Genomic DNA, 71,537 nt, shown 5'->3' on the forward strand with positions numbered 1-71,537 from the left:
CAACCAACCAGGCCAGCTAATCCTCTTCACAGAAAGAGGTGAGGGTGGAGACTTCCCACCCTGATACACCTTAACACCAGAGGCCACACATGCCTCCAGTGTCTCTTCTTAATTCTTTTTTACACAGCCATCAACCCTCAGCACCCAAACCCACAGAGAGAAGATGGAGAGGAACAGAATCCTTGAAGGAGGCCATCCCGATCCTGCTTTTTTTCTGTGAAGCAGCTCATATCTGTCAATGTCAAAATATCTGTGGATATGACAAGAGAAGAAGAAGAGCCTTATCCACAGTGCAACTGGAATTACTGAGCCAATACAAAGGTGAAAGGAAGGGACAGGCTTTGATGTGGACACTGCTCTTTACAGTCAGAAGACAGGCCTTGAAGGCTGAACGTGGTTGTGCAGCTAGAGTAAGAATGAAGCACATTGTTTGACCAGTAGCTGGGTGTACAGCACAGAACAAAACTGCAATCCTGACCTCACTTGACACCCAAAATCCCTGCCCATAGAGGCAGGGATTTGCTGTGGGCACCCAGGAAGGAGGAATCTTTACTGAGAGGAAAAACAGAGGAATTAGGCAGCTGGACAGTGACACGTAGAGGCGGACAGGAACACACAAAGAGGCTGGGTGTCAGTGATAAACTTGGGGTGACAGTGGGGAGTAGTTATCTGGTCTAGGCTGGTTGGCAGATCCCCAAGTTTGTTCAGCTGACAGAAGAGGGTCCAGAAGGTGGATAACAGGATGAGGCCCGGCAGCCACGTGGCCCCGCAGGGATTACAAGCAGCAAGAAGAAGGTAAAGAGATTAGACTCAAAACGGAGCCTGCTTTTTTAACCTCGTCACTGTTGTCACACTGACAGCGTAGAAGGAATCTCCTGAGCCAAAATTCCATCCGTTCCCTGTCTATCCTTCCTCCGCCCTGCTTTGCTCCCTCTGCTCATCCGTCCATGCTGCCACCTCTGCTGTCTACGGAGATCCAACATCATCCAGGAACTACCTGCTGCTGAGGAACTGAGCTGGAGCACACATAGGAGTGGACTGGACTCCCTCCTCTGGTGCACTCTGCTAATGGACTCAAGATAAAGAGGTTCTGGATCTTATTGTTGTTTGCATTAATCTCTTCACAAATGACAACTTCGGGCTTGAAAACTACATAAATTAGCCCATCATGCTTTTGAAGTCAGGACTATTCTTCACTTTGTGTCTGCTTACACTCCAAGCAAGTCAAATCAAAGGTAAGAGTCCAGGCTGGGATTCTGGCTAATATATTTTTGAGTTTTCTTTTCAGTAACTGTTTTTGTGTTACAACTGGACAATGAGATGCTGTTTGTTCCCACACATCCGATTTCAGTAGTTGCACGTGTAGTTGCAATTGCCAGTCAACAATATATATCTGCACGCCTCTTGTACACACCAGAAGAAATCTGGAAAAGAAGGAAATCATTTGATGTAAAGATCTCCACTAATTTTTTTTTTAATCAGCGAGGCTCTACTGCATGACAGGAGAGTCAAAGAGGTGGTGATTCAGTTCAAGGGTAACAGGGTTTTCCTGTTAAAAGTGTGTGTGACCTTGTGAAATAACTCTGCAAACTACAAAGTGCTAGCTCATCCTCAAACACTAATTTCTGGAAAATGTCAGGCAGCCAACAAGCCACTTTTAAGGTCAAGAATATGAATTTAACGGGCAATGACATATAATAGATGTTCACTGAGAAAGATAGCATCATTTCACTAGTGATAACATTTTCGTCCACATTGGTTGTCTTGTTCGGTGTGATGTGCCCGGGTGAGCTCATTATCCTGAAGGAAACAAAAGCCATTCTGTTTCCAGTGTCGCAGGACGCTAATCTTTTCTGGCTTGTAATTCTGCTGTGAGGCCTTTTTGCGGCTGCACTGGGCATTAAGGCCTGCTCTGTCGCTCCCTCCTCTCGCTCAGGCTCCCGTGTCTGAGCATGTGCACGTCAGACTTCAAGCTTTCCAAAAAAAACCTTTCAAATGTTGTCTTGGTGGCATGATTCCTAATGGAAACACACATGACTTGGCTAAATTTCAGGCCACCTTCTGACCTGGGGGAATTTTTTGGAGAGGGAAGGTTTGTTGGTGAATGGGTTTGCCTGACAGACACCGAGTTGGGGCATATTTGCCCCAAAGGCTCAATGTCAGCGCCCAAGCATTCTTTGCATGTTCTTGGTGTTGGGCCAAATTTGGATTTGAGGAAAACAATATTGTTCATTGTAGAGGTCATTATTTATGTATGGAGGCCCATATCTGCCAATGTGATGAAAAAAGAAAAAAGATCCTGGAGGATTTTTATTGTGATGAAAAACTTTCTTGGAATAATGACAAAGTATCTCAAAATAGTGACTTAATTTCTCCAACAAAAATTTCTCATTCCTCAGTTTTTCATTATTTTCAGATAAGTCATTATTTCGAGAAAATTCCTCATTATAATCACTTACAGGAGCTTTTGTTTTTATCACATTGGCAGAAGCAGGCTTCCACATTTATGTGTAATACAGTGATTAACACAGGTTTTTCTTCTTTTTTGTTGTTGAGCAAAACATGAATGAATGCCTGTGTTTTGAACCTTTTAATTCCTAAGTTCAATTCTAATTCCTTAGTAATGGTTTGTAGTACAGCAGGCATGGGCATTCAAGTTTCAAACTTTAATGCTATGGTACCATACAGGAGGTGGAAACAATATGAGCAACACACACACACACATCTATACACAGTATAATGTAATGCTACAGCCACCACATACTATGAACCCAGATATTGCAGTGGAGTTACACAAACATGTCTCTATTGGTCCAAACTAAACATATTATTATAGAAATGTGTATTCTACATGAAGTCAACATGAAACTGTAACACTGTGTCAGTACAAATCAACACACAAATCATAATAATTTGCTATAACAATATGAAAACACATTGTGTGCGAGCTACATTGATGTTTCCATTTCAGCATTCAGTCAGTTAACACTATCGCACAATGACACGTGACATCGCATTTTAAACAAGACAATACAGTAGAGGAGACAAACACACAAGCTCTGACAGAATAAATCAGTGTTAAACTCTGTAATTAAAACAGTGTTTGTGTTATTGTGTCCACCTAGTGCAGATGCTGATACACACACACACTCACAGCTGGCGGCATGCTCTCATTTGACACCCTCTGGACTGTTGCTGTTGTGTTTCCAATTGTGGTTCAGTTTTGGTCCACACAATGAAAATCAGATAGCACAGCATGGTTTTCTTTTTAAGGAATGCAAGAGTTTTCCCAAAAAAGCAGCAAAGGCTCTGTTTCTGTTACAGCATTTATATTATTTACAGTCACTTGCTCTTTTTATTGTTCCTTAACCCTCGTTCTGCTTCTTAATCCAGAGGAGGCACAGTTTGTTATTTGGGTCCAGTGACCTCCAGTCTCTGTTTTGGGGCTCATAAATCCTGGCTTATTGTCTTAAGAAGCCCTCTGAGGTTTGCCACCTGGCATCACAATGAGTGCCTTTCTTCTAAAATAGCTTTTATTGAATGGGGTGACTGTGCTAGTGATTGTAGACTGGCACACTGGCTTGTGTACTGGTGTGGAATTACCTTCCTGTAATGCCTCAGCAGGGTGACTGAGCTTGCTTTCTTTACTAAGGTGATCAGAAAATTAGGGCAGGCCTCCTCATCATGTCTGCAGCATCTCAGTGATATATTTCACACAAACAGGCCTGTCTGTTTTTGTGTTATTGTTTGAATGTACTCATATCACAGGACTGGTTTTTAGAAACCACTAAAATCAGCTGGGCTATCACCTATACCTCATTTCACTCTCTTTAAGTTTTGTAGTGCACACACGCATGCATTTCTGCACAGTCACACCTGGACGCTGCCCAGTACAAACTCATCCTTTCACTGTTGGCCACCGAGCAGCTTCAGTGATGCAACACGGGTCAAGTCGCCCAAGGGCGTCTCAGCAACCGTTCCTTAGGGGGAAGAAAGTGTTACTCATTCAGTTTTCTCTAAACATCTGTGCATTTTGCCAGCATTCAAAGTGACAGCCTTCCCAACACAAACCAGCACCTCTAAGCTTCCAGCCTTGGACGTTTTTACACTACAGTGAACTGAAAAGCTCAAATAACTCATTATGCAGAGATACAAAACACACAAGCAGAGGATTTCTTTGTGTTATATGGTCCCGAAATAGACTCTCAGGGCCCCTGCATGCAAATATACTTTTCACTGTAAAACCAAATGCTATTTATAAGCAGTGGCAGAGAAGGCATCAGTTAACTTACAGTAAGAGGGCTAGGAGACAGATGGCATGAGGTAACTTGTTGGATTAAGTATCTGTCAAATCAAATAGTCCTTAGTGGTAGCTGGTGTTAATTGCCTGATAACTGGATACACACTACAAGACTTACAAAGATACACCTTGACTCTTGCTTTGCTTATTTCATGTCGTGGACAGTTAGCCAAGTATTTTGTCAGGTGTTTTGTTCATGAGTTATGGCAAAGGCAACTCTCAGGTTAAATCCTGAGCCAAGTAATTATAAATTAATAAATAAATAACTTTGGGTTACATAAACAGGTTTAAAGCCAGCATCCAAGATTTTTGTGTTTGCATTATTCATGTAAATTGTGATGCTGTTTATATTGGAACTGCCAAAGACACAAACTCCAAACACTTTGAAAAGCCACTGAATATAACTGAAGCAATTTCAACAAAGAGCACAGTTTTGGCTTTGTGTTGTCGTAGTCATCCACAGTCTGTACTACTGAGAAATTTCACACTTAAATGAGAACATTTCAGCTACTTATCACAAAGTGCTCAGATGTTTCATGTTTAGACAAATTTCATTTTCTGAACAATCCAAAAAAAGTCACATGATCATAATTCTCCCTGAATGTCTAACTTCATTCACTGAATATTCTTGCAGACCTTCGCGACCACAGTTTCTCTGGGCTCAGGGATGTGAAGTACAGACACTTTCTGGAAGCTTCTAGACCAATCAGACACACTACAAATGTCAGAGCCGAGCAGGATGGGCGTCGGACGAAGAGGTCAGCAGTGTTCACCACAGGTGTCAAAGTGTGTCCCCAGGAGACGATGAAAGCGGTCATTGGCAGCCACCGGGCCTATTACAAGCTCAGAGGTAAGAGGACATGTCCACTGTTAGACTTTGATGTAGGCTTATACTGTTAATGAACTTTTTAAAACTTGAACTTTATGCATAACCATGACTGAACATCGTGCAGTGCAATCGATAATCCCTTCCTAAAACACTGACTGATGAGAACAAAGCACTTAATCAAACAGAGATGTCTTGGCAGTTGAATAAATAACTGCCTACTTTGATGTTTTTTACTGTTGGAACTTTTAATTTGAAAGTATAACAAAATACATTTCAGGCTTAATAAATACGTATGATTTTCTAATTCTTATGCAGATATTCAGTACTTGCTATTTTGTTATTGTTGTTTAGAGCCTGGTGACGTTGACGTGGTGCCCCTGAATGATGCACCACAGCTGTGCTGCACAGGCTTCAGAGATACACACAGAGAAACACTTCATATAACGAAGTTATATGCAAATATCTTTTGTCCAAGAGAGAGAGATTGTGGATCATTTAAGAGCCCAAGATTGCCACTTTGGCTGTTTTAATAGGTTGGTGATACAAATTGTTCCACAACAGCTGCTGTGGCGTATGATTTTAAAATGAGGCTGATTAATTTGGTGTATTGGAGGTAATCGCTTCGCTCCAGAAATGAGTTTGTCAGAGAATAAATTTCCCACAGGTAGGAAGATATATAACAATGTGGAGCTTGTTTCCCCCAACAGAGGCAGATAGAATGTACCGTTGCTTCAGGGGGTGTTTGTGCTCATGATTTGAATATTCACGAAAATGTCATGAACATGTAACGTCTTTTAAATGTCCAGTTTGACATTTACTGAAACAGGCATTACTGTTGTTTTGTGCTGTCCTAGATATCATGTGAAATACATTTTGTTATTTATTCTAATATCATGGCACTGTAGATTGTTTTGTGCTGAACATTCATATCTAAAGCTGCACTGAAACATTACTCTGAAGGAAATAAAAAAAAAAACTATCTAACATAAGATTAGATTACGGCCTATAACCATACTTATTTGTGAGGGTGCTGTATTTCCTTTAATATTTTCCCAGAAAAGTCACAACAGCAAATCCATAAAGTAATGTGATTTATCTTCAGTTTGTCAGGAGGCCATCTGGGAAGCATTTCGGATCTTCTTGGACAGGGTCCCGAACTCAGAGGAGTACAGAGAGTGGGTTTACACCTGCCAGCATGAAAACCTCTGCATGGACGACCTGGCCCAGAACTTCAGCAGCTCTCAGGAGCATCTGGAGATGGTGGCCAGAGTGAGTCCAGCACAAACACATTTATGAGAATATTTTCATACTGCATGTCTGTTTTCTTGTCAGTCTCCAATGTAAATCTGTCATAGCTGATATCTCATTTCTCATTTCCAGAGAGTAGCCGAGCAGGGGGAAAGCGAAGGGTAGGTGCAAAGCCTCTCTTAAATTTTGTGTTAAATGTGAGTTTAATGTGTGTGTTTGCAGTACTTTCTTTCGGAATACAAAAAAAGTAGAGCAAAGTGTTAAACAAGTAGTAAATCATTGATCAGTAATCATCAGTGTTTCAACTTCCGGAGGCAATGGAAACATCAGAGAAGCTTTTAACACCTCGGCTTCAAATGTTCAGAAGATGTTTGCAGCAAATAAACCTTTGCCAATATTAGAGATATTAGACAAAAATGAATATTGATTTTAAGGATCAGGATTCTTGATTAACCCAAATTTAGTCCAGAAAATATTTATTGTCTAGGAATAAATTCCTAACAAATATGTTCGGTTTTTCCCTCAGAGTTGTCAGTGGAACCCCAGAGCCAGGAAGGGAATGTGAGTTGGAAACAAATGCATCCGTACTGTTCAACGAAAGCAATCAATTTACTTTGTTAATTTAACAGCTGTTAATAAATTTGCATAATCACACTATAAATTAACTGGTGAGTTGCTGTTTTGTCTCAGGCACCTGGACACCTCCTCTGATTCTGCTTCCTACTGAGGCCGACGTGGTAAGCTAGTCCACACCATCAACCTAATTTTTCAGAATTATATTATCTTGTGCTTAATCTCTACTACCTTGACCACAACATTTCACAATCGTTAATACAATGTAATGTGAACTTTTGTTTGCCAGATCAAAGAGGATCCCAACATGATAAAGGAGAACAATGAGGAATATATTGTTGAGTTCAGCGTCACCATTGCGGACCCAACATACAGTGAGCTCCTTAGTGACCCCGGGGCTCCACATTACAACGACGTCAAACGAGAGCTCACAGACAAGGTGAGAGGCGAGTGTGAGTTTACAGACCCACAGTAAGTGTTAACATTTCTCTGAGCTGTCTGCTTTACCTTCCTACAAACGCAGAAAGCTGAACTGATAGATGTGCACTGTTTTAAAAATCTTACTGAGGGTAATGAAACCATGAAATTCTGTAGGAAAAGAAGCAGGGCGAGCTCTGTTGTGGTTAAAATGTGTGTGCCCTATTAAATGTTATTTCACACAAAAGGCTATTACCTCTTTGCTGTCTAACTGTCATCTTCTGTCTTGTTCTGTATTTCTCTGCCCTTATTTTCCCCCTCAAAACAAAACCACTCTTTCACAGCAGCGTTGTATCACTATTCAAGACGTCTTTACAATGAGCTCAGTGTGACTGCAAGCTCCTATGATATTGTATTGTTAGGTGTGAAACTCACCCTTATTGAATTAACAACTTAAAAGCTGCAACCAAGGGACTTAAGATAAGACTTGTAATGACCACAAGCCTGGAATAGTAAGATCTAATCATGTAGATAATCTCTGACCACAGCTCTTAAGAATGACTGCAGATGGTGAAAAGCCATTGGCTTGTCACTTCTTTTGAAAGAAATGTATGTTGACTCTCAATTAGATTAAATTAGCCCCGTAATACAGTTAATAATAATGCAGTTCTTTTTAAGATTTTATTCTTAAGAATGTTTTAGAGGGTTTTATGAATCTAAGATGCAGAAATTATGTCACAGAACTTTTTAAAACCACTAACTATAGATACTTGATACCAGCTCAGTGTTGCAAAGCATGTTTCTTTCATACCTATTTATTTCTCTCTTGTTTGTCCTCGTACAGATGCTTCATGTGTTTGAAAAAGTTCCAGGATTCAAAGAGATTCGTGTTCTGGGGTTTCGGTGAGTTTCATTAAAGATTTTATTAAAGGCTTGGCTCTGTAATTTTGCTTTGTAATCATAATGGATTTTGACAAAACAACTCAGTAAATATGACAAGGGACTCAAAACATAAATTTTTCATAATTTTTCCCCTGAAGGTGCTTTTATTGAGGCGTTTTATTGCCCAAGTCTCAAGAGAAACTATAACAGTGCCCAAAAATATCCCCTTTTGGGATATGACTCAGACATTTCTGCCTTTGTAGACATCCGTTACCAGTGAGGTCTGTCTGCTTTGAGGGATTCTGACATGATTTGTTGTTTTGATCAGCTCGGAGGATGTGTCTGTGCGCTACGCTGTGGTCTTTAATGGAGAAACGGAGCTCAATGATGATCCTGAGGGTCTTGAGGAGCCAGAGACCGAGGCAGATGGGGATGTAAATGCTCCTAAACTGAAGCACATCATTGTAAAGGCCTTAAAACAGGAGCCGTCACTACCACTGGACATACAGACACTCAGCTTTGAGGCTGGTAAGCATAATATCATGCTCGCATTTAACTGAATAAAATAATAGGGTAGTGCTCAGAATAGGATTTTAAAGCCGTATAAATGTTCCAACTCTTCCATTTCAGTAACCACAATTTATCCAGTTGCCGAGCTCGGCATTAACCCTGTTGAGAGCGTAGTATCCGAGGACGACGCCACAGAGGCCCCGACAGAGGACAGCACTCCCACTCAAAGTTTCTTCCCCACAGTGGCAGTGATAGAAAACTCTCTGGAAGCTTCTACAATCAAACCAGAAAAACACACCTTTGTGCCTTTCATCCCGAACATCCTCCCAGAAGCCACTTCTGCTGTCACTGATGAGACTCCTTTGAAGGCAGCAGTAGAAGAGGAGTCCACAGAAGATCCTGCTGAAGAGGCCAGCGACACAAAACTAGAAGCTACCACAGAGAAGGAAAAAGACGAGGAAGCAGAGCCAGAGGTGGAGGAAATGCCACCAACTGAACAAGATAATGGAGGTGAAGCTGAACCTGAAGAACAGGTCATGGATGGTAAGGCTACTTCAGGTTAAATCTCTTTTTTAAAGCAGGATGTTGAAGCTCAATCAGGAGGGACGTGTTTAAGAATTCAAAGCTTTATCGATCACCCAAACATCAGATTGTGGTGTGGAATCCATTTAGAGCTATTGACGGACAGCAGAAAGCACCTCAAAAATCGAGCACCAATTTTACCCACACTTTAATGTCATTGTCTGGTTTCTGAGTTTTGATTCTGCTGATGGTGGGAAAGTGGTGGGAGGGATAAGCTAATTGCTTTTACAGTCAGGAGACACAAAACACAGGAGAAGAGTGAGAAAGTAATTTACCGAAAGAGGGTATCAAAGAATAGATGGAAAATAATCAGGAAGGAAAGTTTTTCTGATTTAACTTAAACCAAGCTTCATTAATAGCATTTTATTTGATTAGTACTGATTCACACCTACTGGGTGATGATTTTGTTTTCTTATTTTCTATCTACAGATTATGCAACTTTAGCACCGTTTGTAATATTAACTCCAATCCTGAGAGTAACTTAATGTCAACTTAATTTTTACACAGTCACAGGACAGTCCTAATAAAGAGTGACCTACATTTTTCTTCTTTTGCTACCCCATACAGTATCTGTACAGAACATTCACCTCTCATGGGAAATGGAAATGGCAGTACAATTAGATTTGGTGGTTTGGTTTTGCTCATGGAGCTGCTTCCTGCTGAGGCAATGCATCATATTAAAACCCATTAGCAAGCAGTGATCTGCCTGGTGCTTGAGTCATTGCAAACTCATACTCTGCTGCCAAACTTTGCTCAAACCTGCAGAACTTCATTTTAAATTCTACTGGCACTCCCAAACATATCAAATATGTGAGGCTTGTCGAGCTGAATTGGGAGGAAATGTGTGTAGAATGTTGCACACACAATACTTTTATTTAATGGAACACCTTTGACCTTGAACTTGGTTTACACATCACAGCCTACAGCTTTGTTTTTTAAAAGGCAGGTACAGAAAATACATCATACTATTAAATGAGATTATTTTAATGACTCTAAAACAATGGCTTGATATTTTGGGAAGTGCGCTAATTTGCTTTTGTTCTTATTGTTATATATTGTTGACATAATTCAGAGCCAGGAGGTGATTGCCTTAGTTAAGGTTAGTACACAGACTGAAAGCAGGGGGGAACTAGTACTCACTACCCCTAAAGCTCACCAAATACGACATCTCATTTGTTTAGTCCATTTACAAACAGTAATATGAAAATGATAGTAAGACTGACTATGTTCATATTAAACAAGGAACAGCTACAGCACATACTTTCCCCTAAAACCACAAATGGATGTTTTTATATTTCTGTGTGTGTGGGATTTAAACAAAGAAGAGATAACATGCTAATTAGTTAGCTTTAGAGGTGCTGGTAGATGGATTTTTGAACTTTGGAGACACACTTGTCCTGCTTCCAGTTTGTATGCTAAGCTGGGCTAATTGCCTCTTGATTGACAAGTTCAGTGTTTGATGCACAGATATGAAAGTGGTGCCAGTCTTCTAATAGAACAAATGGAAAGAAAACAGTGATAAACAGTGTACAGAGTAAATGTGAGAAACCTAAACGTAGGCTCTCGAACTGCGGCCAAATTATCAAAGCAATAAAATATACTGAAATATGAGTGTTCTGCACAAGTTGTAGTCATACCTGTACATGACAATTTGTGTGTTAATGTATTTTTTTCCCTACACAAAATAGCTCCTGCTGGTTATAAAACCTATATGATATATTTTATTTTACAAGAACCTAAACCAGCTGATGGGGTCAGTGAGAAACATCCAGAGCTACAGAATGAGGACCTTCCCCTAGCAACTTCTGACTCCCAGCTTGAAGAAGTGATGAGTGATAAACCTGGTGAGGACAACCTTGATGTACCAGACTCTGTTACGGAGATATCAGTCACAGAAGCAGCAGTCCCAGTCACCACACCATCATCTCATGAGGATACCATCCAAGGCACTGAAACAGAAACAGATGTGGAGCCTTTGCCGTCACCTGCAGAAAGCGGTGAAGCCCCTGAAAACAGAGATGAGTCTAGTGGAGGGCACAGTGGAACCACCCCGGTCTTGACAGACCTTCCTGCTGAGAACCCAAACCTTCAAGAGGATGTAGGACAGAGTCAGAACGGGACGGAGACAGAGCTGACCGAGCCTCTGGAGGAAGAGAGCGGAAGTGGATTCCCTTCAGAGTCTGATGAACGCCCGTACGAATCCACGGCTGCGCCGGCCATGAGACAAGCCAGCACCCCTCTGATGACTGCAATGGATAAGAGCAAAGAGTTAGTGGTTTTCTTTAGCTTGAGGGTCACTAACATGATGTTTTCTGATGACCTGTTCAACAAGAGCTCCCCGGAGTATAAATCACTGGAGAATACCTTTCTTGAGCTGGTAGGTACACAGGCTTTTGTGCTGGATATCATGCTTCTCCATGCTTCATTCTCATACTTCCTTTTGTAGCCCAAGCTGAAATGTGTGACAGAAGTACATTTGTGCAATATCTAGTGTTTAACTGTGGTTTTAAGTTATATTTTAAAGCACCCTATGGTGCTTTATCAAAATCTTAATGTCCTGCAAGTGAGGATGCACTTTTCAGTTAAGCCTTATCCTCACAGATGTTTGCTAATCCTAAACATAAAAATAAATTATAATAAATTTATATTTTTTCATCAATTCATTTTATTTTTATAAGAGTTTTAAAGTGTGATAAGGCTTTAACCAGTCGCCAAATTCTCTATTAAGTCTGCAGTATCCAAATGCTTTAATTTCAGAGGAGCCATTGTGACAACAGTATAATGAAAAGTCTGGTCAAATTATTCTGTTTCACTTAGACACAGCACTCTGGGTCCAGAAACTCGCCAAACCCTGGAGCTTCCAGTAAATCTGGGCTTAGGAGACAGACGACTTTAGCCTCCATACCGGTATTTTTTTTTTCCATATTGGAACTACATCTCCAATGCCTCAGAGAGAGCATGACCTTTCGTTTTCTTAACTAACCTTTCTGAAATGCAGTATCAAACAATCTGAAAGCACCTAACACGTTTAACATTTCTGAAACACCCAGCTTTAATTTTTGGCTTTGCTTTTGTCCTTCTGTTAGACATTAGACCTCATAGAGCTGCTTTTTTGTGGTTTTATGTGTGAAGTGGGTTCTAATATTGGAAAGATTCTTATGTGTGTTTTGCCTTAATTCTTTGAATTGTGCTAAAGTTTAGGCCTTTTCAGGGACTCTTTAGATTCTGAGAATGTCATTTTGTAAAATTTGTGTCTGCAAGGGATTTTTTCAAGATTCTTTGATATAAAAACAAAAGAGACTTCTGTTATTAGAACAGAAAACGTAAACATTTTAAAGAACTAACAAAGGTAAAAAAAACAAAAAAAAGTTAGCAGCCGACCATGTGAGCTATGGGTGTGTGACTGTTTGGGTGGCAGCCCAGCCTCTGACTGATCTTAGAACCCACCAAAAACTCCAGATTTTAATCTGTCATTTCTTCTATTCCTTTTTTCCTCTCTGTATGCTTATAAAGCAAAGCTAGATTCACAAGGCTCTGTGAAAACTGCAGAAACACTGTCTTTGCCCCAGATGAATTGATGTCTTTTCACACCCAAGTCGGGTCTTTCCACTGACTTTATTTGCAATTGTTCATCTAAAATTCATCTCACATTTTGTCTGAAAATACTTTTACCTGAGAATATCAATGCCACTCTCATACTCTATATATGTTTGATCAATTTGAAGCCGGAGCCAGCAGCCAGTTAGCTTAGCTTGGACTGAAAATGGCTAAACAGCAAGCCGTATGGATTAAACAATGTACTACAGGTAGCTGTTTCTCCCCGTTTCCAGGTTTCATGTTTATCTAATTGGTAAGAGAGTGGTATCAAGCTTCTCATTCAACTCAAGCAAGAAAGCTAATAAGAGGATCCCCCAAAAGGCTGAACTATTCCTTTAAAGAATAGCGTTGTGAAAATAACTGTTGTCATTCCTTTGTACAGACAAGCTCTCTGGTGCGATACACTAGAGAGATGCTGCATGCTGAAGGTGCTGTGTATAGTAACACACTCATTCATCTGTCGTGGGGCTGTAATTTTTGTGTATGTTTGCTTCTCACAGTTTTCTCTTTGCAAGTGAGAAATGTAGTATGAAGTGAAAAATCAAAGCCTAGATAGGCTAGTTAGTTTCTCAGCAACAAAAAAATCCAGAAGATTTTTGTGCATGTGTTGCCCACGTGTGTTACAACACTGACCAGTGTGTTTGTGCATGTTTGAAGCCTTAAAGTTAACTTGAATGAGTGAATGAATAAGTTAATCCTTTGTAAAACTAATAGGACAGTCATGCAGGGTTATGCATTTTATGTTCTTTAAACTGTAATGCTTTATAAATGGTAGAGAGCAAACTAGCCCTGGGTAGTCTGAATCATGGGACCTGGGTCTGCCTTAGTCATTGGTTTGTGACTCGTGTTAAGAAGCTTTAAGTAATTCTGGTCAGTTCCCGCACCGCACACATTGTGCTATTAATGGATCCAATCTGCTTAGTGCGACATCAGTCAGGTTTCTGTGGACATCTGTATGCATGTTGTAGCAGTACTACTGTATGGGTTACCTGGTGCTATAGACATGCTATATATATATATGTACTGTCATAAGGAACAAGACAATGAAATAAAATAGATCCCTGATTGGTTGAGGTCATTTTGTTTTGGAATATTTGTGTGTGAATCCAGCGCACATATTTAACATTAATGCTGAAATGCCTCTTTTTCTGTTTTAAATTTGAATTAGCTGTTGGCAAGCAGGTGAGGACTGCATCTCTTTAAACCTGCACCTGTTAGCTTCCATCAAAGAAGGAAGCTTCACTTGACATCCTTATTAGTTTCTAGGCTTACCCCGGGGTTGACGGAGGGGACGTATTTTTAGGCTTGCTCAGAGGTCCCCTGCATTCTGTGTTATGTAAAGGCCTCAGCTTCAAACTGAGGACATTCATCAATTCAAATTGGATTGTCTGTTTGCTGCAGAGGGAATGTGAGCTACTGGGGCAGATGGGCTGCGTTTTCTGAATGATAAGCCTTCAGGGTTAATATGAGTGGTTGATGCTGTCATGTTTTGATACTTTCTCAATAGATGTTTACAGATTTATTGTAGTAGTATGCATGAACATGAAAAGTTGAAGGTTTGATGATTCATGCTATGAACTGGATATGTTTTGATTCTGAAACAGAATCAGATCATTTTCCAGGGAGAGATCTCCTGTCAGTTCATTTTTAGGGTATTTCTTTATACCAGATATGAGCAAACAGGCAACACAAAATGAAGAGGTAGCGATACACAGACAGAAATTACATACACAGATATTTATTACATACAAAAAAGCACGCAAAAACAAATAACACTCCATCTCCAATCTTTAATGGTTGCCCAAACCGTGGTCTCTGGAGTTCTCCTCATTAACCAATGTATTTAGGTTCCTGGCAAATCTAATGTGAACAGATGTTTGATCTGGTAAGTATTTTACCATACACTGTCTATTGTCAGTACACCATTAAGATATATTCCTTTAAATGGGCTATTTAGTATAGAAGGGACACAAACAAATATTTCAAACTGGTCCAAGCTGGTTAATAAATCACTGAAAAATAATGAAGAGGTGTCATATATACTGTACATTACTCAGCCCATTTAAATGACATAATGAAAAATAATGTTTCACTAGATCACCTTTCACTAGATCACTGTACATTTACTGTCTCATATATATGCATACATATATATGAGCCATTAGCCTACAGTTCTCCTGTTCTCCTTTGCCACAGTCCTTCATTACTCCTGTACCTACTGGTTTGAGACGCAACCAATAAATTTGGACATGGAGGTTGGAATTGCTTTTATTTGCTACGTTAAATCAGAAACGTTTTCATGGCAGCATAATGTTTCTTGTGACTTTTCATTTTTTCGACATCAGAGAAGGGACGTTTCACTGGGATTTCCAAAACAAGAACCAGTAGATACAAGTGTAACCACTGAGAAGCAAATGTACTTGTGTGGAAGTATGAAATTATGGCTGTGTTTGTTCCATGATGTCTAAATTTCTGCACAAAACTATAGTGTACACAGGCAAAAAGGGAATGTACAGCATCTGTACTGTTCCTTAGTCCACAGTACAGATTGCTCTGAGGTTTGTTGTGACAGAACTAGGCTTTGACCTTGTGTGGAAGGCAGTAGTGCCACAGACTGGTATCTAATCTACAGTGTACATGTATAACTTGACATTCTGCATTGAGACAAATGGGTGACCAAATGGAAAGCTGTGTGTCCAGTTGGACTGCACCCTGTTGCCCATTTGTTCTGGATGTTGGACCGTCTCGTACTCTCCTCTTCTCTCAGAGACTATTAGCTATAGGGACCTAACCCCTCAGTAAACTGTCTGCCAGTGATAAGTGAAGTAACCCAATCAGAGCAGAGCTCCTTAAGGCCTCTTATCTCCCGCTCGACAGCCAGGCCAGCTAAAGCATCGTAATCTCTCCCTTTCACACTGCGGTGGTTTGATGTTTGCCTCGTCTGTAGTGAACATGAAGTGGCTGGAAGGAGAGCGGTTCAGATCGATGAACATTGATGCAGGCCCATTACTTGAGCTGGTTGACTTCCTCCCCCGTCTAAATATCACCACCGTCATCAGTCCAAGTCCATAGTCTTAACAGATTGGTTTCTCAGTTATCTGAGCTGCAAGTCTGTGTCTGAGGGAAAAATTTTGACTGCAACAATATAGAAAATTGTTAAGATATGAGCGAGTGTGGCTGCATAGATGTGTTCTAATGGGTGCTGGTGCTGCTGTGTTCTGTATCGCCTTACAAAGACAGAAGGCAGTAACTACTCAAAGAACGAAGGGTTTGAAGCTTCTTAGCTAAACTGTTTAGAAGTTTTATAAGTTGAAAAACCTTAATTACATTTTTTTTTGTTCTTTTTTTCTCAGTCTTTACATAAAACCGAAATCCAAAGGCATTTTAGCATGCCTAATATATCTGGTGTTGGATTCTCGTCTGAGCTTAGTTTTGAGCAACTATGTTACTGTGTTTTGACTTTGTAAGGCAGTGTAGGTGTGATTATGCTGAGACACTTGACACATTAATATAGTATGTATATGGATGAAAGCCTCAACCGAAAAGCATGTATTATAGATCTTGTGGACCTGAGATAGTTTTGATGTCATGCAGGTCTTTTTTTTAAGTTTCTGATCTTTTTATCATGTGTTCTCCGACTGTTCTGTGACTTGAATTAGCACGTTCTGTGTTCTTACACTAATTCTCATAAACTTAACACTAATTTTGTTCTGGATCTAATTACACAGTCAGCGCCGTAATGGCAGGATTTCATGCTTGCATCAAAATTTAATTATGAACTATTCATAGCATTCACACTGTAAAATGTGACCTGAATAATTCAGAATCAGCTGCGCTATAACAACCTCACTCCTGTCAGTGTGTTCTCTGCTCCCCTGGTTGTCCTATCAGGAGGACACAGATCTTCACTGACACTTGACACACACACATGAATCTGACATAATGTCATTAACCTACTGTAAATATCCAAATGAAAACCTTAGTCCTCCTAGGATTAAGAATGACATGATGAAATCAATCTTGGTTTTCAGGAACACCATATTCCAATGTTCCTGCTGCAGTCATTTTTCTCACTGATCACTAACTGCACAGAAAACTAATCTTTTTAAGAGAATAGTTGGATAAATTGATGAAACACAACCTGTTTAAATTTCTCAGACATTAATTTGCTTTCCCTCTCATCCCCCACAGCTTCTACCATATCTCCAGTCCAATTTGACAGGATTTAAGCAGCTGGAAATTCTCAACTTCAGGAATGGCAGTGTTGTGGTGAACAGCAGGATGAAACTGGACAAGCCGGTACCTTATAATGTCACACAAGCTGTGCACTGTGTGCTCGAAGACTTCTGTAATGCTGCATCTAAGCGGCTTGACATAGAGATCGACAGTCGCTCCTTGGAAGTAGAGCCAGGTGAAATGTCCTTGTCATGTCATGTCATTGCTTTTTTTCTGTTCTATTTATGTAGAGGAATAAAAAACAACAACTTAAAACCGCATACAATCAAATGTCCTCAAGCAAAAGTGTGTTGATATTTCCTAAAACACATCTTTCCCTGTTTTGTGAATGAAATTTAGGATGCAAACACCTCATCCAGAAAAGAAATCCATAATCTATTCTCCCAGTGAATTATACTCATTCATGCCACAAGGTCAGACACTCTGTCCACAACATGCATCCTCACTCGGCTGCCTTTTCCCGTCTGTAGGTGAGGTGCAGTGTAAATCTGATGCATCTTTTTGCTTGGAGGAGTTCATGACTGTTTATGACCTCATTAAATCAACACCTCCATTCACATCAATCAAAATGCCCTTTAATATCCCCTCTGAATCAGTAGACAGTGAGAGACATGTGGACACTGCATTAATGCTAATGAGCTATCACCTCTCTGGTCTGTATTTCTTCTTTCTACCTCCCTCTTCTCATCTCCTTCTTCTTTTTTCTTTCCTCTCTCCTCTCTGTTTGGCTTCAGCTGACCAGGCAGACCCCTGTAAGTTCCTGGCCTGCAATGAGTTTTCACGCTGCGTGGTGAACAGTTGGACCGAGGAGGCGGAGTGTCTGTGCGATCCGGGCTACAGCACCATGGACGGCCTGCCCTGTCAGAGCACCTGCACTTTGCAGCCAAATTACTGTCTGAACGGAGGCCTGTGTGAAATAATCCCAGGGCATGGAGCCACTTGCAGGTACACTACAGCTGACAAAGGAAAGAAAGCAGCATCACAACATCTCATCTCAGACTTTATTGTGTTGTAATGCAGATTAAAGCACAAGCAGGCATTTTTTTTAAAGCTTTTTTTGTGGTACACTCAAGGACACAAAAGGAATTGAAGGTTGACCAGCTTGAAAAAAAAAACATGTATTCTTAAGTTTTGCTAGCAGATCCTGAAGCAGCTTGAAGCAAATACTGATGCTGTGGAGAGGATCATGTGCCACCTCTCAAATCTTAGTTGTTAGACTTTTACAACAAAAGAAGAGGACAATGGTGAGATCAGCAAACTAGTCTGGCTAATGTCCTGATTAATGACATATCTGAAACAAACTAATCAAAGTGCTTTCTTATATGCTGCTTCAGTGGGTTTTCTCATTTCCGTTGTACAGTTGAAACTGTCAAGCGATGGCTGCTGTGCATATTATTTGGAAACAAATCAAAACTGATGCACAGTGGCACAGAAAATGGGCCACAATAAACATGACTGTCATTATGTTTTGGTTACAGTATATTGGCTTCTTCTGTCCAACTTATATAAATATATTTTCTCATCTCTTTCAGATGCCCTGTAGGTAAATACTGGCACTACCATGGAGAACGTTGCAATGAGCTGGTGTCAATGCCAGTGGACCCTTCGCTAATTATAACCTGCCTCGTGGGAAGTCTCTGCCTTGTTTGTGCCGTCATTGGCATTTTAATATTCATTAACAAGAAATGTATAAAGACCAGAAAGGCTGTGACTTTGGTGTAAGTATGAGCCACTTTTAATGCGCATATTTTTAACCCTTTTTTTTTGTCATTCATAGGATCCTCCGGTTTTAAAAGCATGTTTTATTCACTACCTCATCTCCTTTACATTGTAGGCACACCCTTGCTCCCTATGCCTTTGAAAATACTTTGAGGGTGAACCCAGTATTTGAGAATGATGATGGTGTCTTAACTCAAGTGTCCACATTGCCATGTTCTTCGAGTTCTGCTTCTTCCCAATCCCAACAGTCTGAGCAGGAACATTTTGCCTCAATAGAGAATATACATCTGAGTATTGAGGTACACTGTGCCGTACAGCACAAATGACTAAACGGACTAAACAACCAACCTCAAACTTTCAACTAATACGTTCTAACAAACTTTTTCCTTGTAGAAAAGTTGCCCTCATCCTCCATATGTCTTTTTTTTATTATTCCTTAAACAGTATTTGCAACTGTTCACTGTCACTTCCTCATGTCCACAGAATAATACAAAGTTTAGGAAGTTGAATGTATGCACCATACAGATCTTTGAGGATTCTTTGTGCCAAATCAAACAACAAACAGTGCAGTAGTAGTTGTAGGAATGGTCTCCTGTAGTAGATCTTTCTCTCTGGCAGATTGCTCCATTGGTAGAGTGCTTGCTTTCATTTGCATTGCATCTGTTTATCCACTTGAATTGCCTTTGGAACTATAACATATTAATGAAGCACACCTGTGAACACTGAGCTTGTCTCCACAGATCCCCAGACAGCTCTACACAACAAGATCAGAAAAGTTAGTCTCAGAAATGGTGGACTTTCATCACTGCATACCACACAACGAGGTGAGGAGCAAAAACTAAACCCTGATTATCGTAGCTGATATAAAGATATGTGGAAACTTAAAATCTTAAAAGTTAAAGTAAACTCATAAACTCATTAAGGAAATTTATCAAGCTAAGGTTTGCTAAGGCATACAATGTTTTTAGAGTGATAACCAGTGATTTCACACTTTAGATATTCATTATGCATCATAAACGACATTTTATCTTATGGTCTAATACAGTGTTGCTAATATTCAGTAATTTTTACATTGAATATTTTACAGCTCTATGATGCGTGCAAAGGTAAAACTTCTGTGCACGCCGCCCTTGCTGATTTTGTTAAACTCCCAAACCAAATCATTGTTGACTTTTGTGTTTTTAAAGTGCTATAATATGATACAAAATAAATTATAGAAAAAATATGAAATTCTAACGTTGAGTGTACAATTTGTGTTGATCAATACCTCTACAGTGCATTTAGAGCAAAGAAAATAGTCTCTCTGTAGTTTAATCAAATACTTGATTGATTTATACAATGCAAGTAGCTTGTAGATGTATTTGCAAGGGTATTCTGTCATTTATCGTTTGAGAAATGGCTCATTTAAGGATGAATCATTGTCCCTTCTCTCTCCTCTAGACATGGCAACTGCCAAATGAATACAGAACATGCTGTCTTCTAAGGGCATCAGATAACGAATGTTTTGAAGTCACAGTTCTTTGATGACACCTGCGAGAGAGAGGCCAATATGGCGACACAAAAAAACCCACAAGGAATAGAAGACTGAAGTTCCTGTTAAACTGAATATGGGATGCATGCACAGATGCAGGTACAGTAGACCAGTGATTGAGATTATTTGTTCATAGTGATGAAAGTGTCTTGTTAGACAGAGAGCTATGGATATTAAGGTGGACTTAGGTTGTCTTAAAGTGGAACCTAATATTTATTTTAAATATTGAATGGTAGGAACATTTCCTGTATACCCTTGGCAAAGGTTGTTCTTTCCTCACAATGAGGTATTTATTATTTACAAACTGATACACATGGTGGTATCTTAACTTTAGACAATGGTACAGTGTTGTTTATTGTAATGCTATTCTTTAACATTGTTGTGTCCCAAAAAGAGAATGAATGTATAAGCTGTTGACTTTGGTGATGACATACTGTGTATAGAAATACTGGCTGCTGTGCTGTATGTCCATCAGTTTGTCCCATTCAAAACAACTTTTCCCACTCATCATTTGTCTTTTGAGATTTGGACTTTCTCTCTCTCTTTTTCTTTCTTTCTTTTCTTTTTTTCTTTTTTTTTTTACACATTTTACATAAAAAAATAATGTCTTTTGCATTAAAAAAAAGTGTATGTTTTATTTGTTAGTGGCTGCTCAAAGCGTGCTGGATTTGTCTAATGGAGCCAGATGTTACATTAAAAATATTAATCGATGAAACTAAAACTGACATCAGCCACATTCGTGGCATAAAAAAAAGTTAACGTTCGGTACCGAAAATTCACTAAAACACCTGAACATATGCACCGAAGAGACCAGGAAGTACAAAACATGCTTGCAGTCAAATCACATTCCAGTTATGACTCATTAGTGTTTTTTTTATTAGTTATTGGTTTTTGTTGGTATTAATTTACAGCAAGATCCTAAAATAAAGTTTAAAAAAATTCACCAATGAAAACCTTTAGTCTGTTTTAATCCAGTTGATCACTTAACTGGAGCGAGCCTCAGCTTGGTGACGACAACAGCAGTACATTAGGCTTTGTTGTTTAATTAATCTACACACTAATCTTGTTAGCTGCTATTAGCATTAGGATGTCAGATCCATTTACAGAGCGCTGACCACCAGCAGCTGTGTTACTAACTTTGTGAATTGTCTACAGTGACTTAGCAGAGAACAGACTGAAGAACATGGGAGCATACATTTATTTTCTACTGTAGTCCAGTGCAAAGGCCAAAGTACAACAGACAATCAAAAAGGGAACATATGAATAATTAGTTACAAGACAGTCGACTGTATCTTTTCAGTAAATATGTGTGAGTCTAAACAAAGGTAGTGTTTGATTGACCAATGAGATGACTTAAGTGTTCACGACCTGACCAACAGAGGAGTCAAGTAATCAGCTTAATAAAATATTACACGAACAAACACACATCACACACACAAATTACATTATGATCTGTAAAACAACCCCAAACCCACAAAACTGCAAAGAAACGTGCACACTTCCCTTCTTGCATATTAGATAAACAACAATAAAAAAAAGTGTCCTTTTTCAAGGATTTCAGTCAGCAGAGGTGTGTGTACGTGGTGAGGACATAATGGATGGATAAAGGAGGTAACAAGCACTTCTTCAAGTTAATAAATCTTTCTTAAAAAGTTATTCTGGAAGAAAAATACATTCTGCAACTACAAGAAGAAAAGGATTTAAGAATTAGCCACCACAAGATTATTGTTTCATCTGCTACTGTCAGATTTGTAGTAGCTAGAGGATGAAATATAATATTAGAATCTTTAATATGTCACTTATCATAAAATACAGTATAAGGTTTTTTATAATTTTTCAAAATATAACTTATTCTCTGTCTCTTAGTTGTATGACCTTCTATCCATGATTGTCACGTTTAAGTATTTTATGCAAACCTGAGAGAGAAAATCATCGTGTGAAAAATTCAATTCTTTCTAATCAAATCAGATGCATGTATAGACATTTAATGGTAATTATGGTCTTAATTTTCAGACGACTATAACGTGTGACTCGAAAGACAAGACTGTTTCGCACTACTAAAATTCAGCTTTTCTCTGAAAGTAAATTTTTTTGTCCCTGTTGCAGACCATTAAGGTTTCAGGTTTATAATTACAGTAGAATAGGTTACGCACCAGTTAAGACTTCCTTGGTGTTGTGCAGTGATATTTAAGGCCTCACAGTGTGTATTCAAGCATAGGTTGAGAAGAAGACTGAACACAAACGCTAACCCTACACCAATAAGGTGCTTCACTGCAAAAACAAAGATACAAAAAGAGAAAATAAACAACATACAAATAGTTAAAAAGGAGATGATTCATCGTCTTTCTCTGTGCTAACTTCTTTTCATCCCACAAACCGCAGATACACTGTGCCCTTTTAATGTGCATGTCTGTGTTTGTGAGTGTGTGTGTGTGTGTGTGTGTGTCAGTGTCATGTTTCAGGACTAAATTGGTATTTGTGTGCTTATCTTGTGTGCTGTGGTTCACTTGAGGAGACTCTGGAGCATGGCGGTAGCGTACGTAGGGCGGGCCTGTTTGTTCTCAATGGCTTTCTTGAGGTACTGAATCCCATCACAGCGTTCCCAGATTTCTTCAAACTGCCTGGGCAGGATCTCCGCCCCCCTCTTCCTGGTCAGGCCCGTTTCCTCCAGACTCAGCTCACACATCTCCATGTCGTCTTTGCCTGAGTGATGGAGGAACGAGGATTTACTGTACATTTACTTAGCAAAAGCCTGTATGTAAAGCTCAAAAAGTTGTGCTAAAACAATTATTTGATTGACATAATCTCCAAAATAAGGATTTTACTGCTCTCCTTTGATTTAGATCTTTGTATATCTTTTGGTTTTGAACTGTTTTTCAGACCAAACACAGTACTGGAAGACCTTGGGCATTTTTCACTCAATTTTTTTGACTAAGCATTTCCCAGCCTGAGATAAATCTGAGGCATGACAACATGTTTACAGTTATAAAAAAGAAAAAAGAAATTATGTTACACAAAAATGTGTTGTATTCATTTTTTTAAGATTATTTTTAAAATTATTTGATGGTGAGATAAGGCTTATCTGCAACCCTAAAATAAATATACTTTGATTTTTGGATATTGTCTCTAAAATGTGACCAAAAACACCTGACTCACCTGCGACCAACACAATGGGCCGTTTGTCTGGGTGAAGCTCCATCTGTCTGGCTATCCAGGGCCCATCGAAGTGGGCGTACCACCAGCCTTTCTTTTTATTCTGGGGGTCCTTGTACTGGTCGGCGGGCCGGATGAATGGTATGCGGAAATATCGCTGCTGGCGGTTCATGGCCACTTCCTGATGCTGGGTTGTCATCGGAGGAGCTGGGTTCTGTTCAGCTGCAGAGGGGACAGAGAGACAGTGTGTGATCATTTAGATATTCGATTTGAATTAAAAGTGGAGATTGCTGTGTATCTCCAGAGTAGCATTGTGAGGAGGAGTATTAATAACAACAAAACGTGCCATTTGGTTTCAAATAAATGTAACATTGGAATACTCATGTTTTACTTGGATACAGAACAGAAAACAGAAAACAAAGTATAAAGCTTTCAAAACATACAAGATGAAAAAAGACCCAGGAAATGCCCAGGAAAATACCCCATGGAAAAGGCATGTAAAGCAGCTTTTAGCCTCTTATGAAATGGCCCCTTATAAGACCCCTGCTGCATCAGCAGTGGCAAAGAACAGGAGCCACATGTAAGGCAAACAAAGCGCAGCCAGTACAGCTTTCAGGAGCTATCATATCATAAGAGAAAGGAAAGTAAATACAGTGAAAGTAGGAGCAGCAGCGAATCTAATGTTCCCATTCCCCATCAAACTTAATATTTGTTTTTAAGATGAAAAAGAAGGGAAATGCAGAGCACCAGCAAGCTTTCAAGCAGCTAAATAACATTTCATGTATATATGTGTGTGTGTGTGTGTGTGTGTGTGTGTGTGTGTGTGTGTGTGTGTGTGTGTGTGTGTGTGTGTGTGTGTGTGTGTGTGTGTGTGTGGCACAAACCATGGTTGGTTGAGCTGAGAATGAAATGAGCAAAGCAGCAAGCTGTCATACTAGCAGCCGCCGAACCTGACGAGGCACGGCTGGCAGTTACTTGCTAATTAGAACAAATATTTCTGACAGAGCCAGACAGAAGGCGGCTGCATTTTCAGGCCTTGGTGTTTCGTCGGCTAATTGAATGTTAGAAAACACAGGCGGGCTATTTGCAGCTGGCAGATTCCTGCCTATGAGAGCGAGAGGTGAAAGTGGAGAAAATAAACCCTTGTCACCTGTAACCTCATGCGCCTGAGGTGAGGTGCGCATCTGTAAATCTACAGCATGTTTATATGCTGTATATGAGAGGATACAGATTTGTGTTCATATCCACAGGTGTAGAATTATATTGAAAGTAATTCAGAAGAGCAGAAAAAATTGGCAAACACTTTCTACTAACCGTAGTCTGTGACAGATTTAGGAGCTCTCTGATCACTGCCGTCATCGTTACGTTTCTTGTTCTTGGACTTCCATGCGTGATACACCTTCAGACGACGGTGGAACTCCTCCCTGCAGGCTGCCAGCAGCTCAATGTCTGTCCACACAACAAGAAACCAGTGAGTACTGAAATAATGGTGACAAACAAAAACTGATGGCAACACGGTGAAATACTGAGACATGAAACATAGTTTACGATACCACACGTGGTTTACAATACCTAATGTTGTAAAGAAACTAGAAACAACCTCAAATACCAACTGGATGAAGATAAAATAACTGAATAAAATCAGGGAATGAAGCATGTTGTATTGGATCTTGATGAATGAATCTTGATTTTGATGAACTTATTTTGAAGCTTAAAATATAACAGTATAGTAATGATTTTAGGGGCTTACAGTGTGTTTTCTTCCCTATGATGAAACACAAAGAAAACATAAACAACATACAGTACTTTTGGGGAACATCAGACTGTAATCAGCTAGACTTCAAACACAGCTTTTTGGTAACACCACCAAAGCAAATAGGTTCCACAAATTAGCCAGATGTCCTTGGAATCCCACAGGGGATATAAGAGTACCTAACACTGATCAGAGTACTGTATACAGCGGCAATTATAAAGGCATGGGTGAAGGGAGCCAACAGAAAGGCATCTGCTTTTCCCGCTGACTGAGAGGGTTGGCTGGGAATGACTAGGAAGGGCAGAAGTCTGCCATCCTCCCTAATGGTGGTAATTTCCTCTCTCCACCACTAAAACGCATGCTGATGAGCCACAGCAGCTGTGGGAACATCCTCACATTGGTCTTTTGATTTTCTCAGGTCCACACTCTGAACAGCTGCAGTCTCGGCTTTTTAACAGTCACTTTGGCTACTCAAAAATCTACTGAGAGAAAAAAAGCCGCAGAGTGCAGATGAAAACTTTGCGTGTACGGAGATGGTGCCACACATTTTGGGGTAATAAAAGTGCCAAAACACGATGAGCTGCTGCTGAATTATTTAATGTTGGCACTGAAAACTGTAAATACATTTGGAATGAAGGGCAGCAAAGATGTGTATCGTGCATCTCACTGAGAGCCGTTTCAGCTCAATCTGTTTGTAGCAGCTTGTTCAGTGCACGCACACTTTGTTTTGTTGACAAAGGTGGCAACATGCTGAACTTGGGTGTGTTTGGGATTTCTCACCACAGGAAGTGTTGATGACATCTCGCAGCTCAGCGTATTTCCACTTGCTGAGGTCATACTTTTTCACACCGGCAGCAGCTTTGGTCGCCTGCACCTGAGGACCCCTATGGCAAGGAACAGATGAACAAGGGTGTAGAGAGAGAAAAAAGAAAGGAAAAAAAACTGAGTCTGCAAACAGGTACAGTAAGTGTGACAAGGTGAAACAGACACCCCACTTCTTTCAAACCCTCCTCATTGTCTCAGCCGATTAAATTCACATTAGAGGCCAGTCAGCAGGGGAGCTGAAGAGAAGAGTTTGTCCTCATCCTTGCAGTCTCCTGTTTCAATATCACTTAAAATAATGCAAAGCTGTTCTAACGTTACAACTTTCCAGACTTTGCCAGATTACATCTGCTGGCATTTTGAGAGTTTTTTGACCCAGAAACAAGGAGTACTTTAATATCAAACTCATGGCACAGAGCTGCTTAAACGACTGCTGCAGCGGGTCTGAGCTCATGTCTCCAGCTTCCCTGCTGAGCTGAAGCTGCTAATTCAATAATGCAAAGGATTTACGTCCTCTATTTACAATCGGAATAGCTGCTAATGTCTCGGTGTAAAGGATTACTGATCTACGAAACATTAGCCAGATTAGCATTTATGAATCATACTAACTGGAAAGATGAAAATGATTCTGGCTGAGGCTTTACTTTTGCTGCAGGCAGGAAAAAAAGAAGAATCGGAAGTGCAGTGATGGCCAGGGCTTTGCTTCTGGCAGCAGGTGAACAGGAAATAGATTGTTGGAGGAAGAGCAAGGTGGAAGGAGCCCGGGGTCTTTGGGTCATCTTTTACCTACTATGCCAGCAATGCCAGCCAGTGTGCATACTTCTACTGCATGCATGCTTTCATGTGCTTAAGCTCTGTGGTGTGCACATGCAACAAACGTGGCCTTTGGAGAGGCTCTCTTGCCACAGATCTCCTTTTGGTTGCCAGGGGTCAGCTGACTCAGAGGGATAGTAGGAGACACATGCGTGAAGTGGCTCCTGGATGCATGAGCCAACACTGACAAGATTACAGGCTACTGGATCAAATGTAATGTCTGTGCTCACTGGACCTGCAGATAAGGACCACACAGGCTTTGAGAGAACTTCTCTTCTTCCTTTGTAATACTGCCATGGTTTTATTCAACCAGTTCCAGATGATGAAATTTGAAATACGTTTTCCTCTTCGGGTCTCTAGAAGTCTGGAAGAATCACGTGTTTAAACTGGTTTAAACATGTGGCTCTTCCAAGTTTTGAACACAGCTCCTCTTTTCCCCTGTGGTAAGTGGGCATGGTGTGAACTTGATAAAACACTCTGAAGTGTCCTGATATAAAAAATGCTGGAGCACCTCGTTAGTTATTTTTGTCTCTATCAGGACGCCTTGTCTGGTGTTCACCTACACACACACACAACTGTGTGTGTGTGTTCACCTACACACACACACAACTGTGTGTCAGCGCTGGTGCTAAGCACAGTCAACAGTAGAGAATAAGCATAGTGCCATTTTATACAACTGCAAATTTTGTTTATTACATATTTTAGAGGAGTTGTCAGGGAGTAAGTATTTGCTAACAGCTATCTTCACAAATAGCAACGATTCTAAACATCTGGTAATTAACAGCCACTGATATCACTAATGAGATTTAAGGTAGAATTAGAGTGAGTGAGTTAAAACCTACGACAAAATTTCTCTTACTACATTTACAGAATATACAGTATATGTATCCAGAGGACATGAACACCGAAAAAGCTAAATTTATAGACACTGAACGTGTGAGACGGGGGGAAGCACATACTTAGTCGAGCTCAAGGGCTTGTGCCGTGCACCAGCACTGCAAAGGACATGGACAAGCTTTAAACAGTGCAGACTCGTACAGAGCCAATTAAGATCAGGGATTTAAAAAGATCACATACTGCACATTCTGATCCCACCTCTCATTTGTGATTTGCTGCGCCATCTTTATTTTTTAAGTAACCAGTGATCACACATGATTATCCTCTGAGTGGCACATCTCATGATTTATGCCACATGAAATAGCACCTACCATACATCTAAAATTGACTGGTGATTTCTTAAAATGAAGGATTTTTCTGTTGGCTTTGCATTGCTGGTATAATCTTGCATCTATTTCAAGCAGCTGAGAGATTTAGGACTATGACAGAGATTAAGACAGACAGTGAGGGAGGGAGGGAGTGATTATTCTTGGTGTTAGGTACTGATATCTTACATGGCCCTGGCTGAGGATGAGGAGATAGGAAGATCTGAAAAAGACTCATCACTGGGAGAAAACACAGCAACAGGAGAAACGCAGTTACACAGGCATGCCGAGGTCAACACCGCTTGTTCACTGTGCACTGCATACTCTGCACAAGAGCAGTATGTATCATGGAAAGGTGTGCATTGTGTTCACATATACAATACCTGCGCAGGCCTGCGTCCATCTGCCCCTCCTCAGTGATCAGCTCCGCCTCACTCTGGGCGATTCTCATGGCTAACTCCCTGTCTCTTCTCTCCTGCTCCAGTATAGCAGCGTGTTGGACCTGCTCCTCACGCTCCAGAGCCAGCTGGATTTCCAGCTCCGCCTGTAAACACACACAAACACACACCACAACACTTCCGCTCTTAATGTGACTTCACAAAATCTACAAAAATCTAGATCCTATCTAAATTCCAAAGCTGTCGTGTGTGCCAGACCCTTCATAACACTTAGAGCTCAGCTGTGGGCTCAAGCCTGATTAGGCATATTTATCCAGGTTGTAGGGCTGCTAATAAAGCTTTACTGGTCATTTGTCTAGACACAACAGGGTATGCAGCAAACAAGCATTCAGCGACAATCAGTAGGAACATTTTGAATAGGTCTGACTCAGACTCAAACTCCAGGTTTTTATTTTGCACATTACAGAAAAGAAACATCTACAGCATAAGTATCCAATGGGAACCTATATATATATGAATCAATGAATATATGTATCTATCTATATCCTGTATATGCATCTATCTCCTTAAAGAAAGCCACTAATGAAGTCCACAATGGGTCCTTTTCGCCGAGGAGCTTTAAATACGAACGCCTTTCCAGTTAAGAATATATTATTCATACTGTAGAATGGTCCAGCCAGTAGCTGTGATACATGACCAGAGTGAAGCATGAGAACCAGTTGTAAAAACTGTGATGGTTCCAGTATGAATGTTGATCTGCAGAGAACTGTAGAGAAGATTTTATCCTAAATCCCAGTTTCATCAATAAGTCAAATCAAATTCATTGTTTGTAGAATGAGGTCTGTGGGACGCACTGACTCACTCTAAAGTGGATCCTGAAAAAACACATGGGACGCCTTCAATCAAGTGGTGCTCTCCCTTTAAGAGACTAAAAACTGCAGAATCAGAGAATGGATGTTGCACCAGAAATAAGGTTAGGTTGAAAGACACCATGACACAAAGCAAGATACAGCGCTAAACTAACCTTTGACACAGCAGAAAATAGCAGAGAGTTCTGAATAAAATGTCACTGAAGTCATAGCAGACACCCTTAGAAAGTTTCCTGCTGCTGCTTTGAACCTTATAACTGCGGATAAACAAACTTTTGCAAAGAGTCTCCTGAGACATGTGGCTCATGACAGCCTGGTGTCAACTGTCTCATTGGAAGAAAGAAAAAAAATGACAGCATGCAAATGTCCAACTGGCCTTGGGCGAATTAAAAAAGAGCTTTAGATATACAGAAGGTGTGATGTGCATGTAACAGATGGATGAATGGATGGTAAAGAAAGGCGAGGAGGGGGACCAAGTGAGTGTAAAGAAAAGGCCAGAGGAAAGAAATAACGATGAAACAAAATTGTGACAATTAGATGTGAATGAGTACAACAGATGGAGATGGATAAAGGTGAGAAAGTATAGATAAGAGTCAAAGGCATAATTATAAAACCTAGGACAGCGCATAGAGGGATGAAGTAGTTCAGTTAAGGGGAAACTGCAGGAAGTGGAATCATCAATCAAGACTGTGGGAAACCCTCTGAGAATATGACCAATGTCACCTCCCAGCTGTTGCAGTGGGAGGCAGCAAATGAATGTTTGACTCAGAGTGGAGAGCTTTGTTTTGTAGTTCCTGGTTTTAAGTCATGTTACTCTTGGTTTGGTCTTAAGTTTTATTCCACATTTCTTGTTTTATTTTGAAGCCCTGGCCTTTCTGTGACTGTTCCTTGTTGACTTCCTGTCTTTGTCTCATTTCCCGCCTTTGTTGATTCTCTGCCCAGCCCTAATGTGAATCACCTGTTGCCAATTTACCCCAGTGCACATAAGTAAGTCTTGTTGCTCCCCTGTGTCTTTGTCATTTTGTCAAAGATACAGATCTGTTGTCATTTCTGATCTTGTCCCTGTGTTTCTGAGCTCATGTCTGCAACATGTTCCCTGCCTACAGCAGCATTATAAGTTTATTTTATATTTAACTTTGAAACAGGGAGAAATCAATTCAGTGACACGGTTCAGTTTACTAGAAACAATACTGCATGTTATACTGTGGAAACTGGCCCAGTCAAGGTTCTGCTCAGTCTAGGATGAGAATTAAGTCTAGGAAACCATTTTATTTAAATGTGATAGTAAGAGTGGGGTTTGAGTGCAGGGAAGAAGGGGTCAGTTATAGTCACATTGAGGGTTGTCCAAACCTGTATAACTTTCTCTTCCTCCTCTCTCTTTTTTCTGTCCTCTTCCTCCTGCTTCCTCTTCAGCTCCATCTCAGCTTTCCTAAAATGTTTGTGGAAGAAAAGAAAAAATCTTTACTGAGACTGACAGACAGCTTATAGTCTCAAACCATCTACCGTTAGATTTAATAAAACGTATTCTCTCCCCATCACTTACAGTCTTCTCTCCTCTTCCTCCTGTTTGCGTCGCTGCTCTTCCTTCTCCCTCCTCTTCCTCTCTTTCTCCATCTCCTCCTCGATGTGCTTCAGCCTCTCACTCTCCTCCTCCTCTTGCTTCTTCTTTTGCATGGAGGAGAGCAGCTGCTCTGAGCGTTTCACCAGCCCCTGGTACTCTGTGTCAATCTCCTTCCGAGTCATCACTGTGGTCTGGGGTCAAGAGAAGGACGAGCACGGCAGGTCACGGTCACAAACTCAAGACCTACTTTTTATTTCTTTATCCAATTGTTGAATCAACTCTCAGCCTCAAGTGTCAGTGGACTTCAAGGCCATGGGTGGCTTTAAACACCATTACTACAAGGTGCTTAACATGATATCCTGAGTTTATTTGAATAAAATTTTGTCCCATGTGCTACCTTTCAGGGAAACTTTGAGGTAGTGACACTGAGTACACTTATCCTGACTCGGCACACACTTCAGTGTTACCATGGCACAACCTTCCCATGTGGCAAAAAATGGAAGACACTGACTGACACTTAGTCTGTCACTTGCACACCGCAGCCACAATGCTCAATTCCCCACTATACTTGTCAGACATTCAGCGGGAGGAGAAGAGGTCACTGTATTGTGAAGATTCATTAGAGTGAGTCTCTAACAGTGGCACAGGGAGGGAAGATGACAAGGTCTTGTCCCCAATGTTTAGAGGCCTGAATGACAGCCATTGGCATCTCATACATTATTCACTCAGAGACGCTGTGCCAGGAGCGATTTCTAAGCACTCGCTGCGCCATGAGTGTCCACAGTGGGGCCGCTAATAAGTTAACGAAGGAACCTAGGAGAGGTGGAGAGGCTGATTGTGGTGAAGAGGAGGGAAAGGGTCAGGAGTCACTGGTGCATCAGTGTCAATCATCATGCCTCGAGGAACCTATGAGCACTCCGATCATAACTGTTGATTGCATACAGGTGACTACAGAGTACAAAATTCCAAGGTAATTAACACTATTGGGGAAGTCAGTGCCCAAATGTCTGAACAGCATGCGGATGTGTTTGTGATGATTTCCTGTACCTAGAAGGTCCAATAAGGCTGGTGCTTATTGCACAGGGAGAGCTGGGATTTCACTAACCAAGTCTGATAATTTAGCAAAACAGCCTCACTAAATTAAATTATTGGAGAGGAGAGGATTTCTTCTTCACCTAGCTCTTCTTTTTATCCTGAGGTGATTGAAAATATTGATTCTGAGAAAAAGAATGAGAAAAGGGCACAGGGCACTTAAGAAAAGGCATAGTGTACAACAGGAGAAGACTCAATGTGCCGCGAAGCTACAGGTGTGAACACAGGGGAGCATATACAAGGAGTTCTGAAAAGTCTTTTATGGATCAACACATATAAAGAAGAACTGCAAAATCTCAGATTGCAGCTCTAAAATCACTAGAGCAATAGTCTTTGGGTGTGCGCGCAGTCAGGCCCGCTCAAACACCTAACAATGACTCACCTTTATCTTAGCTAAAAGAGCATCTATGGAGGCGGCCAACTCTTGGACCTGTTTGGCCATCTCCTGCTTGCCCTCCTTCAGCACGTTTACCACCTCATTGAACCGTTCCATGTGTTTCTTCAGGTTTCGAACCTTTACCATTCCATCGATGCTACGAGAGGAGAGAAAAATGGCAAAAATTTAGAGCACATGAGAAGTTTAATTCAAATGGACATTAATTAGAAGAAGTGATAAACTAGTGACTAGCCAACCCTGCCCATCATGTACGGTATTTCTTGCCACATATTCGCCAAGCGATGCCAACTTTTGAACGATTTAAACCTCCCTTTTAGCAAACTGCATGTGTGTATGCTGGCATAAAACATTTCCACATGCATCTAAATAGAAAAACCCATCACCTGGATGGCTGCTTAGATCAGAGTCATGTTTCCACATGCAATCCAATACAGCAAGAAGTGGTGTTTGCCAAAGCAGTACAGTGAGACATAATTTCTCTACAGATTACTTTCTAGATTGATTTGAACCCCTAAATGCACAATGTAGGAAAGCCATCAAAACCCACCAAGCGTGATTCTGTTTAAACAGAAATCACACACACAGAGAGGAAAAGAAACAAATAAGCGAGCAAAGGGCACAGACAAGCACAAACATGGTAGAAGTTATGCATGAATGTGAGCAAGTGCGCGCGTGTGTGTGTGTGTGTGTGTGTGTGTGTGTGTGTGTGTGTGTGTGTGTGTGTGTGTGTGTGTGTGTGTGTGTGTGTGTGTGTGTGTGTGTGTGTGTGTGGATTAGGTACAAGAAGGTGGCAGAGACTCACCGTGGCTTATGCTTCTTCTTGCACAACCACATCCGGACAGTCTTCTGAATCTTAATGCAGGCCAAAGCTCTGTAACTCATCTTGTTTTTAACTGTTGGAGATGAGGAAGGAAAGAGGATTCAAACAAAGATAAATACTTCTCTTCTTTCACCATAGGTATTTCATGCCCAATGCCCACTTAAATGGGTAATGTTTCTTCACATTCTCTTGATAATCTTAGTTAATTTTAAAATGTTTTATACTAAAATACTTCTTTATTACGCCTTTAAGTTTTGAATAAAATATAAAATGCATTGGAAAAAACTTATAGCTCAAATTATAATATAGCTAATAATGCAGCTATGTGTAAACTGCCATAATGGGCACTAATTGATTGGGCAAGTATTGCAGAATATTGTACATACACTATACATGCACTCTCTCTCCCTCACACTGACACAAATGCAACTGCAATAATGAGGTGAAGTGTTGAAGGAAATAAATGACCAGGACCAGGAACATAAATTTCCTCAGGTCACTTAAGCAAGAAATGTGTGGTCAAGCAGAGGCAATGTTCTGCTATAACTGTAATATAATTTCATTTGATGCTTTTACACAAATAAGCAGAAGCCAGCCTGCACTTTGTTAAATGGTGGAAATCAATAACTCAGCACAGAGTGTAATGGTTCAAGGAACTGCTTTTAAAGTACTGTTCCATATTGCTATAGGCTGCTGCTTTCAATATTCAGAATGAATGGAAGAGTCACATGGACTGATTCAGGCCATGTGGCTTAGGGCACCACAATGCCAGACACATATTGTATAACCAAAGCATTACAATCTAAAAAATGGGAAGTGAAAATGTGACTAGCAAAGGTTGCTACCTGAAACAGACAAAAGCCATAGAACAATATGGTTTGATAGTGATTAGATAATTTTTTCAATGTTCAGACCAAGTGTGGCAAATTATCTTCACTACACCAAGGTTTGACAAATCATAGCCATTGGAGGAATGACGAGACAAAAAGACTATTTAAAGCATTCCTAAACTACATTCCAGATGCTTGTAGAGATGAGTTTGAGGCGGCTTGAGTTACACTTTGCAATTTCTGTTGTGTCTGTGGGTTTAACATACGTTTGATGACAGACAGGCAGCACCACTGGACTTTCTTCCAGAGGCTACACACCAACCACTTGTTCACTTTCTTGAGCAGCTCTGCAAGGTGGTCTGGATCAGACTTCATGATCTGGTCAAACTCTGCAAACTGATGCACACGCGGGCACACAGAGACAAATTAAGCAACAATCCTCATAAGTCAGGGCATATTTGTGGAAGGACCTCCGAAATCAAGGCGTAATTAGTTTTGCTGACTTTGCTGTACCTTTCCAGGACGGAAGAAGACTCTGGTCAGTCCAAACTTAAAGTCGTTGTCATTCAGTCCCAGAGCTTTGAACAAAGCCTGGAGAGGAACAAATTCACATTCAGCGACACAGCAAGACTGTATACGTGGAAAGAATTTAGTGCACTAAACTGTTTATGTTAATCATATCCCAAATGGGTCAGTGCAGTTTTTTTTTTTGCTTTGAACAAATTACACAACTAATTAGGCTTTATTTTAAATAGATTAGCTTGTTATTCAGACCCAACAGCACATTTTGTAAACTATTCAATTTATGTAATCCCACCTTGCAGAAAAGTCGTGGATTCAGTCGTGTAAGTTTATCTGGCATGTACTGCTTATACATGTTGTAGAGTTCATGGAAGGGGGCTCTGGAGGGGAACCCACCCTGCATCAGGTCCAACACTGACACCATGCCTAATCAAAGCAAACACAGAAAACAAAGAAAAAGTGGTTTGGACATACAAAGGGTTATCAAAGAGAAACAGGATTGCCTGAGGCACACACTGTTAAATGTGCACTATTGACAGTCGATGATAGGAACACTACAACATTCTTATTTTACTTACAGTATGCTATTCCATTTTATTTTTAGCAGTTTTTTAATGGGGTTTTAAGTAATCTGAAGCTAATGACAGATTCCCCCATTGATCTTATAGTCAGTGCCCAAAGTGTGGATTCAGAATTTGCAAAAAATGTCAAAATAATTTTATGTAACTATGTAACTAAACTCTAAAGTCATGACAGTGTACAGTGCAATATGCAAAACACTGACAAAATGCACTAAAATATAGTATAATAAATCAACTCAAATGCCTTCTGAGGCTTTTCCACTCACTACAGTTTAACATAATTTAACCTTTGTGGGAAGCAGTGGAAAGAAATGCAAATTTACATATTCTGCACTGCTTAAAGACTGGAGGCTTTCCCTCTTAAACAAAGGTCCACTATTTAGTTCCAATTCTGCATACTACTTACATTACCTACTGTATTAAAAAATGTTTTTTCATTAGGTTGTTAGGTATACCATATTCATATATTATAAAAACAGTGTATCATAAGATGTTTCAGTATTGTCTATCTCCTGCAAGTGGACTCAACCTACTTAAATTACTCCACAAACAGTAGCACTTCATTCCTCTTAAAGATTGTAAATCGTGAATGTAAGAACTTTTTAAAAATTCTACAGTACATATTACACATACTGTTTTAGACCTACCTGAGCACTGCAGCTGTGAGAGAATCAGAGCTCCTTCAAACTGGTGGCTGACCATCTTCAGGTTGGGTTTCACACAGCGGATGAAACTTGAGCCCTGCACACACAAAGATTAATCAGGAAAAATCGATCTGCTGGCACTTGGTACTTCTCAGTCTGTGCCTGCTGTCTTTATAATTGGTATCTGAATAAAAACATGCATTCAACAGCAGCAGTGTAATAAGTACCATTGTAAAGGGTGATTTATTTTATATTCATTTAAAGCAGGAAACCAAAAGATTTTTTCTGCAAAAACACACAATGAAACTGAGTGAATTCTACTCACAGTGCTGCGAAGCTTCTCCAGCAGCAGGTTCAGTTGGGTCTGTGGGTGCAAGCAGACAAAAAGACCTGTTTAATGATGCTTTGTGTTTAAATGTTTGTGACGAAGTTAGCCAAGACAAGAAAAACTTAACAAGCTTATTATCTAACAAAACCAATGATGCATTCAGGACATACTGTGCAGTGTTTCCCATACACGGACTTATTTATGGTGGCCTGCCACAATATCAACATTGACCACCACATATCGATTTTCTTTTCTTTTTTTTTTTTTTTTTTTTTACAATTTCAAATGGGTAAATGGGTTATTTCATTGAAGAGCTGTGCACAGTGAATGGATTCACTCAGCCCCTCCTTGCCCCCTTCGTTCTCTCTCTCACGAACACACTGACAATGGACCCGTCTGTCAGAGTCCTACTGGCTGACTATTGTGAGCAAGAGGAGAAATCCCGCTGCATCAGTCGCCCGGTGGACTGTCAAAAAATCCATAAAGTTTTTACCTTCCCCGTACGTCCCTTTACCCTCCTTGTCCGTGTGTGCCTGTCATTAAATGTGTGCATGAGAGCTTGATGCGTGCGTGTGCCGGGCTTATTGGCCAAAGAACAACCCTCACAGCCCCAAGTGAGAGTTGTCTGACACAATGTAAAGCCACGGAGGTGTACTGTTTAGTTATTTATTTGTCACAAGGTACTGTGGGAACCACAGCTGTGTAAGAATGTATGGCTTATGAAAGGTGCAACACACAGAAGTAAGTGATAGATAAAATAAGACTGGAATTGGATGTTTTGGTTGGTGGTGAAAAATGCTGCTGAAAGTTGAATACTTCTCACTCTGAAAACTTCTGTGAGAACGCCTCAATGTCTCATTCTTACTTTCTCTTCTTCTTTTTCACTCCTCCTGTTTCTAACTCCTCCCTATTATACCTCAAGCTGACTTTATCCAGCTTTATCCAGCAAGGAAGGTTTTCTTAGAGGAGAGAGAGGAAACTTACAGCACAGGTCTAGAGATCAGAGTTAGTAAAATCTGAAAAGAAGCTAAGACAGATAATAGACCATTGTTAACTGTTTTAGAGCAGTTTTCATATTGCACATGCATTGTAGAGGTTTTCCCCGTTTTTTTATACATCAATAGTCCTGTATGACAAAACACTGAAAATTTTCAAGTTCTTAAAATTATCATTTACAGGTTCAAAATCACACAAAGCGGTGTTAGAATTCAATGATTTCATAAACTAAAAACTAGCAGGTTTTATTCAGGTTCAGGAACGTTGTTTTAAAATGACAAATTTTAACAGTTGCACTGACCTTGAACTTGTTGCCAACGCTGATGAAGCTGAGTTTGCCTGCCTTCTGTTTGAAGTCCTTGGTGGTGTTGGAGTTCTCAAACAGCTCTCGAACAAATTTGTCTTTTGATTCACACACTAAGCTCTCCAGGGACATATGGAGGGCATCGTTATTCTTCTCCACGAACCGAGTCTGTGAACACACACACATGCAAATGTATACATTTATGTAGTGTAGTGTCGGACCTTTATACAGATGTATAAAATGCAAACACATATAAAGAAAGTCTCGATCCTGCAGTGTACAACACACAAGATCAATCAGCAGCTATTCTGATAACTGAGTGATCATTTAAGGTATTTTTCAAGCAGATACTCCAAATATTAATTAATCACTAATGAAAATAATAATTACTTAGATGCTTAAAATGACTGTTGACTGTTGTTGTAAGACACATCATAAACAGAGATATTTGGAGAAAAATATTCTACAGTAATACTGGATTTTGTGAATACCACCCTGCCTCAATAGCCTTATATAATAAGATTTGAGTTAAGAATGACCGTTTCATAGCAGACTGCTCCAGCAAAGTGCCGGATGATGAAGCCCTCATCATCCCGGAGATTCCTGTGAATGGTCAGCTTCGACTTCCTGGGAACCTAAGTGAGAGAGGAAGAGAGCAAATCATATTTAATGACAGTGCTAGACCACATATATATTGATTTCACTCTAATCCTATCCATCACCATCTCTACAGAAGAAACTTGTTTATCCACACCGCTGCTGAATGAGGAGGGCTGGTGTGGAGAATGAAACATTCAGATCAATGAGATGCAGTGAAATCCAGCAAAACAAAGGCATATTCCCACAAGCTCTGTACAGGGTAATTTGTAGTTATTTAATATGTTTACTTGGATGGATATGAAAGGGAATAACAACAGTAAAGAGATATAAATATTTTATAAATGCCATGTTCATCTTATCTATCTCAAGTGTTACAAAGGACCCCAAAAACTACCAACATTATTCTCATAATGAAAAATAAAATGTAGCAACCAGCATTTTTAAGCTTCATTAGATTCATTAGCTTCATTAGCGATTAGAACCACAATAAATTATCTTTACAGTGTGAAAACTGAACAGCAGCTCACAGCATGTTCCAGCACTTTAGATTAAGATTAATGCCTTTGAACCTATTTAATGCACAGAATTTATTTGAGTAATACCGCTCCGTGCAGTCGAGTGAGGTTGCAGCCAGCCACCTCTAATCTTGAGCTTGAACTGGTGTCGAGACTACATTTTTGAAAGGATTTCACGCTTTCAGAGATACAGGCAGCGACAAACAATGGTAACAAAGACAGAGACAGAGGGAGGGAGTGGGAGTGTGCGTCATTCACAAAACTGCTGTAACAAACAGGCAGACTAAAAATGACCACAATGGCAGAGCCATTGTGCAGTTACATTGCTCCCTGGTGTCACAAAAGAGCTTAATATACAAAGAAGGAGAATAATAGCAGAATAAGGGAGAGAAAGAAAAGACAAAAGGAGCGAGAGAATAAGAAAAACAGTGGAAGAGGAGAGAGAGGGAGGGTGAGGGAAATAGAGCACAGCTAAGAAATCTGACCGTCAGCCTGAAGTGGTCTTTATGTTTGCTGTGAACAGCCAGTGTGAAGTGTTGGTCGCTGGGCTGAGGAAGCCGGTTCTCTTCATCCAGAATATCCAGGATTCCCACCAGCTTTGCTTCCACTAGGTCTGGAAACAACAAATATTAATCTGATTTCTGTTTTTGTTCTGCTCTAGTACATACACTTCATCTTATCTTGTCCAAATTGGTAATATTTATAATAAGTTTCATCAAATGCATACAAACATTTTTAGAGACAACAACAAAACCCATGAATCTCTGCTAAAGTGCTTAAGTAGGAGGTGAGGTGGGAATCACAGCGGGCATTATAATACAGAAGTAACAAACTCACTTAACATTCAGTGTCTGAAAATTAGATTTATTGGAAATTTCCACTGTTTACTGTTTCTGGATGTGAATATTCAAAGCACAAAACATGTTCATCAGGATGCTCATTTAGCCATATATCTGAATTATTCATACGGCATGCTGCGTTTGGAATATAATCTAATAGCCAAGGACCTCAGAAAAAAAAAACATTTGCATGAACAAGCACCTGTGCATAAATCCTGAAGATTGATGAGTGAATTAATGGCCAACCCAAAACGGTCATTTGCAAGTCATAAATGTTATTCACGGTTGTCAGTTAACCTCGCACCTGAATAATCACAGCCTTTGAAATACAAATCAAACTTCTTCACCTTGATACACTGGCTACTTCATCCCATTGATTTGAGGATTCATTCAAGGACGGAGATAAACAAAAACAAGGGGGTAGCATTTCTCTGGCTTCTCGTAGCACAAAAGGGCCAATAAAACCCACAAATACACATCATGCTCGCTCCCTCCGGACATATGGATATGCCAGCTTCTTGGATAATGAGAACTCGGGTATTTTTGTCCCCCTGACAGGTGTATTTTCGCTGCTCTGACGTGTAGCCCAGAGGAAAAGGAATGGCCCAAATGAATTCCATGTGGGTGAGCTGGTGTTACACTTGAACCAACCTCAGAGCATTTGCGGTGTGTGGGCTCCACGGACGACCGCATCTATGTCAGCACAATTTGTGTTTTACTTCCAAAGATCACCCAAGTTACAAGACACATGTAGATCTCAATACACATACTCCTACACACATATGTCTTTGACTTTGATCATCTGAAACCAGTTCAAGTCAGTCATCTTATCAGCTTTAGAAGGAGATATATTCAAAGTCCTGTATTGCATATTTCTTTTATTTTGTACAGCGTATTGCCTAGAAACTTTTTCAATTTCAGCAATAACATTTTTCAGACAAATCGTGAACTTTTAAAAAGCGACTGTCCATACAGGGAAGTAAAGAAAAACATAATCAAGGCACACTGTCTGAGGGCCAACAGGGTGTTGGGAGTTAAGATGTCACAGAGGAACTTACCTATGCAGTCCTGATTGTCAACATAATGCACCTCATTCACTCCCAGCCCTTCCCTTTGATACAGTTCTTGCTCCTGCACAGACATGACAAAAGACACCAAATCAGTCAAAAATCAACACTGGACCAAGCATTTTGAAAATGGTCTGATGAAATTTTTAGTTTTAGTCTAGATTAGTTCCTGAGTGGTTTCATCCACCTCAAAAAAACAAACAAAAAAACATCAAACCAACAACACACGATTCAGATAATGAGAAAGAGGCTTAAACTAGAATTGTGGCACATTAATTGGAAACCTTGGAAGAGAATAACGTTAAGAGATCACAGGAGAGAAACAAGCCTCATCATGTCCCTTGAGAAATTAGCATTCTAATGAGATAGCGCACAGGAGAGATGTAGGGAAAATATACAGAGAGAGAGAGAGAGAGAAAGGCTGAGCAGCTGAGTGTGCCAGCCACTTCCTTCTGGCTTGTGAGCGAGTCAGTAAGTTTGGCTTGTGAGTGACATGACATGGCAGGTTTCCCAGGATAACAGAAGTAAACCACACCAAATCACCTTAATCCACACACTGCTCACCCACCTCTTTGAGAATACGCTCGTTGAAGAACTGCTGCAGTTTCTCGTTGCAGTAATTGATGCAGAACTGCTCAAAGCTGTTATGCTCAAAATACTCTGAGAGGAGGAAAAAAACAGAGGAAGCAGAAAATACATATATTTCAATTAATTCTAATGAAAATTTTTGCAAAGCCTGTGTTAATTATGGCAGCGATGGAAAATAATTCTCAAGCAAGGGCCCTGGTAATGAAGTATGTGTACGCAATTGGGTACTTATATTAAGAAACATGCTGTACAGACAAATGTCTCTTTAGTCTGAATCTAAACAACACAATGGAAAAAAAAATTGCCACTGAGACAACTACAAATTGCAGAACATCTGTAAGTTGCAAATTTTCAATTTGTCCTTTATATTCTCAGTTATGTTGGGCTAAATCCACACATTGCACTACGTTTTATTACCAAACCCAGCGATGTCCAGCACCCCGATGAAGTTGGAGGAAGACTCGAAAGGGAAACACTGGTTTACTCGTTTCACCACATGATCAAAGAGACGGCTGTACACTGCCTTGGCCAGGGCATCGCGGGCATTGTTTGCTTGTTCCACCTTTAGAGGCACCCTGGAGGGACACACAAAGTGGGGCAGTGAGAGAGTCCGAAACTGGGACATACAAGTCTCTTATTAAAACCTTGTCTTTTATTTTATTTTATTTATTTATTTTTTAAAATCAACCCAATTTTCGTGCAGCAGTAAAGGTCTAGCTGCATTAATGTGACACGTTTTGCTGTGTAGTGCCAATTCCCCTTCAGATTTTTATAGTCAAGCAAAGTGATTGTTTTAAAATTAAGGTTTCAAAGACAAAGACAACGTATGAAAACTAAAATATGAACTCTGAACTCTTCTGGGCTCTCTAATGACATTTCAGCAGCATTTATTTTTAAATATTTAGAGGGGTTGACATATGGGCAAAGTGCAGTTCCACTGTGGCCTAGAGTTCAACTCAGCTGTCCCAGCTGGGAAGAAGGTGAATTTAAAATTGTAATGTCTGTTTTTGCTATGATAGCTTTTTACCCACTTTCTTCCTTTTGATATTCCACCCACTCAGTCCCCATAAGAAGAAAAACCCTCATCCATTACAAACAGGAGTAGTCCACTTACCATACCTCTCAGTAGAGAGTAAGCTAGCTTTTATTTTTGATTCACTACTCCATGAGTTAAATGCAATAAGGCTTAGAAAACACATGAGATCCTTACAAATAATCTCAGTGACGGGCATTTTTATCAGCTGCAATGTTTCATATGCACATTAGTTAGACACTCAGTCATCCCTGATACCATCACGTCCACCACCCCCTCTGTTACCCTCAACCTCCCAGGGGTACAGTGGATCTGTCTGGGGCTTAATGACAAAGCCAGGACCCCTTAGCTCCACCTGCTCCCCCAGACACTGGACCTTTACTGTACTGAAGCCATGCACGCCTGCCTTGTCAGATATAAGTTGCATTATTTATGTGGAGAAAACACTTCCAGGCCAGGCCAGCATCTGGCCTTCCTGAAATATTAATCTACCAAAGCTGGCCCCGTCACTCAAACACCACATCACCACCAAAGTACACAGTAGCAGTGCCAGTATCGCACCATATTCTCATCTGAACATGTTTTTTTTCTAACCTGCAAGAAAACACCACACAATCATGGAGAAGTAGAGTTTACTTAAGCATAAAAACCCAAAAGTCGCATCTGCTTTTGTTTTACAGTGTCACACTGAAGATGGGCAGCTAAACAGTGGTGTTTGAGACAGATTCTCACAGAGCTCTTTCTTGCATATAAAGTAATTAGATCCATTATATACTCTCTTACATTAAGACTATAGAGTAACAGGCTTAACTCAGTGTCAGGATTTAATCCCATTGTCTTGCACAATAAAGACATCTTAATACTTTGCAAGCTTGTACTGATAAGTACAGCAACAACTGCCTATCCAGTGCCTGTGTTGATTAAATTCCAGTTGGTTAATCTCTGTCTGAGGATTATTAGCTATTTATAGATCTATCACGAACTCACTGCCTTCACTCAGTTCAGTTCAGTTGATTTTTTTTGTCAGTAAACAATGGCAGTGGCTGCTTTAAAACTTAAGAGAATTTTTTTTTTTTTTTTTAATAAAAACATTACCAAAAGAAGTTGCAAAGAGTTTCAGAGCTCAAAGCTGAACTGTACTGTTCTTACTTGATAACTGTTCCTTTGGCGCCCCCTGCTGTTGTGAGCATGACTCTTGTTGTGAGGCTGACACGGAGATCGTCCCGGTCCAGACCGAGCAGATCAGCGCAGTACTCCAGAGTCTGGCCTGACTGATTTTTTAAGACACAACCACCTGAAACACACAATAAGACAAATAATCCTTAAAAATCTCCACCTACAGTTTGATGTTCTGAACAATGTGCAAGATATACTTTTATTTCTGAATTATAACGATAAAGACAAACTGTAGGTCTGGTCTTAAAAAACACAGAACTGTGTCAACATTTATTGTAAAAGCTAATTGATACCAACTTGGTATTCCAATCAGGGAACCTCTGACTACTGGACAAAAATGCACTAAAAAATACCCCAGCAATGCAAGTTCTCAAGAAATGTGTTGCCAGTACCAAAATACTGATAATCTCACAGATTATCCTGTTGTAAACTGTAAAATATTTTAATCACAGCATCTGCCTCACCTGAGGAGCTCCCTGTTTCTTCAAAGTCAATGTTGCCCAGGTGCAAAACACCAGCAACCACCCTGAAAAGGTCTAGCTTCTCTGTGTCATCCAGACCAATTTTCTTCATGGCCACACACATCCTGTTGAAGTCGCCCTGGTCGTCAAGAAGAGGGTCCTTCAGAGCACCGATCTTTAGGTGCTGCAAAAGATATGAGAGAGTTAGAAACAGCAGAGAAACAGGCAGTGTGTAAGAGCCCAATTCTAATCACGATTTACTCAAAAAAGATGCAATCTGTGAATATCAATCTGTGTTCTTTATTTTAAAAGTTTAATTCAGTTCAAAAGTTTCATTTCAGTTGTCCTCAAGTATTGAGTAAATCTGATTCTGAACTGAGCAGGAAGTGAACCAACAGCCCACACTAAACTATAAAAGCCACACGTTAGAGAAGAACAAACCAAAAGTATTTCACAGCAATGTGTTAGAGGAGCCTCCACCAGCAGCAAACAGTGAGCACACCGTCTTATACACTAAGACTGCTCTGCTACATTAGCCTTATCTCCAAATGTACTGACAACTAATGTATTTATACTTCTAAAGACAGAACCAATCCAAAATTGTGTAATATCTCAGGAATGATGAAAGCAGAAACACCATACAGTAAGAAAATGTCAAGGGCAAAGACAAGGGCTGCACAATTATGCATGAATGTATTCTCTTGATCATACTGTAATGTAAGAGGCATTTCACATTATTGTATTGATGGGAGTTAAATACTTTAATTGTCCATGTCTGCAAAATAAAACGTTAATCTTTAACAAATATTGATTGTGACTAAGGAAAATATACAATAATTGTGCAGCCCTGCATTGTACAGTACGACTGAATAAAAGCTGAATAAGCAAACATCCTTTGCATTTTTCTGTCTAAGCAACACCCAGCAACAAAAAGCCCACCCCCCAATCCTGGCAGACACATGCAGACAAAGAGGAAGCATGCACTACAAACAGCATGAAAGTCTCAGTGTTTACTTCAGGAAGAACACAGGAAAAAGAGTAGGGAGCACAAAGCCCTGATAAGAGAAGAAACATCACCTTATTGTCCTATATACAGTAATAGAGACATGTGGCAGGACAGACAGATGTACAATGACTTAATTAGTAACATTTTAATAACACTAGAGGTTGTCATAGGTCTTTAAGGTAAAATAAGTTTCAATCATAGCACTTCTTTTAATGTACTTGACTAAACAAACCAATTAAATCCATTAACAAAGAACTTAAAAAACCTCGTTTGTTTATCACTATTTCACCTGAAACCTCGATTAGCATAAAAGAAGATATTATTCCATCTTAGAAAACAAGAAGTGAGATGAACATGTATAATTAGTCCCTGAGAGAGCAACCTGTCGCACTTATTCTTCTAATTGTTTCATGATATTAATTACACTTCTCCTGCAGGCTTTGCAACGCAACTCAACGAGGCACTGGCTCTTTTTCATGTCGTACATAATTCATCAAATACACAGGCCTGAACTAATTTCTCAGCATAAAATATTGCAATTGACCAGTTTCTGCATATCATTTCACCTTTGCAGCAGATTTTCTTAACTATACTCTTGTTGTTGGGGAAAAGAATGCATGATTTATTGTAAAGGAAAGAATTCAATAGTATTACAATACATTTTCTGCTTTTGTTTCTTGGGATAAAATACCACACGGTAGGTAAATTTAACCCAAGTCTCAAAAATAATCATGTATTGTTTGAGACTGATTAAACCAGAACAGAACGTGACTTTACCTCGGGACTCTTGCGATTCTGCATGATTTGTTTATCAGAGTCCTTACTGGCAAAGTATCTGGTGCATCCTCGGTTCAGGTACTGCAACGGAGAAAAATCATCACAGAAAACATTTAAACATAATTGGTAATTTGATCAATTAAATTCAGACACTGTGTGTGTGTGTGTGTGTGTGTGTGTGTGTGTGTGTGTGTGTGTGTGTGTGTGTGTGTATATATAAAAAACTGGGGATATTTGCATTGATTTCCAGCATCTATAAGATTTACTCTGGTGTCTTCCAATATTGGTCCACAGCTGACTAGTAGTGAACTGCATTAAGTAATTGCCTCTGTTGATGTGGGTGTCACCTCAGGGACCTGATATAATGACACTATGATAAACATCTGAAGGAACAGCTTGAGCTGCTTGTTGTTGCGTTAAGCGTTGTTTTGTAGAGCATGTAGAAGAGAATAACGGCTGGGACAAACACCTTTATGCACTCTGACTTCGCCCCAGCTGAGTTGATAATTGCATTGCATACAGGGCAGAATTCAATTGTGAAACATTTTGTTACTGAGAGGAGTTTGATTTCGTTTGGGAGCACCCTGTGTCAAGACATCACTAAAAACAAGTGACACCTAGTGGGCTTCCACAGAATTGTCAACGCATGCCTGCTACAAAATACTGAGAAAAAACTGTAAAGTCTGTTTAATTACATTAAGAAAACAACTACTCCTCAGTTTTATTTCAATGTGGACTGACACCACTGAAACTGAATTAATTTTATCTTAGGTCACAATACTGCATCATGTGTGTCCATGTAAGCCCACCGACCCTGAAGCTGTCTGGAGAGTCCAGGTGTAGCTTCTTCTTGATGTCCTCAGATGCCCCAGCACACAGCCTGTAGAAGATGTGGTAGTTCCTCTCGTCATTACTTTGCATGCAGATCCTGGACTTCTCTAACAAGTAATGGGAGACAAATCCACCCACAACTGCATTCTGGTAAAACAAAAGTCAAGTGTCAAAAACACAGAAAATTATACATCAGTGTAGACCATTAGTGGTCCTTCCATTACCTTGTTATTGAAGTGGATTTCCACAAACTTCCCGAAGCGACTACTGTTGTTATTCCGGACTGTTTTTGCATTTCCAAAAGCCTCCAGAAGGGGATTTGCTGAGTCGGAAAAACAGTATCAGGATCAAACCACCCCAAAATACGACGTTCATACAGAAGTTTTTATTTTGTTAATATATTACCTTCTACAATTCTCTCGTCAATATCTTGACCACTTCCGTATGTTGTGGTCAGATATCTATAGTATAGGGATGAAATAAATACAGTTTGAATGAAAACAACAGACATAAAGACAGTCACACAAAAATCAAATCCACAGTTTATGCATTTTAATGATTACTACAGCAGCTTTCTCTGAAAAAGTAGCTATGACTGCTAGCCATATGGCTAGTGGGAGGTTTGCAAGGTACTATAATTGGCTCTCAATCTGGGGTGAAGTATCTTGGTTTGAAAGGAGAGAGGGGGAATTTTCATTTGCACCATGACTTTGGGACTGAAGGTGAGAGTGAAGTGGAGAAGGGGCATATGATGCAGCATAATTCACGGAAGTTCATACCTGAGAACAAACTTGGTGTTTTCAGTCTTTCCAGCACCAGATTCACCAGAAACTATGATGGACTGGCTCATCTTTAGAACCTTCATGTCCCTGTAGGCTTTGTCGGCTGAAAGGGAAAAATATCACAGATTACTCAACTCTCTAGTGTAATTAGGGACCAAATTATGTATAATGCAAGGATGAATTGAAAAGAAAGTGCAGCTGTTATGATGAATTACAATGTCACAGGTGCTAAGGAGGATTCTTCAAAAGAACGGCACAGAAAATGACTGTCCAAGCTAAATGAACTGTACTGTTCCTGCATTATTAGCACCTCTGATCCTTTATAAACTAAAAAATGATGTTTCCATTTACTTCTGGTAATGGTTAATTAAAGATAACACCAATGCCTCTTTAGAAAGTAAACATGCAGTATTTCATCAACTTTAAAAAGTCATGTGTTTCAACTATAAATGTTATACTTATACTATAGTATTATTACTTGAGCTTGTAGTCATATAGTTTAGTGCACGTTATCGCCTCTTACCTATAGCATAAACATGCGGTGGCAGAGTGCCCAGTGACTTCCCCTGGTACGACTTGATGGCCTCAGGGCCGTACAGTTTGGGGATGTCATAATAAGGATTCACAGCTATCAAGATATTGGCCACATAAGTCTGTAAGAAATATAAACGCAAGTATTGTTAGAGTCTCTCACAGAAAGTGCAAAAATACATATAAATTATTGAATGATGAGACTAAAGAGGTGAAAATGAGCCCAGTGAAGGCAGATGAGACGCGACTTAACTTGTTTCCCTGTCTTTCTTTTCCCATCTACCACCTGTCCCTCATTTCCTAAGTGAGTGTCTGGGATCAGGATTGGGTTTGCCAGGCTGACTTTGTGATCCTATGCTAGCTTCCCATCCCTCTTTACCACCTGGTACTTTTCCCCCAGGGATATAAGGATAGGGATCCTCTCTCCTTCTGTCCTCTAACTTGTTACTGAATCTCCTTATGATGCAACTGGATAGTAATGGCTTTAAGCCATTGCTAGAGCATATATAAAGGATTTAAACAAACACTAATGCAGACAAGTAAAGGATAAGAAGAGCACGTACATAAATGTGATCTTTACTGTACCGCACTCTAACATTGTTGAGAAGTGTGGCTTCATTCAAGTACATAAGGGAACCTGAAAACAGGAACAAATGAAAAAAAAAAAGAAATGATTTCTTGGAAATTAGCCACTGTTAGGAACAACAACATTTTAAAAAAATGATTGCAAAAGCATGACTTAACAAGTAACTGCATGTTGTGTTAACTTACAGTTGTCATCTACGTGCTTGTTGACATCATCCTCTGCTGGGAAGACTTGGCTCATTGGAGCAAGAAAGGTCTGTAACACAAACAGGGACAGTCAGACATGCTACAAGTTGCACTGTCTCTATGAATCCCTGCCAACTTTAAATACAAGATTATTTATTGTTTACTTATTGTTCTGTGAAAAGCTTATGACACAAAACAAATTTTATTAGCATCCTATAAAAGGGAGACATCATGAAAAGCTAAGCAAGCATGCATAAACATGAATCATTCATCATGCTTAAAGATCACAGTAATGATGTTTGGTGCCACATGTTCCCAAGCTAAATTAGTTACTGATATTCTCACTCTATTGTACAGTCTGAGTTAATGGAAATAAACTCAATGGAACAAGCCGGCTGTGAGAGAAACAAGGGGAGACATGGCAGGATAATGAATAATTTGGTGGGAGAGCAACAGGATCTGAACACCTGAGCGACTAAGTGAGTGTGTGTGGCATGCGGCCCGTGTGTGGTGTAGAAGAGATGATGTGGTGCTTGTGGGAACCAATCAAATTAAGGTATTATTAAAAATAACCAAACCCCAGCATTTAAACAAGCCCAAATATTTACTGATGGTGCGCCTGAACAAGGCAATGAGTGACTTGATTAAAGCAGAACAATGACTGTGTCTGGTTATTCCCTACAGCACTTATCAATATGTTTGTCTTTTCCTCCATTTACATATTTATTACACATTTGTGTGTGTGTGTGTGTGTGTGTGTGTGTGTGACCCAGTCTGAGCCATGATGCATGGTTTACTACCACTAGCAGCCTGTAATCATAAACAGAATCTGCTTTGTGTGCCTGCTACAGTACCTTGGCTCAATCTGGACATGCCCATTTATAATAACAACCATGTGAAAAATGTCTAACCAATAAAATTGACAAAGAAGAAGAGGCAGCCAGGCTGAGGGCCATGTACAGAGCTGAGGCCCTAATGAGTTCAGCACTGCAGTAAAAAGACACTCAATGGGCCTTTCATTCCCTCACTGAATGGAACAGAGTTCTCCCTTACAATGGCCCATAAACTGATAATAATCATTCAAAGCTTTTCCACTGAGGTTCACTTCAGACGCCGAGTGCAGTACACCTTTTTTATCACAAATTTTTATCTTTGTCAGTCATTTAGTGGCGCACACAGTCTTAATATTATGCAGTTATCTGACCCTGGTACAGTGCCTGTACGAGGGCCCTGGTATTGAGCATGCTAACTCCCTGGAATTGCTTTCTGGCACACTTGAAGAGGAGACAGGAGACATTTTGACATGTCAGAGAAGGGGAAAGCAGAGGTGTATATAATAAAATAAATTATGGCTGAATTCCATTTGGCTGCTTCAGATTCAGGGTCCTATTATTGTGCATGCAGGTGCAATGTCACGCTGTCATGGCATACTGGTGCACTTGAATGGAATGTTATTAGATACACCTGTGCTTTTGTTAGTACAACAAGTCAAAATGTCTGACACCGGAAAGGTCTATACACTAGCTGTTATGAGAACACTTCAAACATAACAAATGCAGAGCCCACTGCTACAGTGCATGTCTGTTGTAAACATCAGACGCCTGCTTGCTGGGCACACGTGACAGCTCAGGTGTAACAGGTGGCCTTTACCTCCTAATGAGCAGCCCTCCCTCTAGGCAACACTATCAGCACACCTGCTGCTGCTCTCTTTATTTATTCATGCCACTGTACATGTGGTCTCTCATGTTTCTCACATTTTACACATTGTTGTACTAACGCCTTTCTAGACGAAATCGCACTTAAGACAGACAGCAAATCAAATTACAGAAGATCTAACTTTTTCTTTTACACTGCTTTGCAAAACCCTCCTGGGATTAAGGCAAACAGCAACCAATTTCTGAGGCCTAATCAGTGAATGTGCAATGTTCACGTCAACCTGCAGAGACATGTGAAAGGAAAACAAGCACCAGCACTGCAACTACCTCAGCCACTCACCCATTTCTCAGCTGGACTTTGTTTGTAAATGGAAAGCTAAGGTGTGTGTTTGTGTGTGATGACCCACCTTGCCCTTCTGGTTCAGTGGTTCTATGGTGAGCGTGTCGGCTCCTATGTCAACGATCGTGCCCAGCTGGAACCCGTCGGTGGGGTGGGGCGCCCATACTGGCTTCCCATCCTCCATGGCTCACCTCCAGTCAGCACGGTTACACAACTGGGAGAAGGAAGGAGACAGAATGTGGAAGAGAGGCAATTTAAATAAATGAAAACGCATATGTGGCTTAAAATAAATATGCAAAGCACGTTTTGCATTTTTTTCCTGAAGTACTTCAAACATACTGAACCTGCCTCAAAGTTGCTCCTTTTGCTTGTTCCCTAAGGCTTGTACACAATATGCATTTCACTTCACAGCTGCATAGGTGATAAAAAAATGATGTCAGCATTGCTAATTTCTAGACTGTGAAAACTTTGGCAGTGTTGCTGTTTTTGTCAACATTTACTTTTTTGACCACCTAATCATAGCAACTGCTAAACTCTACAAGGCATTAAAAGCTTTTAAAGCAACAATATTTTGCTATAAACATTATCTTTTACTTGACTTGGAGACTAATATGAAATTAGCTCGGGTTTGACTGATAGAGTCAAAAAATGAGAATGAATTCATGACCAAATTGATCTACAGTCATTAGCATGATGTCATTGATGCTGTCCGATTTGCTGTCCATTACCCCGTTATTCCTCCTACTGATCTCGTAAGAGAGGATTTCCCACTGGAACACGAACCCATGTTGTCTCCTGAGGGACTCCTGCAAGCCCAAGTGAGGGCAACGTTGCCCCAAGTGACCTGACATAAACTTCCCTGCCAAACAATCCTATCTGGAGCATCTCAGGTCTGTCAGTCTATATTTGGACCATGTAACATCTGAGCTGAAGTAGCTAAGCCCACTAAAATGAAATTTTGGGGTGTACTCTCTGTCCATACTAGTCATTACTTGCTTAAGTCAGTACAATTATGGGGATTAGCAAAGTAGTCTCTACATACTGTTATCCACTTAAGCACTTGTACACAGTTAGCCCATTTTTAAAGCCAAAAGTTGATTGTTGTTATTTTAAGTCACATATAGATGACTTCAATCACTTGAAGGAAAGAAGGTACAACAATCTTCTTCATTTTGGTTTTTGGCATGATTTGGAAGTCTAAGAGAGGAAAAATATATTGCAGGATGGGTATTTTAAGCACTGTTGTTTTTGCTAAAACTCACAGCTTCAGCTATATAATAGAACTGTAAGACATTATGCTCTATTTGACAGCAGGCAGTTTCTTATGTTGACAATCTCAAAACATTTTCAGTCAAATGAAAAAGCCGGGTTTTCATGTGTGTCTCATTAACAGTTCCTGACAGTTAATCCTACAACCACACAGTTCTTCAAAGAAAAAGTGCTGACGTTATGCTTGAGTATCCAATTAGCTTCCAGGATTGAGGTCTAATGTCGGAGAGGATAGGTGCTGGAAACTGCTGATGCAGCCTTCACCGAGGACTCAAAGTTCAACAGGTACATGAAATCAGCACAATGTTGGATCCAACCCATGTACAGACTGAAGGTGGTAACCTATAGTGAACACCTCCATTTACTTTCTTTTAATCCCATGTTAAGCAAGATAACAAGGATCTTGTACTATTCACCATTTTCTGTGAGATATTATTCATGACATTGTTATTACTTCTTCATCCAAGGTGACAAGCACTTAAACTTGGAGAATGCCTGTATAATACAGCTACTGAAAAACAACCAAATACAAGAATGTATTAATACTTTATTATGTTAATATAAATGAATGACAACCTGCTTTGCATCTAAATGAAACTGTCTTTTATGGCGTGATTATAAAGTGCAAATAAGAGATAAAAAGTGCTTCCACAGAAAGTGAACATAAGTTAAGACAAATGGTGTGTTGTTGTCTCAAATTATTGTTATATGGCCAACCTATTATTAGAGCAGTAATCTTCTGTTTACACCGGATGCCTTCTTTTGCCCTATGTAGGCCAACAGCCAAGCAAGAGGAAGATATTTCACATCAAAGCACCGATCCACCATCAAGGCCAAAACCAGAGCAAAAAGAACTCAAACAGTTCATTGAGAGGTAAAGTTCATGCATGGCTGCTGTTCCATAATAGCAAAATTTGAACTTGAAGTTTCTTGAACCTCTCTGTTGGTTATGGAAAGCAGAGCCAATGAATTGTCCTCACACTGATAAGGTGTAGTGTACTGTCAGTAGAGGTCAATACACAAATCTGATTCTACAACAATGACTAGAATTGACTGCAACAAATGAAAAGGCTCTATCTGTAACTTTCAGAAACTTGGACTGTGTCCACCTTGTTAGCATATGTAAATCTGCAGTGATACTCATTTGACTATCAAACACTAAAACTGTAGGACTGTTAATGGTGAACGTACACAGTATACTCCTGTATTCAAACCACATCCAAACATAGATGTAAGCAAGACTTGCTCCAAATACACTAGAAAGAGGGAGGATAAGATTACTTTCCCAGTCTGTTATCTTCAGCCTTCAAGTGTGAGATCAAGGCTGGTGGGGTCTTTGTTTGATGACCGATAAAAAAAAAGAGACGTTTTCTCACAGTTTCCTACTTGTAGTTTAATTACAGCATACCCACACAGGAAATACTCTTAGCTCAAATCCACATGAACAACAAAAGCCCACATGATAGCACACATCTTGCTCTAAAAATAGATATAATCATTAGTAAGGACAAAATGCTTGTTTAACATACACCAAGAGCATGCTGTCTACGCTAGACTGCTGCAAACATGGCTCCATACACAACACGTCTTCAACGTACAGAGCACTGTGTACACGTGCTATTTTCAAAGCAAACCTCCAAACAATCTGGAATATCACTTAGGGAGATGGCCTTGGACCTAAGAGTCTACACCACAAAGCAAAGGCATCACTCACTGCTCTCAACAAAACTGAGACCAGTTCCTCATGAGTAACTTTGACTCTGCAGCCTTAAATCCTCTTAGTATTTGACCCTAATCCAGACAGAGAGGTGAGATGCTTCAAGTGAGATCGAAGCCTAACAAAATAAAATTCAGTGCTCAGTTTGTACGGCAATGCAAATCAGAAGGGGGCCACATGTCCCGTGAAACAGCAAGAACAATACACATAAAACATACACACTCACACACACACATGAATGGACACTAGGGCGCTGAGTCAAAGCAGGACACACAAACACGCCTCTTGTTTCCTGCTTCTTGTTTCCTGTTCCCTACCAGGCAAAAGGGACATGGAAAATGCATGGGATATCGACTAAAGGGCAACAGGATGAAGAGACATGTACCCACAGGTCCCTCTCAGAGGTGCACCTTTCAAAAAACATGGTCACACGTGATAGATTATGGGTTAAAAAAAAAACAAAAACCAAATGTAATGCTAATACTAAAGGAACACTTTAGATATAACACAGTAGAGCAATAATAATGTCATACTTGTTAAAGAGAAGTTCTTCCTGTGGCTTTTAAAATCAGTTCAAGAGAACCTCATAATTAGGTGAATTTACACAAATCTATACCCTCTGTGCAGAGAAAGCGACTAACGGTACTAAGCACCTTATAAATAAGCCATAATGAGTCTGATACTACACCACTGCAGGTAAGGCTTGTTTTTCACCAGATAAAATTATTGGTAGGTAGAAGACTACAGCAACTACAGTCACTCCGTCATTGTTACTGTATAGATAAGATAAGACAAAGTACATGAAGCTGTTGCTGACCCTGACTTTTTCATTTAAAAAAAAGTTGGACAAAAGCGGGGACACTTACGACTCGTATCCTTCAGACAGTAAAATTTACGTGCAAGGAGACAGTAACAAGTCCCTCATACGGATATGTATCTGTAGATGTAGTCCAGTTTTCTCGGTCTTTCTCTCCTCCAGGAGCAGGACAGGACAAGACAGGACGGGACGGAGCAGCGGCAGGCCGTCTGGATGACAGGCTGTGCTCGCGCTCCTGCCGGTGAGCACAGCTGACGTCACGCTGACTGTACGCTACTCAAGGTGCGTTTAAGGGCTGCTCGTAAGATCCAGTGTCAGGTAGTTTTTCTTTACCGCAAAGGAAAAATGTACATGGTGATGGTACTATAGTTCGGTTATGTACATCTTTAGTATCCCACACATATTTCCAAATTCACCACTTTTTTTTTACCATCACAGCAACATCACAGAGAACATAATATGACATTTTATGACATTTAAATACATGAGTTTGATTGAACTAACATCTATTTTTTAAACATCTGGTCAAAATTGAGATGAAATAGAAAAAAATCAACACGTAGCTGGTACTCTGTGCTTGCACAAGGTACAGTACACATAATTAAAAAAGAAATACTTGAAAAAAAAACTGTGTGAATATGAGGGATCTTATTTTTACAATTTGTGTTGATTAATTTGTGTTTAATCATCACAAACCTGGAGTCAGATGATAAATTCAGTACGCACCAGAATACTTCACTGGCTGCAATGAAAAGACTGCAAATGTGGCCTTGAGTCATGAATATTTGAAAGGCAGGTAATCTAAAACTTTTGGGGGGATTTTTGAAGGAGACACCTAATCTACCGTTGAAAGCAGCCACTGGGTTTGTAAATCTAATTAGGACATCTGATACTCCTGAATTGGACCATATCTGATTACCAACATTAGATGACAGCATGTAAACATTAACATGACATTTTTGTTTAGTTAAAAGTCCAGTTTAGCAGTTGCCTGACATCCTAAATTATACACAACAAAGACAAGGACCATTTTACCATATCGGACACTGACATATTTCATTTTCCTGGTCTAACACCAACTGGTATACAATAATGACTGGGAACTATGGATCCAATTATTTTGTCAATTTGATTATTCCTTTTTTCTCTCTGGTAAAGACCATACAGACAACAACTGCATTTCTGTAACAAATCGTGTGCTGGCACTGCAGTCTTTTTAGAGTGTGAAAAATTCTTTTTTTTTTTTTTAATTTTGATTACATGATTTGTGGGTCAGTGTACTACTGACTGATGAATTTAAAATAAAATGGGATAAGAAACTGTACAAATACAGACCATTTCCTTATATCAAAGTCCACCTCTTGTGCTTGCATGGACATTGGCTCCATCAAGTGGCCATACTGGTGAGAAACAGATCTGTCTAAAGCCAAATCCCAAACCAATTATAACTCTCTTACAGGAAGGCAGAGAAGAGAAAAGAGCAGGGAAGAGCTACACTGGAGGGATGATCATCACAAGGAACCAGCACACTCTGGGGAAATGAAAGTGACAGAAGCCCAATATAGTGAACTACAGTATTAATTTAAAATCATAATTTCTAATTTCTTCATATGGAATGACTCTTGGGTATGGTATTACATAAAAAAAATGCATTCATGTCTTAGAGAAACGATAAGAGTCAATTCCTATGGGAACAAAAACAAACCACAGAAATTGTAGAAGAAATTTACTGTGTTGTTCACGTTGGCTTCAGGGCACGTTCAGCAGTATTTTTGCTCCTCAGCAGCACACACGCTTGAGCTCAACTTAGAGATAATGTTTATTTGACACTAAATTCAGTGTTATGTGAGTGAGAACTAATCGTGATGTTAAAATGGATTCCCTAAATAAATCCTCAGTGAAGTTTTTTGAAGAGGCCTGGGAAACAACTTTGCATGTTCCACTGTAAAGCTCTGTAAAGCAAAATACTGTGCTTTCATGTATATATTTTGCTCTGTTGTACCATTAATCTTGTTTGTGTGTGTCTATCCATTTAGGCTACATTAATTTTTAATTAAAAAGAAATTGTATAAGATGACAGATATGCAGTGCGGCACTATACAAATGTAGTTCATTTTTAGGGAGCGCACAGAAAAAAAGTTGTTTTCAATCACACAGACTCTAAAAATATATTAGGAGAACTGGAACTCTTATATCGTTAATACAGAAAAAGCAGAGAAAGTTCAGGCAACCCACACAAACAGAAACACAGGCAATGCAATAATACAACTACATAAGTAGTGATGTTAAGGTAAGCCATGTCATTTGTTAAAAGAAATGCTAATACAGTAATAAATGTTATACTGGCCAATAAAAAAATTAATCATTCTCTCAAAATATTTAAAAATACAATTTTATTTTGCCTTTCTAAATACTGGATAGAGTTTGAAGTTAAGTCAGTGTATTTATCAGGCCCCTCCACTGTTGATCACTTGACTACTTTCCCAGCCAATTATCTGTGGAGCTCCAGCTGCTTTGGCCTTTATCTGTGGACTGTTTATGAATGTCCTATCACGCACATTCTGTGGTGCCTGTGGAGTAACATGAAATGTTTCTGTAGGATCACCACTGTTCAAAGCCCCTGGAAGTCTTTGCAAGCTGGCAATACGTTTTCCTTCTGTCTGGAAAGTTCCTCTACAGGTAGGCCATCCATATTTTTATGATACTATACTTGAATTATTTTAGTACACAAGTATGAATTGGTTCAAAACAACATTTTTTCCCTTATTATTATGCTGGTATCTGTGGCTTCAAACGTACACTGGCCTGTTTCGATTATATCAACTCTGAAATACTGTATTCGTTGATATATCTGCAGTCAAGCTTCCGCTATTTTGTGAATATTTCTTAATCATTCATATTTTCTTAATTTCTCCTGTTTCTCCAGTATAGCCTTCTAACCAGCCCATGTAGAAGAATGAGAGGAGAGAAGCTGTTACTACCAATGCTACTAATGTCTGTGATGATGAGCTTTTTACCTATACAGACATCTTATGGACAGCATTTGGCAGAAGAGCCCTGCACTGTTCAGATCCTTGTCCCTGGACTCAAAGGTATTGCAGTTCTTAGACACATAATTCAAAATGAAAAAAAAAAAAACAGAATCTGTCTTCATATTTTCTAATTATTTTTTTCTGACTTGTCACTGCAAAAGGGGAACCAGGAGAGAAAGGACAAAAAGGAGCACCGGGGAGACCGGGAAGAGTTGGCCCTCCCGGAGAGACTGGTATAGTTTTTGCACTTTTAGCTAGGGAAGATGACTGCAGCTCATTTTTTTTCCGAGCGGGGGAAAAATTTACCATGCACACAAGCTTATGCGTCTCCTCATTTTTTCCACCACTACCACTAAGTTGAAACAAAAAAGAACTAGGGCAAAGATCGCATTACTTGGGCTGATAATGTGCTGTTACATCACTAACAGGCCATCCACAGATGGACAAGTGTTTACATTAGGGTGAGAGGTTGGAGGAGAAATGATTTGCAGAATCCACTAGTGCGGACAAGTGTTTACTGAAGACCTTAATGAGGAGTGGAGGGTGTTCTCATACTTTTAAAAGGAGATTACACAGACTTGTCACTTTAATTAACCCACCTTAGTGGAAGTAAATAGTGGTTTGAGAGGTTTAGTTGTTTTTTTTTTTTTGTTAAATTTGTGGTCTTTTAAGGGGCAGAAATTTTATCTGGCACAAGAGATTTTTTATTTTTTATTATTTTAATATCCCTGTGACTCAAACTTTTTTTCAGGCCAACCTGGGCTTAAAGGACAGAAAGGAATGATGGGACGTTATGGAAAAGTGGGCCCAAGTGGAGTGAAAGGTCATTATAAAATGTACAAATGTGCTTCGGATGTATGTGTTTGGGAATTAATTATGTATAGTATATTTCATGTTTTATGAATATTTACATTTCATATCTCAGGGGTAAAAGGAGACAGTGGGGATCCAGGTCCAAGGGGCCCTAATGGAGAGCCAGGTGAGATATTATACCATCTTATTCAGTTTCTCAAACAGACTGTTGCAGGATTAAAAAGACACATTTGGTGAAATGTGAGAATGAATTATGACAGTGATGTGGTAATCCCCCACATTTTTGCCTTATCAGGTGTTCCATGTGAGTGCACACCAATGAGAAAGATGATTGGAGAAATGGACATTCTCGTGTCTCAGCTATCCTCTGAACTCAGATTCATTAAAAATGGTATGAACTTAGCATTCCTTTAAAAGAAAGCATTTGTGTGTTTTGAAAACACTTTGACACTTCTTGTCTGACTTCATGTATCCTTGCAATTACTTCACTTGTTATCCTCAAAGAACTGCAAATGCTGGGCATGTCAATGTGAAATTTATAGAAATACAAGTGCTCATTTTTCAGCACTGCCCTCCCCTGCAGCTGTTGCTGGCATAAAAGAGACAGACAGTAAAGTCTATCTGTTGGTGAAGGAGGAGAAACGCTACTCCGACGCTGAAGTCTACTGTCAGACGAGGGGAGGGCACCTGGCCATGCCCAAGGATGAGGGAGCCAACACGGCCATTGCGGGGTACATTACCGACGCAGGCCTGAGCAGAGTCTACATTGGCATTCACGACCTGGACCGAGAAGGTGTTTTCACCTATGTGGATCACTCTCCTATGACCACTTTCACCAAATGGAGAAAAGGAGAGCCCAACAACGCTTATGATGATGAGGACTGTGCTGAGATGGTGGCCTCTGGAGAGTGGACTGATGTGGCGTGCCACCCGACCATGTATTTTGTCTGTGAATTTGACAAGGACAGTGTCTGAGCGTAGTCCTCACTGAAGAGCTGCTAAAAAAACCTAATGGAGTTAAAGTTAGATGTGTTCACAGTATTTGTGTGATACTGTCTGTAAATACAATGACAAAATGACATGTAAGTTGTGCAAATTCGTCTATTTTCTTTCTTTTCTCCCCCTTGTAAGCTATTTATTTCCTTAACTCACTTAACAACCTGAGTCTTTGTTCTTTTTGTTAAAATTTTAGTCATTGTAACCACACTCTTAATCTCATACTATGATTCATTAATGTTCCCAACAGGATGCCAGGTAATATACTGAGTTTTCATGTTATGCAAACTATCCACTGAACAATATTTGCTACAGTGCCATCAGCAAACAAGGCAAATAAGCAAATGCACAGGACTGTAGAGTTTGTAGAAAATATGAAATTAAAAGAAAGATTTGGTTCCAGTTGGGTGCTTTTAATCACAGGAATTGAATACACTATGCATTCTATATTCATATAATAAGTTATGTGGCGGTTGTTGTACAATAAACGTTCACTAATAATCTAAAAAAGAGTCTGTGCATTATTTTCTGCCCCTGAGCTGACTAAACTTATTTTAGCGGAACGGTGCTTTGAACCAAATCCTGAGCTAGTGTAATTCAGCCTCCACCCAGAGCACAAAAACTGTACTGCACTGTAAGAAATTGTTACAGTGCAGTACAGTTTTTGTGCAGTACAGGATGCAACTTGTTGCACTTGTGGCTTTTGCTGCTCGATGGGCCTTTTCACATCAGACAATTTGGCTTGTTACAGTAGGAAAAGCACAGGTGTTAATAATAAGATTAAAGATTGCTGTGTTGAAAGTGAAGCAGCTAAATAAAATTCTATTATTAATTTTATTATTTACACCTTGTTTTCCCTAATGTGACATGTCAAAATATCTTCTGCGAAAAGGTCTATCATGCCTTTTAAATGGTATCTACACACACTGTTGCTATACAGTATTTCCAAACCCTAACCCGCTGTAGTATGCAAAAGTCCTCTGGGTGCAATAACTCACAAAAAATCTTATGGGTGAACAAAGTCTGTGTCTCATGAATTATCTTGGGAGCTGTGCAATTACATCTGAGTGGCCTCACATCTTAAAACATCCACATTCCAGTTTCTAGCTTTAAACAGTGCATGTTCACAGGTACTGTATAAACCACCAGGGGAAACAGTGATTACAAACTCTACACAATGAGATTTTTAAAAAATGGGTGGCACTGACATTTAAGGGCATTAAAGGAAACTCTCACTGCTACTCCCTGATCCTCCACAGGAGACATTTCTTTAGGTAACCACACGTTGCAAAAAAACAAAAAAAACAAAAACAACAACAAACAAAAAATAAAAAACACCACATAGATACCATATAGATTTTAATCTACACAACAGCTTTAACTGTGATGTTTTAAAGGGGATTTTTACTTGGAGTTAATTGTTGGAGATTTTTTAATCTCCAACAAGTCTTTAATCTGACAGTGTGGACTGAACACAGTGGCATGTAGAGTTGATTTTTATACTTAAATTAACATGGATGGTGCATTTATGACATGAAAAAAAATAATGTATCATCTAAACACAAGGGAGTTGACAATAATAATTAATGAATTGCACTTGGTAATTGTTTGAGAGTGTAATGTTTGCTGAATGAAAAACAAGACATTACACACCGTAGGTTAGTATGACATTTTCTTCTTTGAAAATCCTCTATGATTTACTAGTGTGGTTAATAGAAGTTGTCTTACAGCCCTGGCTGCTATTGTTTTTCGGGATAGGCATCCCAGCTGAGATAATATTGCATCCCTCTAAGAAGAGGAATTTGAATATGCATGATGCAGTTCTAATAAAGCACAGCACCAGTCCCTTAAGAAATGAATAATTAATGCTGAGATGAATTATGCATTTAATTGACCACGAGTTGTCTGGCCTAAACCAATTAGGTGCCATTGTTGGTGCAATCTCTGGTTACCTTTGTGGTAAACAATTTGGACAGCTCTGTCTAACAGTGGACTGGCAGATAATCTGTGGAGAAAGAAAAATAGGCCTGCGAATGGGAGATATGGCGACAGTGCATGAAAATGAGAAAAAAAAAAACACACACACACACACCCTGCATTTGGTGTCATACCCATTTCTTTTCCCACCATTGTCATATCAAATTTGCACTGTATTAAAATTGTTTTAGCTTGTGCTCGTAAAATGTAACATCTCTCCAGTCAACAGAAAAAAGTCAGAATTTAGATAGTCATGCCAGGTTTGATGAATACAGAGTGATGAGTGGTAAAGGGGTGCTCTCTCTGCACTATTTTATACCCTTGCTTTGATAGACATGGTAGATTCTAGAGGAGCTTGGGGAAAGCTGGTGTTGAAGTGCTGAGGGTAAAGTAGGCCTACTGTAACCCTGTTCAGTTGGCAGGTTTTGTTGGTCCATATGGGTGTGCATATCAATGACTTGCATCAACATCTGCATATAAGTTGACAGCCTCCAGTAAATATAGAGCACAACGTTGCCAAAATGCAAATAAAACACAGTGAGGAAAGTTTAATTTCTAATAGGATTAAACAATTTTCTAAGGAGAAGGTGGACATTAAACTGCCTACTACATCTGGCAAATGAAGGCTCTCCCTCTTTTTTTAAAATACCAGATGGAACAGCTAGTTGTTTGCTTAATAAGGCAATGTTAGTGTATGACATTTCAAGGCTTGTGGCTGCAAATTCATACTGGAGTCTTTCTGTTCCCAAATGGCCAAAATTTATGACTGCAACTTTTGTACAAAAATAAAGTTATGTTACAATGCAAAACTCCATGTTCATGTCAAAATGCAGATCATTTAGACCTGATCTGCATCCTGATCATCTAGAAGTCCATTGGTCTAGAAATGACAGAAATATAGACTGTGGACCACTGACAAAATCCTCAAAAAACCTGTGAGGAAAAGACAGGAAGAAAGAAAGAAAAATATCACAGAGCCTATACAAAAAATAAATAAATAAAAAAAGCAAGGACATGAAAAATGTCAACATATGTAAGCAAGTTATTGTGCTTTATTATTTTGAAGCAGTATAAACAATTTAGATCTGATAGGTACCTAGACTTGTGGTCATCTTTAAACTGCTGCTGCTACTGATCTGATGAATAAATAACCCATTACTTGCTGGTGGATGGTTGCCTTGGAAACACTTAGGTTTTGGAATCAAACACCAAATTAACGCTAGCTACACACAAAAGAGAGAAGCTAGCAAACAACAACAACAACAATAACGGGAGGGGGGGTAGGTTTCTTGATGCAGCACCTCTCGTGTGGAGGAATTGGTTTCCATATCAGACGCTATCTCCAGTTACGTCTCCGGAGACTCAACACACCTGCCACTGACACATTTACTTTTGACACCAAGCGCCATTATTGTTTGTTGTTTTAAACTGCTTCTATTAGCTAACTAAGTATGCCGGGCACACCTGGGAAAAGTGATTTGCCACCAACAAAAACAATAATTGTGTACAGGAACGGAGACGCCTTCTTTCCCGGAAGGAAAATAGTTGTGAATCCGCGGCAGGTGTTAACCTTTGACAGCTTTTTGACCTCGTTGACCACGGGGGTTGAAGCCCCGTTTGGTGCCGTGAGGAAGCTGTACACTCCCGTAGAAGGACACAAAATCCAGCATTTGGAGGACTTGAAGCACGGGAGTGTGTATGTTGCAGGCGGAAATGAGAAGTTCAAAAAGCTGGAGTAGGTACCATGCATGCTGTGTGTAAGGTGGTGTATGAGTGTGTATGTTTGTGCGTGCGTGTGGTTTTAGCATGGAGGTCAGGCCAGTGTTAACGAGGACGAGCTCTTCTCTAGGCCCTGAAAGGATGTGTGCGTTTCCAGCCGTGAGCTAGCTTAGGTGCGCATACACAAAAAGTTTGTGCTTCATAGTCTTTAAAATGTGTCTCCAGTTCATTAACCTGTTTCCTTAAGGCTTTGAATATGCTAATCTTACACATACATATCTTACGTAAGTCTGAATTTGAGTTTATCTTACGGGCTTATCTGGGTTTATCTTATCTTTGGCTTTTATCATATCTTACGTTAGTCTGAATTTGGGTTTCTTGCAGACCAATATTAGTTGTTAGCATAATCTCTAAAACAGTGTTTGGTGTTCCTTCAGCTGTGTTTCTTAAAAATAAGCGTTTTAACTTGAATTATAAAGTCTGAGGGTGTCTATCGTCTATTTTGTAGACCAACAGTAACTGTATATGTTAGGAACCGAAGCGTGGGTTTGACTCATTTACATTATTTTTTAATGTCTTCCAGTTATTGTGAGATAACAGCCAAGAAGCCACAGAATAAGAAAAAAGAGCAGGTAAGATTGCTTTTTGTGTTTGATAAGTTATACTGAAAATAACTGCTATTTTCAGGTGCCGTATTATTATGTGTGACTGTATAAAAGGATGTTTTTTTTGTTTTTTGTTTTTTTTAGTTGGAAGTAACTGGGATCAAACGTAGCAATAAACACAAAAGTCCTGATATCACACATATTATCAGAGTTTGAGTTGGATGCTTAAAAACGCCTCATTCCTTATTCATCAAACTTTCAGATCCGACCTGTTGTTCACAGCAGATTAGTAGTTTCTGCTCGCTGGAAGAGAACTACTGATGAGTCTTGCACAATAAAGTGAGTATTGATTTTTTCAGCTAAATGTTATCCACAATGTAAAAAGAACAATGTTCTCTCTTGTGTTAGGCAGTCGTACAGAACTTTTTTTTTCTTTTTTTAACTCTCACTTTTTCTCATATTTTGTTGTGTTTCATAGTGTCTTTACCAATGGCGATGTCTTGGTGCCTCCAGCCCGAATACGGATCCCAAAGTACACTCTCAGAAGTTGGGAAAATGTTTTAGCCATGGTGACAGAGAAAGTGCGTCTTCGAACTGGTGCTGTGTACAGGTAATGTCTGACGTGTTGTTAATTGCATTAAGTTAGCTATGTAAGTGAGTAGCAAGCAAAGTTATTTTCCCAAGTATATTATGAATCCTGACAAAAATGATGTCCATCCGTTTTTCAAATAAATGTAGCTTATCAAAAATGGTGCACATGACTCTAAAGAGTCGGCTTCTTTAATATAGATGAAGGAAACATGATTAGTGGAGGCTTTCCAGTCAGTTTAAGTGCATTTAGCAGAGTGGAGGGATTTTTTTGAATTAATTAGTGACTGGAACTGTGTTGTGATGTGCTCACTGGAATTCATCCAAAACTGCTTGTTAGGCAAACACTGCTTTGATGGGTATTATAAAAAATATACTAACATTAAATTTAACAACTCAAACAATATCTAAGACATGTAACTAGTCATATCCACTGATATTTATATGCATAGTTGAAAAAGCAGGACATTTCTCATATTGGTGCTGTTTCTGTATTTGATTTCCCAGGCTTTGCACATTAGATGGACACCCTGTCTGCAGTTCTAGTGAGCTGGAGAACAACCAGCACTATGTTGCAGTTGGTGCAGAAAAGTTTAAAGCTCTCCCATATGACCATTGCGTTGCTAAGGATTTAATCAGGGGAAACAACACAGTCGAAGGGTATGAGACCTATAATTTTTAGTCAGTGAAATAAATTTAGATTTACACAAACTGTTTTTGTATTGATGTGAAAAGGAAGAAGAAAATATGTTTTTTATTTTTTGTTTCCCTTTTCTTCCCTGCAGCCAAGACATCCTGCCTCCTATAAGAGAGACAAGAAACCCCAAGAATGTGGTGAGTACGGTTGCCTTAGAGTTGGGCGCAGTTTGCTTTCTGGTTGTTCGCTTTCTAGCGAGATATTGCAATATTGTTACCTTTTTTTTCCAAAATTCGCTCTAGCTTATTGTTGTAACACTTTGGTAGGATCACAGTGGAAAAGCGTATCTTTGCACACACAGCATTTCAATTAACATTTCCCACGTGTGAGACTTGTTGTGGGGGTGTAATTCGTTATGAAACAGCACTATCATCAATCACTGTCTGCAGGAGGCATTGAGTTACCGTTGCTTTCCACTTTGATGGGTAATCCCCACAGAGACAGGCTGGCCCACTTGATCAAGTGCAGTGAGCCTCATAGACAGATCATATGCACCAGGGGGACTTCGCTGACTGAAAACAAGAAAAAAAATCTCTCATTCAAACCACAGCCGGGACAGTTTGTATTGTGAATAAGTAGACAGTGAAATGCTTTGAATCCATGTGAGGATTGCGCTGCTGTGGGCCCGAGATGAACACCAAATCACACAGTGAAGATGAGAACATGCCCACTCAGCAGGTTGAGGTAGAGATGGGGGCCCCCTGTGAGATATGTGTCTGACATCTGATATTTCTAACCATGAAAGATGACAATGCTGTGGCAGATGTCAATTTTTTCAGATGGAGAAAAATACCCCTAACCTTATCTCTTAGCTGTATCTGTGGTAGACTTTCATTATATTTAGAAATAAGATGAATATTTATTAGTAATTTATTAGAATTAATAGAAGTGCTGTGGCCATTTGTAAGATTTCTTGAGCTTATTGAAATGTATCCAGGCATAGAACAATAGATGAAAACCACACTGTTATCAAACTTTTCTTAGCTCAGGTTCAGTTCTAACACACATTAGGTAAAAAAAAAAAAAAAAAAAAAAAAAATTGAGTCAACACTGCTGAGACTATCTCCTTTGCCATTTCACTTAGTACCATGAGGTGGAGACAGAGACAGAGCTATGGCTGAGTTTTGCATCTACCAGCTCATTGTAATATTAGTCATTCACTAGACATGATGCTGCCGCGTTTTACTCCCTTTGCTTCTTCGTCTGATCCCTCATGAATTTGCAAACATGACTTGACCAGTTAATAAGGACCTTTCAAAGGGGAAAGATACATGTGACAAATATTGTCCATTCTGCCTTGATCTGTCAGTTGTTTAGCTTACTGATTATACATACATTTATAGGGTCATGTCTGTCATTAATTTCAGTTTGACCTCACAAAACAACAGCAGTCTGGTTTGAAATGCCTGTAAAACGATCCTTTAAACATGCCCGGTGAGGCTGTGTAAAATGTAACCTTGCTCTTGCAACCTTGCTGTATGGGAATGGTGTCTGTCCTGTCCCGTCTGCACCGGCGGCAGAGCGTTTCTGCACCATTGAATGGGACATCTGGTCTGGAGCAACCACTGAAGTCTAAACTGACGGCTCGGCAGAGTGTAATATTGAAATTCTCCAGCATACCGTGTTCCCATCGGAAGCAAGCATATATGCTGAGTTAGGTGTTCAGAGACATGATGAGGTAGAAAATTTTGAGGTAGACATAGCATAAAGGGAAGATTAATAGGGCAGAGAGGAATGCAAAGAGACAAAGATGAAAAAAAGAATAATGGTGTGCATCAAAGCAAAGTACTTTCATTTTACAGTAGTCGTAATGAGCAGTGCAATTGTGCTCCAAAGATACTTCACACGGTGCATCCTGTGAAAACAGCCCAGAAAGTCTGACTAAACCCTTTATAGCTGCACTCCCTGACATCAGCAGTGACTTGCTGCTGCTTCCCATTTCTCCGCTTTTCTCGGATGATCTCATTGGTTAGGGGAAGTAGCAATGCCCCGTGGAAAACTATACCCCCTCGCTGCTGCCAGCATGTCTGCTCACTGAGGACCCAGCCCTGGGAGTGGCTCCTACTGATACCACAGCCAGTATGGCTGGAGGCTGGTCGGTCCAATTGGTTGGGACCCCCATTTTCCCCTGGCTATCATATCACAGTGTCCTCTTGTTGACTCCTGTTCTCTGCCACTTGAGAGGGCTACAGATTACTTGCTGCTCGGTCCCCCTGAGCCCCTTTCACACTAACTCTAGCACACTCTTTCTCTCTCTCTTTCTCTCTCTGGGGCCTCCTGATACACACAGTTGTCTGCTCCCACAGGACGTGGTACTATAGATATGTAATACAGAATGAGAGGGAAGATGACCTCAGCTTTTCCACTGCTGTGTTTCCAGTTGTGCTGCTACTTGTACTGTACTCTCCTGGCTCCGCAGAACCCCTCGTCCTCTGCTTTCTCCTCCCCGAGTGAGACAGTCTTGATTTAACTATGTTGATTTAAATAAGATCTATTTACATCTCACCACCGGGGTGGAAACTTGGAGAACAAGCTGTTCAATTTTTGACAGCCCAGTTGTATTTTGATTCTGAACTTAAGCGTGAAGTTGTTTCACATCGCTCACAGACGAACTGAGGTTGCGAAACTGAATTAACAGCTTACCACTGCGACAGTACCACTGCTCCTCTGTCTTTGATCTTGTGTGGTTGTGGACACTACAGTGCTAGAGTGTGAACTCTGTTTCAACTCTCCTTCGCTGAATATACTAGGCAAACTTCACTCTTTTTTTTTTTTTTTTTTTTTTACTGTTTTATTTTTCTCCCTCGGCCCACCAACGGCTGTAGAAATTCAAAAGAATATCAACAGACTTTGCCTCTGCATTAAAGAAAGCAAACAAGTGAAGAAACAACGCTGTTATTCCCCAGACTCCATGTTAGTGAGCTTGCAAACACCATTGCCAGAAGTGTATTCTGGTGGAAGCCTGAGATCACTACACTATCCCTCGAGCCAGCCCAGGGATCCAGCCAGGCAGCTGCAGTAAAGAGCACTGTAGCTGAAAAGAAACATTAAGTCTGCTCTCTCCCGCTCTCTGTGTCTGCGTCTCTCATTCTCTGTAAGGGAGACATACCTCACCTTGCTACCTACAGAGGGGATGAGGAGCCTGTGAGGAGAAAATTGCCTTTTGTGGAAGCATTAATTCAGATGTGTACCCTGCTGTCTGAACATCACTCTGAACTCTCCCCACTGCTCCCTCTCTTTTCCTCTCTCGCTCCTTCACTCTCCCACAATGCAACAAAGTCCCAAGCCTGTTTTTTTTCCCTCTCCTCTCCATCAATAACCTTCTGCTGTCTACTGCTGAAGAATAAGTTATTCCCTACGACTCCCTCCCTTTCCCTTTAAGCTTGTTTGGATTTTCATTGTTTGATCTGGCTTGATAAATAAGACAAATGCAGTTAGAAATTCATGGCTGCCCTATTTCATCAATAAATGATTAGTTTGCCACGCTCCCTAGTGATTGATAGGTTGTGCGCGGGATGTATTGGAACCAGATGAATTCAATACAGTAGGAGTCACAGGGGAGCTACAAAGCATATCAGCTCATGAAAAATTGAGGTCAATGGAAAATGTAAAAAAGCGTTGAAAAGAGAGTAGAAACAAGTTTCGCCCCACAATGTTTTGTCTTTTTTTTCTTCTTTCTCTTTACAAAACAACGGCAAAAAGTCGATGATGAATCACAGAGAAATCTGAGGAAATATGCCTTAATCTGTGCCCCTGTTTTCTCCTCTCTTTTGTCTCTCCATGTAGCTGGCTCACACAGGCTTTCGAGAGGACCTTGAGCACACAGCCAGGGGCCAGATGAAGAAACACACAGCCAAGCCGGAGAGAACCAAACAACAGAGGCAGGTGTCCAGAAACCCAGTTCTCTTCTCGACAGGGGGTAAGCAGAGCATTTTTATAGAAAAATCTCTCTCTCTTTCTCAGCCCCCATGTCCTCATAGTATGTTTTTTTAATCTCCAACACCTCCTCTCTTAATATGACATGTGGAAACCTGTTGGCTGTTGAAGACCAACTTATATATATATGTGTTTGTGTACAGTATGGTTGTACATGTATAAGGGTGCATTTTGATGCGCATGTAGGAGTGCATATCACCGTATGTTCCTCTGTGTGGAGATAGGAGAGTCTAGTGTGTGTGTTGGAAATATGTAGAAAATCTGTCATTTAGCAGGTGGAGGAGCTCTTCCTTAGTTCTCAACCTGTACTTTAAAGTCCAAACAGAACTCAGCTCCCTGCACTTTGAAAGAAACATGACTCTTCTGTGAATATTAAACAGAACAAGACTTCAAACACCATCAAGGGGGCTTAAATCATAGATGAATTCAATCAGGCCATTTTACTGAATATGAATCCAGAAAGCCCTGTTAACTATGTGGGGGGAAAACAAAATGCTCTAATTTTCTCCTGATGTGGGAATCAAAATGGTAATAAGTTATTAATCACAAATAATGCTGACAGAAGATCATAAAAATAACAAAATACTCCTTTATATTGATGGATCTGAACATTTTAACAGTTCCGCTGTTTAACAAGGATATTCTGTTGATCATTAATACAGAGTAGCTGTGCCTCGACTTCTTCTATTTAGTTATTCACTTGGTGTTGTTTCATGGGTGTTTGTGTTACCATCTGTGCTCAGTAACACAGTGACGCAACTTAAAAGACTCATCCTGGGCCACAAATAAAATGACATTATGCGGTAGAATAAATTGGATAATTGCCACAGTTTGAATCCTGAAATCCTTTTGTTTTGGAAGAAAAATCTTTTCTTCCTCAACAGATGATGCTGTTGTTTGTAGCTTGGCCAGAGCACGGCTTCTTGGCCACATTTTGGACACCTGATCATGCCTTCAGTATGGTTTCATCGCACAAAAGTCATTAGTAAAGGTCTAGCAGTTACAAAGATAAAAGTCAAGTTTTTTCCCTTTAACTAAATCACTTCTTAGAGCCCTTCATAAAGGGTTTGCAAGTATCACCATGTAGAAGATCAGAGCTTTTGGCATCAGATTTTTTTTTCATTCTGTTTGCCTTTTTATTCTAACTAAAGTGAGTCTAGGAGATACAGAAGTAATGCCTGACTGAAAACATAAGCAAAAACATAACGTCCACATGTTCTGCAGCTGTCTAATTTCCTCTTTGAGCAAAATCTATGAACCAGATGAATTTTTCTACACATTGTTCCTTTGTCTTATCAGTGATTAATCTACCATGCTTGGTTATTTACTATTTAAATGAAATTACTCAAGTCTATTGAAGTAGAATCAACCTCAATAGTGTGTTTCATTATTCACATTCCCCCCCTGTATCAGATCCAGCAGCTGCAGACAAAAAGGAGTTTGTTTACAGGGAAAGAAACACTGTGACGTTGCCATATAATCTATTCCCCACATGCATCAAGAGCAACCTGTCACTGTCAGGAACTAACCCTGGCCTGAAAGTTCACGCTGGCTGGCCATATTTGTGGCACGGCAGCTGTGGCTTTCTGTGGCCCTTTCGTCTGTGGGGCCATTCTAAATAAATAAATGGCTTGACAGCAACATTGATCTCTTGTGAAGTTGAACAGGAGAGGAAAAAGGAGAGGACAGGAGGGCAGTGAAGGATGGAGGGATAGAGAAAGAGACAGATTGAGAGAGAGAGAGAGAGAGAGAGAGAGAGAGAGAGAGAGAGAGAGAGAGAGAGAGAGAGAATGTGAGTGCAGAAGAATGAGACGGCGACTGCCAGCAGATGAGGTAATTGTGATTAATCACTTTTCTCAGAGGGCAGCGTGTTCAATGCACAAAACAAAAGGAGTGAGATAGCAGGAGCAGCAGAGGTGCAGGAGGACAGCCAGTTGAAGGTGGACCTACCAATTGATCAGGTAAAACACAGCCCCATACAGTACTGCAACCTGATGAGCTCTTTAACATGTGATCTTTGAACAAGCTTGGAAGTGTTTATCTGATAGGAAGTAAGAATTGATCCCAGTCGAAAAACAATATCATCAACATCATCAAAGATGAACACAGGCCATGTGCTGATTCCATTTAATGTAGTGGTATGCTACTAAGTGAACTTAAAATTTCTCATAATTTTACACCTTCCTGCTATTGAGGACAAACAGAACACCACATAAATGTTGATAAACAACACAACAGCTGTTTTAGCAGTGAAATGATTGGGTTTGATGGAAAAGTGTCTGTCACTGGAGTATAGCCTCCGCAGTTTCGTCCCACTAAGTTTTACCTGTTTTTTTTCCAGCTTCAAGCAGAATTAAATATACACTTCTAGTACTGTGCAGTATCAATTTCTGCTCAGAATAAGGCTCATGAATGCTCAATAGAACAACTTACAGAAATATATAAAAATTTAGCAAAATCAATACAGCAGTACAGTACAGTGTAAGCCAAGGGGGATCTTGTTTTTTTTCCCTTCCTGCAGGTTGAGGCCAAGATAGTTGAAGAGGAGTATGAAGATGGGAGTTGTTCTGCGAGTCCCTGCAAGGCCCCACTCCATGATTCAGACGCCTCGTGTGTGCAGAGGACTTTGTCTGCAGGTTCCAGGAAGGATGTAAGTACTCTTATTATAAGTTTTATGTAGTTAGTATTTCATCTTTAGTTCATGTTTACTTTATTATTACGTCCAATTTTTTTTTCATTTGCTTTTGGGTTAGGTCACATAAAAATGGTCTAACCAGCAATTATGACAATCACCATTTCCATAATTGCAAGATCATCACTTCGACCTGCTTCCAGCAACTATACATTCATCTAATGTGTGTGTAACCTGTTTTTCTGTCTCCATGGTTGT

At 39.9% G+C, this 71,537-nt stretch overlaps 4 protein-coding genes across 5 annotated transcripts in view; 3 read left to right on the top strand and 1 right to left on the bottom strand.

Moving 5' to 3' along the window:
• Nucleotides 1–1,168: 1,168 nt before the first annotated feature.
• Nucleotides 1,169–20,417, top strand: impg1b (interphotoreceptor matrix proteoglycan 1b). The gene is made up of 18 exons (XM_041061119.1): nt 1,169–1,235; nt 4,935–5,150; nt 6,232–6,398; nt 6,510–6,538; nt 6,904–6,938; nt 7,068–7,114; nt 7,240–7,389; nt 8,212–8,270; nt 8,578–8,777; nt 8,880–9,302; nt 11,075–11,718; nt 12,159–12,248; nt 17,130–17,349; nt 17,909–18,119; nt 18,707–18,892; nt 19,009–19,192; nt 19,634–19,725; nt 20,345–20,417. The coding sequence occupies exons 1-18, from the start codon at nt 1,169–1,171 to the stop codon at nt 20,415–20,417; spliced, it is 3,093 nt and encodes a 1,030-aa protein (XP_040917053.1).
• An 899-nt stretch (nt 20,418–21,316) lies between these two features.
• On the bottom strand, nt 21,317–54,486 carry myo6b (myosin VIb). Its single transcript, XM_041061188.1, has 34 exons — nt 54,334–54,486; nt 50,549–50,695; nt 48,487–48,556; nt 48,279–48,352; nt 47,708–47,837; nt 47,182–47,287; nt 46,808–46,863; nt 46,627–46,724; nt 46,385–46,549; nt 45,572–45,652; nt 44,866–44,874; nt 43,792–43,972; nt 43,301–43,445; nt 41,536–41,693; nt 41,099–41,190; nt 40,522–40,594; nt 39,110–39,237; nt 38,049–38,144; nt 37,507–37,677; nt 36,207–36,245; nt 35,885–35,978; nt 34,952–35,082; nt 34,648–34,725; nt 34,401–34,530; nt 33,287–33,377; nt 32,470–32,620; nt 30,978–31,186; nt 30,785–30,863; nt 28,551–28,711; nt 28,357–28,407; nt 26,111–26,214; nt 24,892–25,026; nt 23,581–23,799; nt 21,317–23,127 (listed from the first exon to the last, which is right to left on the bottom strand). Exons 2-34 carry the CDS (start codon nt 50,663–50,665, stop codon nt 22,928–22,930), a joined length of 3,822 nt encoding a protein of 1,273 aa, XP_040917122.1. The 5' UTR covers nt 50,666–50,695; nt 54,334–54,486; the 3' UTR covers nt 21,317–22,927.
• A 2,364-nt stretch (nt 54,487–56,850) lies between these two features.
• On the top strand, nt 56,851–59,598 carry colec11 (collectin sub-family member 11). Of its 2 annotated transcripts, none has more exons than XM_041060922.1 (7): nt 56,851–56,963; nt 57,211–57,376; nt 57,478–57,549; nt 58,068–58,139; nt 58,242–58,295; nt 58,425–58,520; nt 58,695–59,598. In XM_041060922.1, exons 2-7 carry the CDS (start codon nt 57,241–57,243, stop codon nt 59,102–59,104), a joined length of 840 nt encoding a protein of 279 aa, XP_040916856.1. In that variant the 5' UTR covers nt 56,851–56,963; nt 57,211–57,240; the 3' UTR covers nt 59,105–59,598. The 2 variants fall into 2 exon arrangements, with proteins under 2 accessions (XP_040916856.1, XP_040916857.1); XM_041060923.1 differs by having other exon boundaries at nt 58,713–59,598.
• A 2,955-nt stretch (nt 59,599–62,553) lies between these two features.
• The window catches only part of LOC121197614 (doublecortin domain-containing protein 2), a 13,114-nt gene continuing 4,130 nt past the window's right edge, over nt 62,554–71,537 (top strand). Inside the window, exons 1-9 of the mRNA XM_041061297.1 lie at nt 62,554–62,837; nt 63,405–63,453; nt 63,689–63,765; nt 63,905–64,036; nt 64,522–64,674; nt 64,800–64,848; nt 68,498–68,630; nt 70,508–70,608; nt 71,169–71,303. Of these exons, the coding sequence (XP_040917231.1) occupies nt 62,554–62,837; nt 63,405–63,453; nt 63,689–63,765; nt 63,905–64,036; nt 64,522–64,674; nt 64,800–64,848; nt 68,498–68,630; nt 70,508–70,608; nt 71,169–71,303 (1,113 nt within the window). The remainder of the gene's footprint in view (nt 62,838–63,404; nt 63,454–63,688; nt 63,766–63,904; nt 64,037–64,521; nt 64,675–64,799; nt 64,849–68,497; nt 68,631–70,507; nt 70,609–71,168; nt 71,304–71,537) is intronic.

This window comes from Toxotes jaculatrix, chromosome 17 (genome assembly GCF_017976425.1).
Source record: "Toxotes jaculatrix isolate fToxJac2 chromosome 17, fToxJac2.pri, whole genome shotgun sequence".
In the NCBI taxonomy this organism is placed as follows: domain Eukaryota; kingdom Metazoa; phylum Chordata; class Actinopteri; family Toxotidae; genus Toxotes; species Toxotes jaculatrix.

Excerpts from the sequence above, each read along its gene's own strand:
- impg1b (XM_041061119.1), top strand. The coding sequence starts at position 1,169 with ATGCTTTTGAAGTCAGGACTATTCTTCACTTTGTGTCTGCTTACACTC. Across the intron at positions 1,236-4,934 it reads CCAAGCAAGTCAAATCAAAG|ACCTTCGCGACCACAGTTTC; the intron begins GTAAGAGTCCAG and ends ATATTCTTGCAG. Across the intron at positions 12,249-17,129 it reads CGACTTTAGCCTCCATACCG|CTTCTACCATATCTCCAGTC; the intron begins GTATTTTTTTTT and ends CATCCCCCACAG.
- myo6b (XM_041061188.1), bottom strand. The coding sequence starts at position 50,665 with ATGGAGGATGGGAAGCCAGTATGGGCGCCCCACCCCACCGACGGGTTC. Across the intron at positions 39,238-40,521 it reads TGACAATCAGGACTGCATAG|ACCTAGTGGAAGCAAAGCTG; the intron begins GTAAGTTCCTCT and ends TGTTGTTTCCAG. Across the intron at positions 30,864-30,977 it reads GAGGAAGAGGAGAGAAGACT|GAAAGCTGAGATGGAGCTGA; the intron begins GTAAGTGATGGG and ends CAAACATTTTAG.
- colec11 (XM_041060922.1), top strand. The coding sequence starts at position 57,241 with ATGAGAGGAGAGAAGCTGTTACTACCAATGCTACTAATGTCTGTGATG. Across the intron at positions 58,140-58,241 it reads GGGCCCAAGTGGAGTGAAAG|GGGTAAAAGGAGACAGTGGG; the intron begins GTCATTATAAAA and ends TTCATATCTCAG. Across the intron at positions 58,521-58,694 it reads ACTCAGATTCATTAAAAATG|CACTGCCCTCCCCTGCAGCT; the intron begins GTATGAACTTAG and ends CTCATTTTTCAG.